The 72,089-nt window shown below is 38.0% G+C and overlaps 1 protein-coding gene and 1 pseudogene across 2 annotated transcripts; both read left to right on the top strand.

Annotated features, from left to right (window-relative positions):
* Positions 1-2,848: 2,848 nt before the first annotated feature.
* Positions 2,849-57,709, top strand: Lnpk (lunapark, ER junction formation factor). 2 transcript variants are annotated; one of them, XM_075984852.1, is made up of 14 exons: positions 2,849-2,985; positions 9,194-9,282; positions 11,669-11,710; positions 12,603-12,790; positions 22,407-22,465; positions 25,655-25,695; positions 28,669-28,752; positions 28,836-28,887; positions 39,227-39,424; positions 45,343-45,448; positions 46,848-46,918; positions 47,619-47,789; positions 49,241-49,323; positions 56,729-57,709. In XM_075984852.1, exons 2-14 carry the CDS (start codon positions 9,256-9,258, stop codon positions 56,735-56,737), a joined length of 1,131 nt encoding a protein of 376 aa, XP_075840967.1. In that variant the 5' UTR covers positions 2,849-2,985; positions 9,194-9,255; the 3' UTR covers positions 56,738-57,709. The 2 variants fall into 2 exon arrangements, with proteins under 2 accessions (XP_075840967.1, XP_075840966.1); XM_075984851.1 differs by lacking the exon at positions 49,241-49,323.
* An 11,741-nt stretch (positions 57,710-69,450) lies between these two features.
* Positions 69,451-69,631, top strand: LOC142858064 (U1 spliceosomal RNA; annotated as a pseudogene).
* The last annotated feature ends 2,458 nt before the right edge of the window (positions 69,632-72,089 follow it).

Here is a 72,089-nt window from a genome sequence, read left to right on the forward strand (position 1 = left end):
TAGTACCATGGCTTGAATAAACTTAGTCATAAAAAGAATCAATAGTGGCACTTATTAAACTTCAGGCCCCACAACAGACAAGTATCTCTAATGGGGAGCCTGAGAATTTACATTTTTAACAAGAGTCCCTTGTGATTCTCAGAGAAACCTGGGACTCTGCTATGGGGACTTCTACTTTGTATTTTCTATTCTAAATGTAAAGACAAACAGCTTAGAGTAAGAACAGCTTCATTGAAAAGAAAGTGGCTATCCTGCAGAAAGGGTAACACATTTTTGTCTAGCCCTGACTTTCTGGTGTTTCAGACCCATAAATCCAATGTTTATATTTCCTTTGAAGTCGTAAAAACATCCTAAACTCTTTGTTCACGCCAAAATCACCATTTTTCTCTAACTCTAGTTCTTTCCCAGTGTTCCCCATATCTCATTGATGGCATTAGTAGCAATCTAATGGGACCACCAGAAACCAAGTTATTTTTAATTTTTTTCTTAAGCCTTGATCTCAATCTGTCACCGAGACCTCTCATTTTACTTTCTAATTTGTTCCATCCGCACTACTTAGTTCCATTTCTTGGTTCTCCTCTCATTTCACTTGAACTATGTCCAGCTTCACCCATCACTAGCAGACTCTAGTCTGTCCAGTGTTGACAGTGCTTGTGCTCCCACACTGTAGCTGGAATGAGTTTGCTCTGATCCTATCAAATCTGCTCTTTTCTCAAGAAAAGGATTAACTTTTGTTTTTTTTTAAAAACAAGGCCAGGGAAACATCTTTTAGTGTGGTGCCCAGTTTCACTGTATCACTGTCTCCCCGTATCTATGATCCAGCCACAACGGCCTCCTTTTAGTCTCTTAGGCTTGCAATGCCTGCTTCTAACAAAAGGCCTTTGCTTATGACATTCCTTGTGTTTTCCACACTATGTCTCTTATTCTTCAGATCTGAGTGTGGCTTTCTTAAGAAAGCTTTCTCTAACACCTCTGACCAGACTGATAAATGCCCCTTCTGTAAGGTTTCATAACACTTAAGGAAATTGTTTCTTTCGCTGAATTAGACCACTTATGATTCCATCAGCTTGAATAGTTTGTTACCTCTCTCAAAGTATTCTCTGGATTTCACATATATATAGTATATATTTCACAATATACCCCATGTTTAGTTCTCTGTTTGCCTTCCCTCATTGACCCTTGACAAACTCTTCCTTTTTACTTCTTTTTTTCATTTCTTTCATGGTATTGAGGACAAAACCCAGGGCCTCGAATACACTAGATAAGTGTACCGCCACTGACCTTTATCCTCAGTGCAGATCTAACCTCTCCGTATAGAAGACAAAGTGGTAAAGTGCTAGTCTTTCTATTTTCAGTTTCCTCATTTGAAAAGATTTGGGGGGAATGATTTGGAGTTTGTGTTTTCCTTTTGAACGAGTTAGGTTACATTCTAACATAATTCCTGTAGGACATTTTCTCCCAGGATTAGATTTTTAGAGTCTCATGTATCCAGCTAGCTCTTCTGTCTCATCCTGATTTATTTTGAAACTCCCTTTACGACATACCACGATGGCTCAAGGAAAAACTAGAGGACAAAGTGTTAGCAACAGTCAGACATGTTCTTTCCTGTTCTTTTGAGGAAAGATCCGAGACGAGAAGCAACTGCACAGCAGCACAAGATTTAGAGACTTAGAAACTACAAAGGCTAGGAAATAAAATGGTAAAATTTCCAGATCAAACCCGGTGAAATGGTGTTCATTTTCTTCCACATTTGTTAGGTGACCCACACTGCCCATTAAAGTTTAGCTCTCTCCTCCAATTCTTTTAACAGAGCTGTAATTACAGATTTTAGTATTTAGAGAGTCATCTTATTAGATACGCTATGTCTATATCATCTTATCCTTCTTTGCCTGCGTCTTCATTGGAAACAGCATATTATACTTATTATGTTTTGAAAATCAGAAACATTTTCTTTAGTAAAGTTGAAGAACCCATAAAAATGATGACACACAGGATAAAACATAAAAGCCTTTGTTGAAGTTTCCTTTCTTGTTATGGGTTCACATCTCTAGTTTTTCTCCTTCCTCATTCAGGTGTCATTTATCACTGATACTTGCAGTTGACTAGGAACTTAACATTCCTTAGGCAGTGGAAATACAGCCCGATGGTTCTATGCTGGCCCAGTTAAGCAGAGCGTTTGGAGAGTGTTCTTGAAGTGAAGTGTACAGATGAAAAGCTCGGCCTTTGTTGCTACCCACAGGTTTGAAAAGGCCATCCTTTGCGTTTGAAGCTCATCTCACTCTGGTGAGGTAACCGTCCAGTCATCAAAGGACCCTTTTTGACGTCCACGAGCAACAGAAGCCTTCAGGGGGTCCAAGCAGGCAATAAATACATGTCTCCACTGGCCTGGCTGGGATTGGCCTCTTCTGAGCTATGTAGCGTAAACCTTTCTGCTGCCTGCTGGATGACAGCTGCTGCAACCTCAGGTACCCGCTCTTTTTCACACATCCTAGCCTAGAGCGTCAACACCCTTCTTCTGTGTCCTCTCCAGTCTTCTCTCTCGCTCAGGTCTGGGACAAACAGGATGAGTTTCTTTTCCTGGAGATACTGTAGGGGAGGGAGGTTGTTCAAAAGCAAAGGAGGTAAAGAAAGAATAAGAATCAAACCCTAGTTAAGAGTCATCGGAACAGCTATACCCTGCTGTGACCTAAGGAACCGACAGCCCGCCCGGCCGGCGGAGGAGACGCAGCCGGAACCCTCAGGCCAAACGCGTCGCTCGTAGACACCAACGGCTGAGACGGCCGGATCACGTGACGGGGGAGCGGCGCGCGTCGGCCGCGGCGCCCATTGGCTGGCGGCGGGAGCGCGGGGTTTGATGGGAAGGCATTGGCCGGGCCCAGCGCTCTATCAGTAGCTGCTGCTGCTAGCTTCAGGGGCGGGCTGCTCTGTGGCCACCGGGGCTTGCCGGAGCGGACGCCGGGGCTGGGCGGCTCCCGCTTTCCTCAGGTAGGACGATGAAGGGGAGGGCCGCGTAGACGGCGGCTCTCCGGGCTGCGGGAATCGGTGCCCCGGTTCCCCCGCGCGCCGACCCGGGTGCCTCCGCCCATGCCAAGTGGCCTAGGGCTCGGCAGTGGCTGGGGACACGCGGCGGGGCTGAGCTCTCGTACACGGTGCTCACCTTCTCCCGTGGATCCCCCAGCCCAGCTGCCCGAGCGGCTCCGGAGCGCACGAGACCTGGCTCTGCCTCCCCCAGGCCGGGGTTCTCCGGGCTCGGTTCTCAGGGATCCTGGCGCAGTGGCGGTGGTTTGGAGCCCGAACCCCTGGCCATACCTGTGTTGAGAAGTGCCCGAAGGCCCCAGCAAGCACCCCCGTAGCTGCAATCGCCACCCCGAGTGCTCTGATCCCCTCCGCGGCCACTTGAGCTGGCACGATGGGGAGGACTGAAAACTGTCAGTGTCACGCTGCTCAGTCTGCGCGTGTGGGCGTGGATTGGGAGCGCCTTAGAGGAGCAGCTCCACGGCCATTGTCCTTATTTATTAGAGGGACCGCGGCCGGCGGAGGGGTGAAGGGGAGAAGGCGAAGCTGAATGGTGTTAGGGGCGGCCGCAGCGAAGCTACTCCAAACGACGGGTCAGTAGATTTAATCCTTTGACGATGTGTTTTCGGACGGAGAGTTCGGATTGGTGAATTTAAGTTTTGTGTGCAGTTGTCAGCAACACCTGTGACTCACCGAGTTTTCCATGCTCTGCTCTTCCTTTTTGGCTTCTGGTTTGTTGTGCTTAGAGGCTGTTGTTTTCTGTCTCAGTGACCTCGGTCTCAGCGTTGACAAAATTGTCTAGAGGTGTAATGGGTTGGGAGTAAATTTAGTTTCAGGCATATGTTGAAGCTGGTAGGCAGGACTAATCCCTGGTCCCCAAAGGTCTTCATAGTGTCTCAGAGGAACGGGGTTGATGTTGAATACATTTTCTTAAACAAGAGCGGCTCATTTAAACGTAGAGTTTTAAAAAAGTTCCTTGACATCTAGTGTCAGCACAGCGGCGCTGTTAATAAGCGTAGTGTCTGTAATGTTGGAAGAATGCAAGGAAGGGCAGGTGACTATCATAAATATATGAATTCATAGAGAAATCTCCCTGCACCTTTTTTTTTCCTTTTGTGACAGTCATCTCACGCATCTGAAGTGCTTTTAGAGGTGTGTTTCTTTTCGTTTATTTTCGGGCAATAAACCTGGTGTAAGATACTTCAGAATTGCCTGTTTGGATATTTGAAAGCGATTTTGAACAAATTGCATTAAGGTGACTAGTTTATATTTAAGTTTCGGACTTAAGTTAAACACACAACTTAACTTCCCTTGCTGTATTCTATGAAGGCCTGCGAGTTTATTCTAATGAGAAGTGCCTGAAAAATAGCCTTCTTTGTTTTCATGCTACAGTAAGTGAGAAAAATACTTTCAGTAAAGATACAAACTTATTTGTAAACATTTTAAGTTATGAAATAAATACTCATTTAAAAATTTAGGCATGTACTTCATTTAAATATTACATGTGGGTGTTTTGTTAATAGCAGTAGTAATGGCTACAATTTTATTAAACAGTATGTGCTGAACAATGTGTGTTCACTTAATTTATACAATTCCATGGAATGTAAATATATTTACTGCTTTATAAACCAAGGCTTAGAGAGTTTAAGTAATTTACCCAAAATTATATAGCTAGTATGTGGCTGAGCCGTGTTTTGAATCATTGTCCCATTGTTTTGATGTGATTTGGAATGAGTTGAGAATTCAAGAAAAACATTTAAGATTTTAAGTTCTGTCACTTCCACCTGAGTGTGAATACCAATAGAAAATATCATGTAATTTGGTAGGCATTGCTGCTTATTGAAAAACACACTTAGGGAGTTGGAGAGATGGGTTAGAGGCTGGGAATACTCAGAGGGCTCACGTGGTGGTTCACGGCCATCTGCAGCTCTAGCTCTGGGGTCTCTAACACCCTCGCTCTGGGGTATCCAACACCCTAGCTCCGGGGTCTCTAACACCCTAGCTCCAGGGTCTCTAACACCCTCGCTCTGGGGTATCTAACACTCTAGCTCTGGGGTATCCAACACCCTAGCTCCGGGGTATCTAACACCCTAGCTCCGGGGTATCCAACACCCTCGCTCTGGGGTATCCAACACCCTAGCTCCGGGGTCTCTAACACCCTCGCTCTGGGGTATCCAACACCCTAGCTCCGGGGTTTCTAACACCCTAGCTCCGGGGTATCTAACACCCTAGCTCTGGGGTATCTAACACCCTAGCTCTGGGGTATCTAACACCCTAGCTCTGGGGTATCTAACACCCTAGCTCTGGGGTATCTAACACCCTAGCTCTGGGGTATCTAACACCCTAGCTCTGGGGTATCTAACACCCTAGCTCTGGGGTATCTAACACCCTAGCTCTAGGGTATCTAACACCCTAGCTCTGGGGTATCTAACACCCTAGCTCTGGGGTATCTAACACCCTAGCTCTGGGGTATCTAACACCCTAGCTCTGGGGTATCTAACACCCTCGCTCTGGGGTATCTAACACCCTAGCTCTGGGGTATCTAACACCCTAGCTCTGGGGTATCTAACACCCTAGCTCTGGGGTATCTAACACCCTAGTTCCGGGGTATCTAACACCCTAGCTCTGGGGTATCTAACATTCTAGCTCTAGGGTATCTAACACCCTAGCTCTGGGGTATCTAACACCCTAGCTCTGGGGTATCTAACACCCTAGCTCTGGGGTATCTAACACCCTAGTTCCGGGGTCTCTAACACCCTAGCTCTGGGGTATCTAACATTCTAGCTCTAGGGTATCTAACACCCTAGCTCTGGGGTATCTAACACCCTAGCTCTGGGGTATCTAACACCCTAGCTCTGGGGTATCTAACACCCTAGCTCTAGGTTATTGAAGGTCCTAGCTCTGGGGTATCTAACATTCTAGCTTTAGGGTATCTCACATCCTAGCTCTAGAGTATCTAATATCCTAGTAACATCCTCTTCTGACTTCCCTGGGCACAAGGCACACATATGGTGCAAGCAAAATGCTCAAACAAGTAAAATTAAGTGAATCTTAAAACACATGTGGATGCACTCAATCTCTATGGTCAAACATGCTAAACCCCATTGTAATATCAGAGCTGGAAAGAGATAGTACAGGTTGGGGACAGCTGCTGAGCTTCATTTAATGGCAAGTGAGTGATTTATTAAAGAAATGCTGGCATTACTTGACAAGAAAGTAGAGATGGGTTAGAAAATGGCAGGGACTACAGTCAGAGAAACAATTTATTCTTAGTAATTACCACGTTATCAGGGATTGGAGCAGATAGTGTAGGACGTTAAGTCTTTCTGCATTTAAGAGGATTCTAACTATCCCTCTTTGCAGATGAGGAAATTGACAAAAAGGGCTGTTTAAGTGATTTATTTGTGCATGTTTCCCGGGAAATGATGGGCAATCAGAATTGGAGTTAAAATGTCTGGATGGAAAGGACAAAAGCAGTGTGAGAGAAAAATGAACTTAATACAGGAGAAAATATTTAATCTTTTTGTGTTTCCTATTTGTTAAAAACTGGTGTACGTGCTTATCATTTATAACAACCAGCTTCTTTAATATTATAATTTAATAGAAAAATTTCTGAATCTATAAGAATTGATTCTTTGCTTATAAGTATGAAAGCATGGATTTAATGACTCACTAATATTTCAGAGGGTAAATTTAAAAGCACAACTTCTTTAGGGAGACGAGAGACTAATTTTTTTAACACAAAACATTCTGGAGATGAATACTTGATATAAAATAGATATTTATTATGATTTATGCGTATAGTTAATATACTCATTCAAAAGTTACAGTAATGACTGTTTTAGGCCCGTAGCTCTAAAAGTTTTAACTGGAGTCCTAGAAATTTAGCCAGCAGTTTAACTTCTCTCTAATGCAGATTTTAGCACTGAAATTTAATCAGATAAAGGAAATGGGCAACCTGATACATTGCCATAAACACTGTCTCTTGTGTTTATAACTCATTTTCCATTTTAGCAGCTCTTCTTGTCAACTAGTTGAGAAGGCTCAAGGTGCTTTCATATATTTTATTTCACTTTGTTTTTGTTTTTATTTTTTACAGTGCTAAGAATTGAGCTCAGGACTCCACATGTACTAGCAAGTGCTCTACTTATGACCTGTATCCTCAGCTATCTGTCTGTCTCTTCTTATACATAGATACTCCAAAATATTTAGATATATTCCAGCCTACGCTATTTAAGTATTCTCCATTTCTGATTTTATGCTATTGGGAATAACTGGTTGCATTAAAAAAAATAAAAGCTAAAGTGCAATGTTTGGTTTTGCTACTTGTTATCTTCCGAGCTTAACATATTACTTCTGTAGGCTCAGGGTCTTAATTTGTGGAGTGGAGGGACAGTATCTAAGTGATAAAAGTTTTGCAAACCATCTGTTTTAGGGCTTCTTAGAGATTTAGTGCTAAGTGTGTAGTTGATGTTGCCATTAATTTCCAACAGTAAAAAGCCGTCTGAGCCAGGCAGGGCATGATGATGCGGTTTTGTAATGCCAGTCCTCAGGAGGCTGAAGCAGGAAGGTGGAACCCGAGGGTAGGCTAAACTATATAGGGAGACCCTGTCCCCCAAAACCAAACCAAAACAGAAAATTTGGTCTCAAGGTGTGATGGCTACAGACTTGACTTGGAAGGATATAGTTCTTTCAGAAATGGATCTTAGTAGTCCAGTTGTTCATGAAAAATTGTTAGATAGCACACAGTAGTTTCAAAACAGTGGGGTGATGTGTAATTTGAGAATGTCAAATTAAGTTGTTCATGTGAATGTCTTTCCTTCTACCTTTCTTGGTGACTATTTTTAGCCTCTTAAGGAGGTTTTAAGATTTGTTTAATATCTTGTCCCAGATATGACTCCTTTTTGTTTATTAGAGCTCCCAAATACCTCATAGTTACAGCTTAGAATTTTTAATACTGAGCTATTATTGCAGGATTAATATTGTTTACAATTTAATTGTAGTTTATGAAATTGTTTGTTGCTCCAGACTATCTTAGGACAGATCATATTTGTGTCCTGAAGAGTCACTTTGTAAATGAAAGCACTTGGTAATCAGGCATTCCTTACTTTCTAAGAAAAGAAATTCTTAAAATAGGTATGCCTTGAGCTAATCCTTATATAAAAATAGTGTTGGAATTCTTCCTGGGTGCTGATAATTATTTATTATGGTTAAGATATGGGGATATATGAAAATAAGTGTGTGCACAAATGTATAATGAAGTAGTTATACATACTGATAAGCATATATTTGTAGCCTGATAAAAACACGTTAGTTTGAAGGTAAAATTTTACTGTTTCTCCGGGCAGTGGTGGCGCATGCCTTTGATCTCAGCACTCGGGAGGCAGAGGCAGGCAGATCTCTGTGAGTTCGAGGCCAGCCTGGTCTACAAGAGCTAGTTCCAGGACAGGTTCCAAAGCCACAGAGAAACCCTGTCTCGAAAAACCAAAGGAAAAAAAATTTACTGTTTCAACTTAAAAGAATAGAAATTATATTCTTATCTGTTAAATTGACGTATATTATCATTTTTAAGTTTTTATGCACTATTTGAGAATCACAGATAAACAAAGGGAATACACAGTTAACTGAAATGAAAGTCATCTAAGTTTGAGGGTCTTAGAATTTTAGTCACACATGCTTAGCTGGGTATTGAACAGCAGTATTTTTAGAAATAGGTCTCAAGGTCTGAAGTCTGAAGATAAAGGAACTTTAGGTCATGTTTCTTAGGTGCTATTGGACAAGTCACTAACTCCAGTGTCACTGAGTTTTCTTATCTCCAAGGTGATTACAGTAAAGACTGCACTGTGACAAACTATTGATATATAAATTAACAAAGTAAAGCTCAAATTATTGAAGGATTTATTCTTTTATCACAAGAATAACATAGGGAAACTACTTTAAAAAATAGAAAGTTTGTAGATATGTGTATACTTCTAAAGTGACTTGTCATTAAGTGTCCAGCTCTATTTTTGCCTTCAAATGTGTCCTCACTTTGAATATGCCAGTGGCTGCCTGTTTCAGTTGAGTGGAGGCCCACAGACGCTTTCTGGTATTTAATGTAGTATTGCAACATGAATGTTTTAGAGAGAACGTGCTGTCTATTTAACCTAAAATTTTAAACTATTTGCTTTGTTTTTAGCTGTGACTTCTTTTGGACAACCCATGATATTTATTATTGTGCCAACCTTCTCCAAATAGAAGATGGGTGGACTGTTTTCTCGATGGAGGGTAAGAAAACATATTTTCTGTATTGCAAGTTTTCAAGGCTGACGTAAAAATGTTCCATAAAGGTTTTTGTAAAGGTCTGCTTTGGGGTTTACTTTTCAGTGAGTTTGATACTATATATTTAATCTCATTTAACTCCATTTAGAGTTACTTCTTTGGACATTATTTTGGTAGTTCTGTTTATTTTATGGGTATCTAATGTCTCCAGAAATTCATTTTTATTTGTGTATTTAATGCAAGTAGTTTTCTTCTTATATTGCCCAAATCCCAAGTTTATTCTAAAAGTAGTTGAATTTGTTTTATGCTGTAGTTATGGCTTTTATAGACTGCATAATCTGCTTGCTTATTTATCTGTCTATTTATTTAATTAATTATTTTGGAGACAGAGTTTCACTGTGCAGCCTTGAACTCACAGAAATTTGCCTCACCTCTGCTTTCCTAGTGCTGGGGCTTAAAGAATTTTTTATTTTTTAGCATGCCATATAAATTCACTAATGTCACACTAAATATGCTTTTAAGAGTTATAGGTTGAACAAAATTAAAAATGAAGATTTTGTTAAGCCTTTAGAGGAAGTATCTCAAAGTTAAAGATATAAATTACATTGTTAAATACTCTTCTAATGTAAGAAGAGATTATATAGTCTAGGACAAATTTTCTTATTTCTTATAATAGGGACTAGTGATATATGATTTAGCTTTTGACTTGTTAGATTAAATCCATGTTTTAGATTTGTGCTAAATTGACTCCCCCTTTTTAAAAAATTCACAGGTAAAATTGCGTGTATTTATTATATGCAACATGATATTTTAAAGTGTGTACATTATGTTATTTAGATCTAGCTAATTAGCATATGCATTAGCTTATAATTAACATTCCCTTTGTTAGCATTTTTCAAGAATATGGTATATCAGGACTAGAGAGATGGTTAAGGGGTTAAGAACACCTGTTGCTCTTGCAAAGCCTGAGTTCAGTTTGTAGTACCGTAGAGAGGTTATTCACAGCTGCCTGGAACTCCAGTTTTAGGGACGTGGCACCTCTAGCTTCCCATGTCCCCTGTACTCACGTTGAGTACACACAAACATAAATGTGTATGTGCATACTCAAAACACAAGTAAACCATAAGCTATAGTCCCCATGCTGTGTGGATCTGTAGAATGTATTCTATATGGTGTTTTGTATCCTTTGACCCCTGTAGCTCTCTACCTCCAATTTCCCTAGACTGGTAGCTTTTCATTTTCTACTCCTATGGGATCAGGTTTTTTTCCATCCCAGTGATGTGTGAAATGACTTTCTTTAAAAATCTGACAGACCGAGAATTTTATTATTCCTTTCTTTTTATTTGGTTGGATTATATGAAGTTGCCAGTATTCTGCTTTGACATAAAAAAAAATGGCAGTTTTGTGTGATTCAGCCTTACATAAACAACTCTAGTAGGGACTTTAGCACTGACATTTGTTACTGTCTCGATAAATATTTTCTCAATTGTCATTTAAATCATTCTGGCTTATATAAAAATGTATTTGGCAAATAATCTCTGCTATTATAAACTATTCTTAGATACTCTTTAAAAATCTAATCTTTATGAAGCTGTGTACTTGGGGCTGAAGCGATGGCTCAGAGGTTAAGGTACTGGTCGCATACAATTTCAGCAGCCATACAATTTCCCTCACTCACAACTATTTATAACTTCAGTTCCAGGAGGTCCAGTGCCCTCTTCTGACCTCTGTGGGCACCAGGATGCATGTGGTATACAGACATACATGCAGGTACACACCTATACACATTTAAAACAAAACAAACAAACAACTCTCCCCAGACTGTGTACTTTAGGAATCAGACCTGCAAAGCCTTGTGCTTCAGTGCATCAGACAGTGTGGTACTTAGCAGAGCCCAAGGTGAATGAGCTTTTAGCATTATTGAATTAGACTATCTTTAGCCTGTGAATATTTTGGTATATTAATTCCTTTGGATGAAAATTTATTTCTTTATATAAAAGTCTGTTCTGTTGAGGTTAAGAATGGTAAATGTAGAACTATCGCAGTTGAAAGTTTTAGGGAAAGTGTTACTTTAAGAATCCTAGCTGTACAGTGGAGGCGGAGTCCTTATAATCTAAGCACTTGGGAGGCAGAGGCAAGTGGATCTTTGTGAGTTCCAGGAAAGGTAGGTCTGTACAAAGAAACCTTGTCTTGAAAAAACAAACCCTCCCCCCAACTATATAGTTTGGTAATTTTAATTTTTCTATTGTAGTTAAAACAGGTAGAACTATAGCTTGATAACATTGAGAAACCTAGTTGTGAATTAAAATGTTCTAATGACTGTAAAGCCAAGTGTTTCTAAGTTTGCAGTAACAAGTTCTAATGCCATGCCTTATTTCTGTTTCTAAAACAGGCAAAACCTTCAACAGTCGAAGTTCTAGAAAATATAGATAAGGTATGTTCATTGACTCTAGTATTTTATATTAATATTTTAATAATTTTACGTTAGAGAAGAGATATGGGAACTTAAAGATAATATAGCGGAATCCTGAGAACTTTAGTGTTACATGATCTCAAAAAAAAAAAAAAAAATCTGGTCTCTCAGTGACTTAAGAAGCCTGTATCAAGTAGAATCCGATCGAATGCAATTAGAGTTGGTGTAAATGAATGTAACAGATAACATAATAAAGGTTGCTGGCTACTGTGTAGCTTTTATCAGTCAGCAAAAATTCTGTAGCTTTGACATTTTTCTCTTATTTAAAAAGTATTTTTTTCCTAGGAATATTGGAAGTAGTGAATAGACTGGAATGATGGAGTTTCAGCCATTGTTTTGATTTTGTTGTTTATTTGGAGATAATCTCGCTAATATTATTCTGCCTGTCTGGCCTAGAACTCTCTGTTTAGACCAGGCTGGCCTCAAACTTGGAGAAATCTGCCTCCCTCTACCCCAGTATTAAAGGTGTATACTACCATCCTGGCCCTACATTGTTACAATTTATATTCTTTTTTTTTTCTTGCCAGATTTCTAAAGACCATGTGTGGAGAGCTATTTTTTTTTTTTGACTCAATAAGTATTTGCTGGTATCAGTTTCATTTCTCTAGTCTTTGCTAATTTAATAGATTAAAAATAACATTTAATATTTCAGTTTAAAAATAATTTGTTGAGAAAAACTTTTTAGTTTTTAAGTTCATTTTTAGTTTTCCTTATGTTTGCTTTGAAATAGTAGAACATTGAGTTTCATTGACTCTTAGGACTCTTGTATGATCTTTCTGTCATGTTAGTCCTCTCATTTTAATTTTTAATGCTTTATGAGATTTAATAATACGGAATATTTCTCTTTTAACAGGAAATTGAAGCATTGGAAGAATTTAGAGAAAAAAATCAGAGATTGCAAAAATTATGGGTTGGAAGATTAATTATCTATTCTTCAGTTCTTTATCTGTTTACATGCTTAATCGTGTACCTGTGGTATCTTCCTGACGAATTTACAGCAAGACTTGCCATGACACTCCCATTCTTCGCTTTTCCTTTTATGTAAGTGAAGTTTCTTTTTGTTGATCCTTTCTTTTTCTGACCAGATAATTTTAATATATTCGTTCTCTTTTTATTATAAGATATTATCTCAGATTGAATAAGTTTGGACTATTTTTATAGTTTGATAACTATTTTTTTAAATTGTATAATTTCTAGTCTATAACCTAAAGGGTTGTTCTTAATAAAAACCCAGAGTCAGGTATTAGGGGGTGAAAGCCTAGAGGTCAGAGTAGCAGGGGAGCCAGCCACTAGAGAGACGGTTTACCTCTACCAATGCTCAGACTGAAGGGGCGGTCCTGTGTATCCTCAGACTGCATTTACAGCCTGCATCTGTCTGAGCTCCGGTCTCCTCCTGCCTTGTATTCCTCTCACTGCCCAGCTGTATCCCTTCCTGTCTCCACCTCCCTAATGCTGGGATTAAAGATGTAGGCCACCGCCGCCTGGCTTCTAGTGGCTTACTTAGTTCTGCACTCAGATCTTCAGGCAAGCTTTACTTGTTAAAACACAAATAAAATATCACTATATCTTAGGGATAGTACCATTGTTGCTAGTAATATTTTATAGTTTTCTGTTAGGCTACCATAGTTTCTGTAGGCCAATGGTTCTTAACCTGTGGGTATTGACCCCTTCAGAGGTCAAATAACCCTTTCATAGTGGTTGCATAATAGATATCCTGCATATCAGATGTTTACATTATGACTTTTAACAGAAAAATTGCAGTTATGAATTAGTGAAAATAATTTTATGGTTTTGGGGGTCACTATAACCTGAAGAATGGTATTAAAGGGTCCCAGCCTTAGAAAGGCTGAGAATTACTGCTATAGGCATTGGGCATGATATATGGAGTATGGAGATGAGTGGGGAGGGTTTGTAATACCGAAATAATAAGTGTCCAAATGCCTCCAAGTATGTATCTTTCATCCTAATGCCTCTCTTTTTAATTATTGCTATCAGCCAATTAATTATTCCTTCTTAACTATTTCATAATCTGGCACTTTATGGGAGGTGTATCTCAACTGAGGATTTTGGGAAACAGTGAGAAGTCTTTTCATTTAATTAGCAAACATTTATGAATAACAATTGTGTAGACATTGGGCTATAATAGTATATGGTGAACAAAATTAAAAAAATCATTGGCTGTAAATTTTAGGTTTTATATATATTAAGGAATCAGTGTTATTAATGTTATGACAGAGAAATACAAAATGCTATGGGAACTTTTAACAGGGGCCCTAACCCAGGCTTGGGGACAGGTCCTAGAAACAGTCTTGGTTACCTTTTCCATTGTTCTCAAGTTAAGCAGCTTAGAACAATATCCATTATATCAGAGCTCTGAAGTTCAGAAACTCAGGCAGATTAGACCCAGGCCTGAGTGAGTCTGCAGGGGTTAGACAGAAGTGTATTTGGAGTCTCTGCGGGAGAACTGCAGACTTAGGTTGTTGGTCGACTCTGATTTACCTGGGTAATCCCTGATAGTCTCCCACTTAAAATCAGTAACTGTGATTGTATCTGCACAGTTATTGTGATTGTGTCTGCACAACACTTTGTCTAGATTACTGTGTTAGGAAGGATATCTGTGGTGCTGTCTACTACAGACTCCTGTAAAACTGGTGTTTGAATTTTATACTTGCAGAGTGGATATGTGTGACGTGCTGTGACATGGCAGCAAGAGGAGCTGTAGCCATGGCTGTGTGTGGTTTTGAGCAGAATGAGGTGGATGCTATTGCTACCCTGGGCATTTACCTTTTTATTATGGGGACCCAGCCCCGAGCACAGTCTATCCATGTGCAGCGTAGGCTTTCCCACTTTAGGTGAGCCTCTCAGACATGTTCAGATGTCTTTCTCATAAGTCATTCTAAATCCAGCCAAATTGACAAGAATAACCAGCACATCATCATAGCCTCTGAGAGTGAAGATCTAATAAATTAGAAGGAAGTAAGAGTGGATCTAGAGTAGGAAGCTAGAAGGATATTATAGTTGATAAAGAGAAATGATGAATGATTTGTATTGGGTGGGAAGGGAAGAGCAAATGGATTGAACGAAATTGATGTGTTGGAGATTTAGGAAGTAGAATTGAGAGGCATTTGGTGATTGGCTGATTATGGGGTGAAGAGGAAGAATCATTTCAAGGATAAAATTCAGGCTTCTAGTTTGGCATGTTTGGCTGAGATTATTATCATTCATCAAAATAGTGAACACCATGAGCAGGAGAAGGTTTGGTAGACCCCTCATTTTCCAATTGGAGCTGTCGGATGGATGGTTGAGTATGAGTACGGAAGTTAGAGACAATTCAGTAGAAGATATATGAATATATGCCTTCTGTGAGGGCAGAGAAGGGGCGTATTTGGGGGTGTGTGACGGAGAGGAGAATGCTGTGAAGTGAGCTTGGAGAATCAGGCAAGTTCCAGATCATGGGCAGTCAAAGCATCTCGTAGCGGGCGGAATGGGAAGAATGGCATGATAGAAATTACGTTCAGAGGGTCACTTAGGTGCTGTCGTGAGGATTGGTAAGAGGAGAGGAGAAAATCCAACACCTGGGAAGCTGCTATCTAAGTTATCTTGTTTTACTTTTGAGACTAGGTCTCATTGTGTGGAGTAGCTGGCCTGCAACTCACTGTGTACACCAGGCTGGCCTCAAACCCATAGAGATTGATTGTTTTTGCCTCCCGAGTGCTGTGATTAAAGACCTACACTACCATGCTTGGTTTCATAAATTTAAAGGTGGATTGGGCTGCTCAGTAACACCAGAAGTTAATAAATAATTTAGAAATGTTTTGGAAGTTAAAGCTGACACAATATGATAGGAAAAAATGGGATATAGAAAAAGAAATTTAAGATTTTGGTTTTGCATTTAGTCTGGGACATATTTCTAAATTTGAACTCCCAAACCCATAAAGTAATCAACTTTGCATGTGCAGAGGTGAACAAGTTTATTTTTATATTCAGATCTGAGAACTGGAATTGAGTTCATGTGGAACATTGCAGTTAATCTTCTGGACATTGGCTGTGGGGCCTCGTCATGTCCTTGGCTAGAGCTTTGTCTCTGAGCTATGCTACCAGCCTCACTCTTAGCTTGTTTCCTTTCTTTTTAGAAATCTTTTGGAGCTTTTTAAATTTCAAGTAGATGAACTTATAATACTGAACTCTTACACTGTTTCCTTTATATTTTTCATAAAAAAAGGAGAAAATAAGGTTAAAAGTATGAGATACTTACTTGATTTAAATATTTTCACAAAACTAGGAAAACTACTCTTACTTGACATTCAGTTCTATAGAGCAGTTGATTTTCTGATTATAAAAGGTAATTTATAGATCCCCGATAGAGAACTCCGCTAATTTCAACTGCTGCCCCAAATTGTGCTTTGCTGGGTCTGTTAGTAAGTCATAAGAATCACTTTTGAAACAATCACTTTATTTAAATAATTATAGTAATTATTTTTGATGATCCTGGGATGGAACCCAGTGCATGAGTTACTTTCCACTGAGCTATATTCTTAGCCTGAATCATTTTTAAAAGTAGAAAAACTTAATTGTTTAAGTGTTGACTTGACATAGCCTAGAGTCATCGGAGAAGGGAGTCTCACTTGAAGGGTTGGCTAGATCAGATTGGCCTGAAGACAGCTGCTAAGCATGAGCCTGGGCATAAGCCCGGAAACAGTTTTCCTCCACGGTTTCTACCTTCGCGTTCTTGTTTGAGTTCCTTAGTGGTGGACTGTGACATTTGAGTATAAACCAAACAAAGCGTTCCTGTCTTCAGTGGGTTTTGTTAGTGGGTTTTAGCAGCCACAGAAAGGCAGCTAGAACAGTTATACTTGTTCCTTCATTATTTGTGTGTGTGTGTGTGTGTGTGTGTGTGTGTTTGCACATGTGGCTTTAGGTCAGATAACATTCTTTTTGGCTGGCAGTTCTCTTCTACCATGTGGTCCTGGATTGAATTTGGGCTGTCCTACTCTGCTTCAAGAGCTTTTGTCTACCGAGTCATCTTGCCTACCCATGAAGCATTTGGTTGCTGTGCTCTCTGATTGCTGTGTGTCACTGTAGTTAGTGCTCTCTGGTTTGATAAGTTGCAGAACCACCTCACTTTGTCTCTTCATTGTTACCCCGTTCTCTACTGTTGTGGCTTCTGTTTCAGTGACAAAGAATAGATTGTCTTTTCAGGCAGTGACAGTCAGCATGAAACAATACAGGTGTGGAAGTGGATGCTGAGGTAAATAAAGAGTTATCACCTGGGTTATTTTATTGGTAGTAGGAACTATTACTTAAGTTTGGTTGGCCTTTTTTCCTTGGAGAGCAGTTCTGATGGCTGGACTAGGATTTACTTCAAGTATTGGAAGCAGAAGGAGCAATAAAATGTATTGCTTTATTCTTCACATTTTTATTGATTAGACCACTTAGAAATTTGTCTGATATGTTCAAAATGTGACCATTATCTCTATCACGTATTTGGCGCTGCCTCAACTATAGAGGTCAAGGGCCAAGACAGAGCCTTTGCAGTCCAGTCACAGCTGTTGCAGAATTGCCCTTGGTAGTAGGGTATCAGTGCTCCGCCTTCACCTTGTTTATAAGACGGATGAACTTTAGGTTCCATTATTGTTTCCTAGAACATAGACTTAAGTGGATATAATTTTTTCAATTCTTTTAAACTTAAACGTTGCTTTTTTAGTGCTGAGGATCAAATCCAAGGCCTTATACATACTAAACAAATACTCTACTACTGGGGTATATTCCTGGCATAAGATTGAACCCCCTTCGCTTCCCACGCCCAGTGCTAAGGCTCAAATCCCCAGGGCTTCACACGTACTAGGCAGGTATTCTACCCTCTAACCCACTAAGTTATACTCAGAATGTAGCGTTTGTTTCATAGGCATCGTTAGGCTTTGCCACAGGGAGGGAAGGTTTGGGTATACTTAGACATTTTTATTTCTGCAGATGTACATTATTTTCGGAATTGATTGATCTGTTTTCTTCAAGAAATAAAGAAATAATATCTCGGTACATAGTCTAGTCTAGGGTGGCCTCCAACTGGTAATCCTCCTGAATGCTGTGAAGATGGGTATGTTCTACATGCCTGTCTGAGTTGGCTATACAGACACACAGACATACACAGACAGACATGCACATGCATACGTAAGTAGTTTTTTTATTTTTTTAAGGGGTGCTAGGGATATATGTATTAGGCAATCATTTTATCTGAGCTACATCCTCAAACCCTTTTTAGCTTTTATTTTCAGACAGGGTCTTGCTCAAATGATCAGGCTGACCTTGAAGTTGCTCTGTAGCTTGGACAAGGCCTGGAATTTAGATTTTCCTATTTTAGTTTCTTGAGTGGCTGCATTAAAAGCGTGCACAGCCAGGCCTGCTTGGTGTGTGTGTGTGTATGTGTGTGTCTCCAACCCAAGGCCTCAGTGTATGCTAGGTAAATAGTCTATCTATGACTGAGCTGCATCGAGTATAGCATGAATTCTGATTGGCATTAATAATAAAAACCCAGAGTCAGATATTAGGGGGTGAGAGCTGAAGGACCAGAGAAGCAGAGCAGTCAGCCATGGAGAGCTCTCACCTCTACCAGTGCTCCGATGGAAGGGGCACTCCTGTCTCTACAAATCCTCTCTGATGGAGGGCACTCCTGTCTCTACAAATCCTCTCCGATGGAAGGGGCATTCCTGTCTCTACAAGTCCTCAGACTGCATCTGAGCTCCTGTCTCCTCTTGTTTTATATTCCTCTCTCTGCCCAGTCATATCACCTCTGTCTCCTCCTCCCGAGTACTGGGATTAAAGACGTGTGACTCCCAAGTACTAGGATTAAAGGTGTGAGCCACCATCACCTGAATCTGTTTCTCTTTGAGACTGGATCAATCTAGTGTAGCCCAGGGTGGCTTTGAACTAAGAGAGATCTGTCTGCCTCTGCCTCCCGAGTGCTGCTGGGATTAAAGGTGTGTGCTACCACCGTCTGGCCTCTATGGCTAACTAGTGACTTAGCTCAGCACTCTGATCATCAGGCAAGCTTTATTTGTTAGATCACAAACAAAATATCACTACAGTCTAGCTCTAATTGGTTTATTTTAAAGTGAACAACTTTTAGATGTTTTTTGTGTGTATGTGGTCATTAAGTCCAGTGCCCCATGCTTGCTAGACAACCACTCTTTCACTTAGTCATACCTCAGCTACTTACTTTTTAATGTCATAAGCACTCTTTCAGACATGTTCCGTTTCTTTTCCTTCCTTCCCTCTCTCAATCCTTCATTTCCTTTCTTAATAAAAATTTCTAGACATTTTATTCCCTCTAATTTTAGAAATTAATTACTTTAAAAATTTGATCTGCCTAGAGGAATAAACCATTGTCTTCCTCCATGGTGGATTTGTTTTTTAATTAAATCAAATCTTTGTTGTTGTTGTTGTTTTCTCTGGGACTCTGAGGGAAGAAATTTAAGCAAGGGAACCAAGAAAGGTGGTCATCTTCCTCTCTCTCTTTCTCTCTCTCTCTCTCTCTCTTCTTTCTTTCCCCACTTCAGTTAGAAGCTGTTAAGAATAGTTTTAACAAAATGGTTACTTTGATCCTACTTACTTTTCTATTGCAGTGACAAAATACTATGACCAAAGTAACGTTTAAAAGAAAGAGTTTAATTTGGTTCCCAAGGTTACTCTATGACCATCATGGCAGAGAGCATGGTGGCAGCTGTCAGGCAGGGATGGTGCTAGAGCAGCAGCTGAGAGCTCACATGTTGAGAAAACAGCCATGAGGCAGAGGGGCACACTGGAAATGCCTGGGTGTTTGAAACCTCAGTGCTCACCCCCACTGACATCTCCAACAAGATCAAATCTCCTAATCCCTTCCAAACAGTTCCACCAACTAGGACCAGGTATTCAAATATGAGCTATGGGGACCATTCTTATTCAAACCATCACACACAGTTTTCATGCTTCCTACTGCTGGGTATTTCCTGAGTTAGTTAGAAGACTGGCAAACATGGCAGCCTTTTGAAGTAAATTCAGTCATTTGGCCAGCCTACTGCTTCCTCCCTTCCTCCCTCCCTCCTTCATTCTCTCCCTTCCTTCCTTTTCTCCACACAAATATACCCCTGTGGAGGTCAGAGAACAACTTGAAGGAGCTGATTCTCTCCCTCCACTTAGTCCTTAGGCTTGATGGCAAACACCTTTCCCATCTCAAGGATCCCCATGACAGAAGTTTTAAATTTTTTTGATGAGATGCTGTTTGTCAGTTTTATTTTTATGAATATTGTTTTTCTATCACGTTTAAGAACTTTTTCCTTAATTATATGCCCCAGAGATTTCCCCAGAGATGTTTTTTTTTAAGCCTTTTAAAGGAAATATGTTATACTGGTTTGTAATGTATTTTTAATTGACTTTTGTGTAGGGATGAGATGTTGGTTGAAGTCTCCCCAACCCCAGATGCTGCCTAGTGAGTGAATTTTTAGAAAGGAGCCATACCTTTAAAAACTATTTTCATAGATCTTTTACAAGTGCAATATGTACATATGTAAGGAAACATTATAATGAAACCCATTATTTTATCCAACTAATTTGTGGTAGTAAAATTAAAAAGATAAGTAACTTTGTCTAGTTAAGTCTTTGTTTTTGTGGTATTTAATACCACATAAGCATTTTCTACTTTTTTGGGCCCTGGTATGTCTCTGTTCATGATTTTCAGTCTGAGAAAACAGTTTGAAAGTTAGTTCATGTTAAGGATTAGATTTTATTTTATGATCCAGTATGTCGGTCTCTTTGAATTTCTGGTTTAAAATTTAGTGCATTTTGGTGATAAGAAAGAAGTTAATTTTAGTTTTTAAATATAATGTATTTTTTTAGTTTTATAAAAAAGGCTTTCTATATATTATATTTACTTTATTTCAAGCCAGTTATTTGTGGGAGATGTTTGGGATGAATGGAATGTCTCCAACTGTGTTCTTGACTAACTGGAGACCTTCTAGTAAATACTTTGGATTGATACGCCTGCATCTTAGAGTTGATCTATTTGTTATTTTTTCAGGAATTTGCATGATAATTACAGGCTGGATTAGCTCACATTCCCACCAACAGTGTACATAAGGGTTCCCTCTTGTCTGTTTGCTTGCTAGAGCTTGATGTGGTAGATGATCTTTTTGATGTTTTTTTGAATTGTAAATATCTTTATATTTCTGTATTCACTAGGGAAACTAGCCTATAATTTTCTTCTTTTGTTGTTTTATCTTGTTTTCTGGTTTTGGTATCAAGATAATACTGGCTTCATAAAAAGTTTGGTAGTATTATCCCCCTTTCTATTTTATGGAGTAGTTTAAGCTCAGTGTTCGTTCTTAAAACAGGAGATTTCACTAGTAATCCATCTGGGCCTGTTTCATTTGAAAGATCCATTTATTTATTATTATTTGTTTAATCTCATTGCTTTTTACAATTCATTTAATTTTTAATCTTTTCATTTGTGTGTGTGTATGTTTGGGGGTGTTCACACATGTCATGGCACACGTAAGGAGGACAGTCCTGTGGGGCTGATTATGTGCCTTCATGTTGTCAGGTGTTCACAGCACTTTACCCTCAGAGCCATCTGGCTGGCCTACTGTTTTTCTATATTTATATTGACTTGAAGAGATGACCTTGACAAGGTTGTGATAGGATTAGTTTTGAGTTTCTCTTAATTCTTTTAATATTTTTGGATATGATAGTAGTTCAAAGCCTAAAGAGTTATTGCCATAAAACCCTTTTTAGAGGCAAGGTTTCTCTGTATGACCTTGGATGTCCTGGAACTCTCTGTAGACCAGTCTGGCTTCCAACTCACAGAGATCCACCTGCCTCTGCCTCCCGATTGCTGGGATTAAAGACATGTGCCACCACTGCTTAGCTACTATGAAATCTTAAAAGGAGTTATTTAGCTAAATTTTTTTATCAAGTATTTATTTGAAAGTAAGCCTCCCCTTCATTTCCTTCTCCAGATAGCCTATTCTATTACATAAAGAAGAACTCTCCAATGGATTATGTAATAATGCTCATGTTTGGAAAAGCAAAACATTCTTGCCTGTTCACACAAGAGAACATATATGCCTGTTCCGACAAGGGCACATGTAAGAAAAGTCTTTGGAATTGATACTTATTTAGAGAAAGCATCCTGAGGTTGGAGAGATGACTCAGTGGTTAAGACTTGTACTGCTCTTGCAGAGACTTGAGTTCAGCTCCTCGCATCTGTGTTAGTAGGTTTACAACTGTGACTTCAGCTCTCGGTATCTTGCACCTTCTTCTGGCCTCTATGGACATCACCATACATGTGCACATACAAATGCACATAAGTAAAAATAAAATAAATATTAATAAAAGAAAGCTTTCTGTAATATTGTTCTTCATGCCTTGGGGGATTCATAGACTCCTTAGAAACTGACAAAAGCAATGGTTTCTCTAGAGAAGTAAACTCATACAAAGGCAGTTTTGTAATTCAAGGGAACCCTTATGGAGTTTAGGTAAAGAACTCCTCTGTTGAAAGCTCAGGCAATCTACTGGATTCCTTGATAGAATATACTACTTTTTGACTTTTAATATGTAGAGAGAAATACCTAACCCTAATTAAAGTCTATGGATTCTGATTTTGTTTTGAATTTTGCTTCCTCTCTAGCATCTGGACCATAAGAACTGTGCTTATTTTCTTCTTTTCCAAGAGAACAGAGAGAAATAGTAAGTTTAAGTTCCAAATATTTTTTTATAAATATATATTAAATAAACAAACTCATTGTGTGATATTTTATAAGCTAGTTATGAAATAGTTTATGAGACCATAGTATGTATGAGATTATATTGTGTGTCAGAATTCTTTGCTATACAATAAAATGAAGTTTATGAACGTAATAAATTTCTATTTTTCATATATATCAGTTCTTATTTAGATTTTTTTTCACAAAACATTTTTTTAAATAAAAGCAAATTGTATTAAATTAATCTTTGTGGGAAACATTGGTACAAAGTAAAATATAACACACATATTCTTGTTCTTTTTACTTATTTTATTATTTTATGTGTATGGGTATTTTACCTGCATGTTTGTCTATACTGTGTGAGCCACTTGGTACCTGTGGTGTCCAGGAGAGGCCATTGGATCTCCTAGTTAAAGATGGTTATGAGTGTCTATGTGTGCTAGGAATTGAACCTGGGTCCTTTGGAAGAGTAACCAGTGCTTTTAACTACAGAGCCATTTCTCTGGCCTTCTAACTTTTCCTTTAACTGTATTACTCTCCTTAACCTCATAGCCCTTTAGCTTCATTTTAACTGAAATATAAAAATAAAGAATCAGCTTCTGTGTATGTTTTATATATGTGCAAGTTGTAAAGATTTTCAAGTCTTAAGAAATATCTTAATCAGTTATATATTTATTTATTGAAAATGTTTTCATACAGTATATTCTGATCATTGTTTTCCCTCCCTCAATCCTCCCAGATCCTCCCCACTTCTATACCCAGCTAACTCCATACCCTTTTCTATCTCTCTTTTGAAAACAAATAGGCAATTAAAGAAAAAGCCAGAATAAAAAAAGAAAGAACAAAAATATCACAAGAAACACACATATATACACTCAGATACATGCAAAAACAAAACTCATAAAAACACAAAATCAAACATCATAATCTATAAGACCAGTAAAACAAACAAACAAAAAAGTCCAAAAAGCAAATATGAGACAAAAGGCCTATAAAAATATCTTTGAATTAATTTTGTGTTGGTCATGTATTACTGGGCATGGGGCCTGCCCTAAAGTATGGTTAACATGCCCAATAAGACTCCATTGGAGAAAACTAATTTTTCCTTTGCGAGAGGATGCCATTTGGAGAAAGCTTTTTAGTTAGGGTTGGGAACTCGTATCCATTTCTACTTTTCAGCACTTGAACCGTGTTGACATGACTCTGTGTAAGCCCTGTGTTTGCTGCCCCAAGTCTCTCTGAGTTCATATGTGCACCTGTCCTGTTGTGTCTAGAAGACACTGTTGCCTTGGTGTCACTCATCCCCTCTGGCTGTACAGTCTCCTCACTGCCTCTGAGCCCTGGGGGAAGGAGTTTGAAGAATCCCACTTAGGACTGAAATGTTCCAAAGTCCCTCACTCTCTAAACATTGTCTAGTTGTGAGTCTCTGTTAGTTCCCATGTACTACAAATGAAAGGTTCTCTGGTGATGGTTGAGTGAGGCATGATCTATGGGTATGACAGGATGCCATTATGGCTTCTCTTATTGCTATGTTCCTTGAGCACAGTGGTTCTCAACTTTCCTAATGCTGGAACCCCTTAATGCCATTCCTCATGTTGTGGTGAACGCTAACCATAAAATTAGTTCCATTGCCACTTTATAACTGTAATTTTGCTTCTGTTATGAATCATAATGTAAATATCTGATTGCAGGATATCTGATATGCGATCCCTGTAAAAGGGTCATTTGACCTGTACATTTGACAACCCATAGGTTGAAAACCACTGTGTTGACAGAATAGTAGTACTTGGTTTTCTCCTAGGTCTTAGGATTTTGGCCACCTGAGCAGTGTCTGGCATGAGTTCCACCTTGTGGGGTGGGCCTAGACTCTAAGTAGAGAGCAACTGGTTACTCCCACAGCTTTTGTGCCATTGTTGTACTAGAGTGCCGTGCAGATAAGTCACAGCGTGGACTACAGGGCTTGTAGGGGGCTGGTGTTGGTCCTTTTCCTCTGCAGTATCGAGTATCTTTCAGTACATGAGCCCCAGTCTTCACTAACAGCAAAGGCCCTAGCTAAGCACCAGCTTGACCTCTCTGTTCAATGAGAAGTATACATTCTTCTAAAAATAAACTTTCCATATTGTTTGCTTCTTTTTCTTTTTTTGTTTTTTTTCCCACTGTACAAAGTTTAGTATATTGAATTAACGAGTATCTGTCATTCTACTGAAACAGTTATCAACTCACGGTCTATCTTAATTTTGTTTTTGCCTTCATCTTCACTATTTACATTATTTTGAAGTATATTTTAAAATAGAGTAATAATAATATAATACATTAATCATACTTAGAAATATTAATAAAATATTAATATAAAATATAAAATTTCTGGTAATTTAAGAAGTTCTACTTGCTTTAAGAATATTTTGTTTGATTCAGTATGTAAATAAGGTTGTATAAGTAGATGGCCTTTAGAATATCCTCCTTGCATACGACCTTACTTCTGTCTGCTTCAGTATATGTGGCCGAGTCCAAATAACCACTTATCTTGAGATACCTTTGATTTTTTTCTCTCACACTTTTCCTTATCCTATTTTTTTGGTATCCCTATTCTCTTTGAATATAACTACATGCTTAATCTCTGACAAACACTATCTAAAATACACTTAAATTTTCACTTAAAAAGTTTTATTATATATGTGTGTGTGCGCGCGCGCGCGTGCGCCTGCATGTATTTATATGCCCCATGTATGTAGTACAGATGTCTGCGGAGACTAGAAGAGGGCATTTGATCATTGGAACTGGACTTATAGGTGGTTGTGAGTTGCCCGATATGGGTGTTTGGAACTAAACTTTAGTTCTGTGCAAGACAGTTCTAGGGAATCTGACACCCTCACACAGAGATCCATGCAGGCAAAATACCAATGCACATAAAATAAAAATAAATTGTTCAAAAAATTTTGTCTATATAAAGTCCATTAATATTTTTCCTGAATCTTGAAATGTATAATACAGCCAGAATATGAAATATATGGGTAAACATTAAGATAATTTTTATCTCTGCATATGTGATAAATTTAGAGGAATCCTGGACATTTTCTTGTGTTTACTTCATGTATATTATTTATGATGATTGAGTTTCATATCTAAGCATCTTAATATTTGATTTAGCTTTTATTTAAATCTTCTTTTCTAGACGAAGCTTTGGATGATTTAAAATCCCAGAAGAAAAAGATAGTAAGTTAAATTTTATCTAAAGTTAATTTATATAAATAAGTTAAGAACGGAATAATTAATGTTTATATATTATACCTTAGTGACTCTTCAAGGAACACTTTTGACAGTATTTTGATGTTGAAATTATGATTTTTTGTAGTTAATGATAATATACAGGAAAAAGGTTAGATGTGGTGTTTTTAGATTCTGAGAACTATACTAGTTGGGAAAGTAAGCAAATAATTCATATTGAAGAACTAAATGAGGCAGAGGGTATAAAGGTGAGTGCCCAGAGTGTGTTTTAGAGCCCCAGTAGAGGAAATGTATACTTGTGTTCATTCTTAGGTTTCTTTAGTACAGAGTACAGAGAGAGAGAGACAGAGAGACAGAGATAGAGAGAAAAAAAGGAATATTAGTTATAAGAGAAACTCAACATGAAAAGACTGAAATGAGAGACTATGACATTTTTTCTAGTATCTTTTGCTTTACTCCTGCAATGGTGAGCACATTGTGAGCCTAGTTCGTGAATGCTTTGTGTGTTTTGGGAAGAGTACTAGAGTAAGACAAAGGGCTGAGGGGCTCAGAGGTCGGCACATGAAAGTCTGTATAAGTGAGTTGATCTTGGGGTTTGCCTTTATGGTTTTACACGTTTTCTTAGAATTAAAGTGGAAATGGTGGTGATTGCTGGTAGTATGATGTTATATAGAAAACTCATGAGATGGAATTTACTCTTGTGTAGTCTCTTTAGTGTACTTGTGTCTGGAGTATAATAAGTTGATTCGTTTTCTGTTGCTGTGATAAAGAACTGAGGTGTTCAACTTAAACTGATGACAATTCATTTTGGCTCCTGACTTTAAAGGTTTTAGTCCTTGATCACTTGCTTGCCTGCGGTAGCACAGTATCTCACGATGGGTGCATGTTGTATGGAAAGAATTTTAGTAACAATTACAAAATGTAATGGGGAGTGGGTTTGTATCAATTAGTACTTTAGAATTATCTTATTAAGGAAAATAAATGAAACAGACACACACGTGAATATTAAGGCTGACTGACTTACTAGGAATTGCAGTTGTTGAAATAGCATTGATTTGAGTTCTCTGTTAAAGATGACAATTTTGTCTAACCTTTAAAAAAATTTAAAACATTTTTATCTTTTAAAAACTTTCACTGCATATAGTCATTATATTTATTATGTTACATAAGGACATATTGACACAAGTATGTATTGTATTGAGGGAGTTCCCTTCTCGTGTCTCCCTGGTCTCCCCACTTCCCTTAGTCCTTTCCCCGTAGACACTCTCACGTCATATGTTTACACATGTGTTTGTATGTGTATAAAACCTAGGAATCACATACAGGAGAAAACACACAATACCTGCTTCTCTGAGACTGGCTTAATTTTCTTAATACGCCAGTCTTTGTAAACATAGCAGTAGGCTGCACCTGTAGCTATGCTGATAGAATCAGTAGCTTCTTGTCACCCTGACATTCACATTTTTATTATTCATAGTGGGATAAAACTGTAAATTATCTGTAGGTCACAATGCAACACTTTAAGTGCTCACTCATCATATTCGTCTTAGTGACTTCTGTTGTGCTAGTGTAGAGCATTTCTGTTGTTACTGAGAGTTCTGTTTCACAAGAGGTCTAAAAAGCATTAGCATCAGAGATTAAATTCTTTAATATTCCTAATGACATTGATTTGGGGATGTATTCTGTGATACCTCTACTTATTCTTAATTTTCTCTAGGCCAAAATGAATTTTATATCATAAAATTAAAGTAACTTTATTTATTATATATTATTTATCATTATTAATTTGTTATAATTGTGTAATAATTAGTAAAATATTTTAGTTTTACTAAATTGAGATTCATTAATCTTCTCAGAACTTAGCTTCTTAAATGTTGAACATTTAATGGGGAATCTATTAACTTCTATTGTGTGGGTTATTTCTTTTAAAGCTATGCTTTAGCTAAGTAAATGTCATTTGAGTTGCTTTCTAAAATAAGTGTCCCTGGAATGAACACGACCTATAATGCATATAGTGGTTATTGGTCACTGGGAAGGAGAAGGTCCTGTTCCAATTTTTCCCTAGTTTTTTTTTTTCGTGCTGACTATCTTAGACTAGATCTTAACTCTAAGTATTGCTGAAGTGATATTTTACTAGTGATTACTTTTAAAATCAAACCCCTGTATTAGGCTTTAAAGTGACTTGAGAGCATAGTAAGTAAAGTGCTGGAACAAGAAGCATTTTAATTACAGGCCCTAGTGTGAGCGTAAAACCCAATACAAATTTTACTTAAATCCTGTTGGATTTTTTTTTATTCTAAAGTCGTTTGAATCTAAGTAAAAAAAAAAAAATAAAGGGGTGGGGTGGGGAGGACGTTAGCTTTTTGAGTCACTTGAGCAAAGCCATGGCTGTTCTCCAGTTAGTGAGTTTTCACTGCACTCGCAGCAAGCTAATTGCTTCTGCTAATAAATAATCTAAAATCGATGCTGACAGCAGTTAATTGGCACAGAGATTTTATTTTGTAAAGCTCTTGGCTAACGACCTTCTTAAATTAATAGCATTAAGTGCTATGAGGAAATAAATCTGAGGAATTGCCTGTCACTTGCTTGTCATGTCTAATAACTTCCGATAATGATGGCTGATAGATTTCTGCACATTCCATTATTGAAGTCGGTGCATGTAATTATTCTCCTCATTATATGTAAACAATTAGCCAGATTTGGTATTTCCTTGCAGTAAAGCTGCTAAAATACAAGCAATGTGTTAGAGGTTAGAAACTATTTTAAAAACTTGGATTTTAATTATTTGATCGTAGGAAATCTTTTTATTTAGATACATTTGCTGAATGTAAGTACAAACAGGAGAGGGGTGATTTTATTTTTTTTGATTCCAAGATTTTAATATCTTTTGAATACGATTTATAAAAACAAAAACAAATAATGATTCAAAATATAACAATTTATGGGAATTTTTGTTTGTAGCTTGAAGAAGTCATGGAAAAAGAAACTTATAAGACTGCTAAGTTAATTCTCGAAAGGTTTGATCCAGAATCAAAGAAAGCAAAGGTAAAACTGTGACTCTGTTTTTTCACTACAACTTCTCCATTGTATTCGGGACTTGGTAATTTAAACATGATTGTAATTGACAGGAGTTTGAGCCGCCGTCTGCTGGAGCAGCTGTAACTGCGAAACCAGGACAAGGTAAATAACTTTGTAGAAACTGCTGCTGCTGTTGGAAAGATCCATATTCACCCAAGTGAGTTCACAAGTGTGTGCTGGTGGTGTGTAAAAAGTTAAATGCTTTTATGTTCATTTATACTTGGTAATCTGACATACGACATAGAATAGATAACAATATTTTTGCTTTTATTTTGTGGGAATACATTGATAAGTTAGAATATTGAATATTTATTGAGATTAAAATAAATAATTGGTTTTAATTTTGAAATTTAATTAATTTTACTTATATTATAATGAGCTTTTTCCCTTGCAAATAATAGTCTTAGGAATATCTGTTTTTAATATCTTTTCATTTTTATGAGTTCCTTCTGGAGAATGAAGATTTTTGTGACAGTTAAAAAACTTTAAAATAAAAAAAAATAATTTAAAAATGAGAAAAATGAGGATTGAATATATATGAATTTTTTATATAGTTCATATAGAACTATATAGAAAAAAATTTCATATAACAACAAATTTTTGCAGTTGTATTGCCTATCATCACCTTTACATTTAGTATTATAAAATTTCAAGTCATTTTATATTTATTGCGAATTATTTAAATTTAGTTTATTATTATTGTATGTAGGATGTGTGTTGTTGTGTGGGGGGTCATGTATGCCAGGGCTCATGTGTAGCAGTCAAAGGGTAACTGTGCAGTTGACTCAATCCTTCCACCTTTTTGTAGGTTAAAGGGATTGAGCATAGGTTCTCAGGCCTATGCGGTAAGCATTTACCTAGTGAGTCTCCTCATCAGCCCCCAGAAGTCATTTCATATGGTTATATGAAATATCTCCTGAAGTGGAATGTGAATATTTTGAGTGTGCATTAGTTTTTAATCTTTATTTTTTTCAGTAGAATCTGGTAAGTTTTCAAGATTTTGTGGCATTGAAGAAAAAAATACATAGAAAACTAACTCTGGTCCATGCAGAATTGAAGCCTGGTTTTAAAGTTACTATACTATTTATAGCTTTGAGAGGGAATGTTTTTTATAAATATCCACAAGGACCATGAAGATTAAATGAGTCATATTTTAGGTTTCCTAACTGGTAGGGCTGTGTGGGAAGAATTTATAACCAGTCTTTATAACTAGGATTTTGAATTAGAGAAATATTAGCTTGTTCTTTTCTTTATTTTTTCACTGTTTTTTTGGTAAAAGTAAAAGTTCACATACAGTTAAAATAAATTAGATATATATGTTTCTAAAGAAATTCCCATATTCATAATCAGTGTTAAGTTTTTCTATAGTTTATACATTTGTTAAGCAATCATAGAAAAAAGTTTTATTCTGCGTGAAACAATTTGTGTACATATTTTTAAGAAGTACTGCTGAAGTCTGAATCCATAGGAGCTGAGAGTAAAATTGTTGTTTCCAGAGATACAGAGGTGACGGGGGCAGAAGGGAGATATCGGTCAAAGAATCCAGAGCTGTAGTTAAGTAGATGAATATGCCACACAGACAGCTAATGCACACTATGGTGACTGTAGTTAGCAATGCTGTATTGTTTGCTTGAAATTTGCAACGACAGTGGATTTTATGTGTTCTCCGTATACAGGAAAACTGGCATGATGGGAATGTCTAATTAGCTTGACTGTAGGAATCATTTAATAATGTTGAAGAAATTCTTTGAATAAGTATTAACACTAGTAAATATGTTTTTCAGTGTGGTATTTTGCAAAAAACTATGGCTGTTGCTTTTCTAAATACTAAAATATTTCAAGCAAGTTATTTTAAGAATTTAAACGTTTTTTTTTAGAAAATTTTGAGACACAAATACAATTTTTCTTCTAACACCATATCATAATTATAGAAAACTACTGATTTATTTGCTTTGGATACTTGCACTGCTTTTGGATAGTCTTAGAGAGGATTAATTTTTAGCTGTATTGTGATCAGTCATTTAAAAAATGCATTTAAGGAGCAGGCAAGATGTCTCAGTGGGTAAAGGCTTTTGCTGCCAAGCATGATTATGGCCTCAGTCTACCCCGGGATCCACAGTTAGAAGGAGAACTGACTCCTTGAAGGTGTCCTCTGACCTCCACATATGCTTCGTGGCATACAGGCACACAGTTTTCTCCCTCTAATTAATAAAGACTTTTAATTAAAAATGTATTGAATACTTATAGGCAGGTGCCTTGTAGAATAAAGAGATGAAGGTATCATTTTTTAACCTTAAAAATTTATATTGCATGTGTGTATATCCTCTTGCATGTATAGTTATACACACATGTGTGCACATGTATGTGCAGGCCAGGGGACACCCTCACGCTGGCACTTCAGGTGCTGTTCATCTTTTTTTTTTTTTTTTTTTGAGGCAGGGTCTTTCACTTTCCTTTAGCTCCCCAAGGAGCCTAGGTTGTCTGGCTAGCAACCTAGAGACCTCCTGTCTCTGCTTCCCCACACTGGGATTACAAAGGAGGTTCTTGTCCGGTCTTTCATTTTTCATTTTGTGGTTTCTGGGGACTGAGCTCAGGTCCTGCAACTTGTACTACATACATTTTATGATTGAGCTATTTTCCCAGTCCCATCTCTCTTAAAATTTAAAACTTTAACTAAAATACACTTCTTGGGAGGGGTATATTATTCCAGGAAATCTTGACTCTGTTTTTTTTTTCCTAATTTAAAGAGTTCTAAATTGTGTTATAATTTTTATTCTACCTTTTCAGAATTGCATTTTAGTTACATTGAATCTTATTCAGGATCTTTTAGTTTCATATCTTCTTTGCTTTTTGCAGACAGGGTTACACTCTGTGGCCTAGACTAATCTGGAACTTGTGGCAATCCTTCTGCCTCAGACTCCTGAGTGCTGGGATTGCAGACGTGTGCCACCTTTCTTAACCTGCTGTTGTTCTTATAGGTGATGGTTACATAGGTGTTGGTTTTATGTTTGTGTTAGTTCTGAGTTCCTGTTGGTTTGAAATCTTTAGTTTCTGCTGCACTTGCATGCTCTCTTTCCCTCTTCCCTTCCCTCCCTCCTCTTTTCCCGTCCTCTCTCATTCCTTCTTACCTTCGCTTACTTTTTCATCTGAGTTTTGATTAACAGAAAGTGAGGTAAAGTACTGAATACATATATTGCATTCATATATGGCCCTTGAAAGGGCAACTCTCCAAAAGGATTTTAATTTGAAGTGTCTATTTTGCTAGCTCTCTTACAAATGCTGACCTGCAAAAATTGATGCATGTATAATAGATTATTTTATGTAACTGAGTTGTTAATGTTTACTGTGCTTAGACTGACTATAACTTTTGAGGATAGTATTGTTTGATTTGCCTAGGTTTTATGTTAAAAGAAATAGCATGCTTACTGGAGGATTAACCCATCTTCTCTGACGTTCTCTTTCAGTTCCAAGTAGATTTCATTTTTTTTTTTTTTAAAGAACAGCTTTGGTTTGTAAACAAATGTCAAAGACAGTGTAGAGTTCCTGTTTTTCTTGCACCAAGTTTTTTCTTTTATCATAACAAGAAGGTATGTTTGTAGCCATGTGATATGTTCATATTGTTAACCGAAGGCTGTATGTTACTCTTTTCTGTTCTATGATACCATTTGAGTTCTAGTAATGTTTAGTTGTCTTTTCTTCTTAGACAGCTTCTAACTGAAATGGTTTCTGGACTTTTCTTTGTTTTTTTGACCTTCAGAGATCTTTTCCTAACATTTTTTTTGATAAAGAGTTTTTAGATAATTTTATTCTTAAAAAAAAACATTGGTTATTTTTTGCTATGAAGGAATAAGCATACAAAGTAGGGATCTCTGTGCATAAAGATTATGTAGAAATGTTTGCTGCTATTATGGACTAGAAGACAGGAAGATTTTTGTCTCATTTTAAAAAGCGATAAAGCTTAGACAAATGAAAAATGAAATTTGCCACAATATAAACTTCTGAGTACTCTCTATATTATATAGAAATGTAAGTATTTGGGAATGATGAAAAATTAAATTTCTTTCAAGATGTTGATTATATAAGACTAAATTTTTCAAGGACTAAACTTCATTTTCAAGATCTTGAAATCGAGAACTATATTTAATTCTAATGTACTCTCTTAGTTACGGTTACTGTTGCTATGATGAAATACCAAGACCAAAAGCAAGTTGAAGAGGAAAGGCTTATTTTTCTTCGGCTTAAACTTCCACATTGTTCCCGATAGAACATCCCCATTGTCTCAGTGTGTGGGCGCACCCTTCGCGGTCCTGAGTTCCTTGCTCGTGCTCTCTCTCCTTTTGCTCCTGATTTGGACCTTGAGATTTCAGTCCGGTGCTCCAATGTGGGCCTCTGTCTCTGTCTCCTTTCATCACCTGATGAAGGTTAATATTCAGGAGGATGCCTATGTGTTTGTCTTTGGATTCACCTTCTTATTTAGCTTCTCTAGGATCACGAATTATAAGCTCAATGTCCTTTATTTATGGCTAGAAACCTTACCTTACTAGACCTGGATGGAGGTGGGTGGTCCTTGGACTTCCCACATGTCAGGGAACCCTGATTGCTCTTTGAGCTGATGAGGGAGGGGGACTTGATCGGGGGAGGGAGAGGGAAATGGGAGGCGGTGGCGGGGAGGAGGCAGAAATCTTTAATAAATAAATTAATTAATTAAAAAAAATAAAAACAACAACAACTAAAAACTTCCACATTGTTATTCATCATCAAAGGAAATCAAGACAGGAACTCAAACAGGGCCAGAACCTGGAGGCAGGAGCTGATGCAGAGGCCATGGAAGGGCGCTGCTTACTAGCTTGCTTCTCATGGCTTGCTCAGACTGCTTTCTTTTAGAACCCAGGACACCAGCTCAGGTGTAGCACCACCCACAATGGGCTGGGCCCTCCCCTATTGATCACTAATTGAGAAAATGCCTTACAGCAGGATTTCATGGAGGCATTTCCTCAACTGAGTCTCCTTCCTCTCAGATGAATTGTAGCTTGTGTCAAGGTAACAGATAAAACCAGCCAGTACAGATGAATAGGAGATTTTTGAGTTTACATGTGCCTTGATCCTGTTGAGTTAGAGGGCCTTATTTCCTTGATATCCTCTATCCCTTTTGGTTCTTACACTGGGTACTCCTCCTATTCTGTGGATTCCCTTATCCCTGAGGGGAGGGATTTGATGGAGAAATCCATTTAGGGATGTTTCAGGTTTCTCTTAGTCTGTTTAATGTCTGGCTGTGAGTCTGTGTTTGTTCCCTTCTACTACAGGAGGAAGCTTTGTGATGATGGCTGAGCAAGGCAGTGATCAATGAGTACAGCAGAATGTCGTTAGGAGTAATTTTATTGCTATATTCTTTTAGTGGAATAGTAGTATTTGGTTTTTCCTTTGGTCTTTGGGCTATCTAGTCTTAGGTTCTTGGTCACCCAAGCCGTGTTGGGTATGGATTTCATCTCGTGGAGTGGGCCTTAAGTCAAATCAGATATGGTTGGTTACTCCCACAAGTTTTACCCACCATTGCATTAGCATGTCTTGTGGGTAAGACAATGTTGTATGCAGATCAAAGGGTTTGTAAGCTGGGTTGTTGTTGTTTTTTCTCCTTTGGTAGAGTACTTTCCTATACCAAAGACAATGGCATATATAGGTAGTCTCTATGTAGGCACCAACTAGACTTCTCCACATTCAATGAGCTCTGTAGGTGTCTTCAGCAATAGGGACTTGCCACCAGTTTATGGATAGCAACCTATAGTGTTGGCAACAAACTGATTTTTTTGTTTGCTTGTTTTTGTTGTTGTTGTTTTTCCTGTAGGACCCCTATGGCCAGCAACTCAACTTAAATGTAATTTATTTCTGGATTCCTGGAAGCTTCATTTGGTGACAAGAGCTTTTCAGTTTGGGGTTCTGTTTCCCCCTTTATTTGGTGGTTTAATTTAGATTGTCTTCATATATTTATATGTTTTAGGAAGCTTCTACTGTATTAGGTTTCCATACTACCCCTCAAAAGGCCCTTAATTTTAGCTCCTCCTTCTTATGTTCCTCCCTTGTCATTCTCCCTTTCCCCCCTCCCCACTTGATCCCCCTGTTCCAGTTGTTCTCCACCCCATCCCACCTACAGCCATCTATTCTGTTTACCTTTCCTAGAGAGATTTATCTGTCCCCCCTTAGTCCCTTACTCTGTACCTAACCTTTGTGACTCTAGATTATACCTTGGTTATTATTGACTTAACAGCTAATATCCACATTTAAGAGAATACATACATTTTTGTCTATCTTGAGTTACCTTACTCAAGATGTTTTCTAGTTCCACCCATATACCTGGGAATTTTACATTTCATTTAAAAAAACAGATGAGTAATAGTCCATATTGTAAATGTACAATATTTTCTCACCATTCATCTGTTGAGGATATCTAGGTTGTTTCAATTTCTGGCTATTATGAATAGAACAGCAGTGAACATGGTTGAGCAACTGTCTCTTTGATAGGATGATGTCTTCTTTGGGTGTATGCCTAAGAATAATATAGCTGAATCTTAAGGTAGATCGATTCCCATCTTCCTGAGGAACTGCCACATTGATTTCCATAGTAGCTGCATAAATTTGCAGTCTCACCAGCATGGAGGAGTTTTCCCCTTACTCCACGTCCTTGCCAGCATGAGTTATTTGTTTTATTGTCATAACCATTGTGACAGGTGTAAGATGAAATCTAAATCAAGAAGACCTTTTTTTAAAAAAAAAATCCTGGAGATTGGATAGAATAGAGAACAAAACTGAGACATAAAATTTAGGATATAATATAATCTAGTATAGATATGAGAGGAGGTCATGAATCATACAAAGTTATGGCAATGTCAGTGGAAAAGGAGCAACTAGAGCAGTGGTTTTCAACCTCTGGGTCGTGACCCCTTTGGGAGGGTTGATGACCCTTTCATGGGGTTGTATAACATACTTACTTTGTGATTCATTACATAGCAAAACTACAGTTATGAAGTAGCAGTGGAAATCTTATGGTTATGGTCATCACAACAAGAAGCACTGTATTAAAGGGTCTCAGTATTACAGGAAGGTTGAGAACCACTGGACTAGCTAGAGAAAGTAGATTGACATAGTTTGATGTGATTGCATTTGGAAAGTAGTGGTTAGTTGGAGGAGTCATTAAATCATATCTACCAAGTCTCTTGAGAGGCATTACAAAATTAAGCCTCGTAGTATAGTTTTTAAGACATGGTGCCCTTTCTATGTGAGAATGTTCAAACAGTTATGTGGTTGCACAGTCTGTCCAGTATTGCAAGGAGATACTTCCATGAATAGTCCATAGCTTCTGTGAGTTAGAAGGTGATATTCAAATCACTATTGGAAATGCCTAGGTCACATTTGAAAAGTAAAATTAAGTTATATTTTCATTATAGAATATTCAGCTCAAGAATTATTAACAGAAAACTACAGAGAAAGATTTTAATTTTTAATTTTTTTTCATTTTACATACCAACCACAGTTGCCCCTCCCCCCTTCCCACACTCACACCCTACCGCCTCCTGAACCCATCCCCCATCCACTCCTCTGAAAGGGTAAGGCCCCCCATGGGGAGTCAACAAAGCCTGGCACATTAAGTTGAGGCAGGACTAAGCCCCTCCCCACTGCTGAGCAAGGCATCCCACCATAGAGAATGGGCTCCAAAAAGCCAACTCATGCACCAGGGACAGATTTTAATTTTTACATGGTTAGATTTTCACTAAAGAAACCCCAAAATAACTTGTGAAACATTTAACGTATAAATTAAATATTTTATTATTTTAATTTATATGAGTAGTTTGCCTGCATGTATATCTATGTACCACGTGTGTGCCTGGTGTTAGAAGAGGCCCAAAGAGGGTATCAGATTCCCTGGAACTGGAGCTGTTGATCACAATGTTGGTATGTGTGCTGGAAATCAAACCCAGGTCCTGTGGGAAAACAACCATTGCTCTTAACATTGAACCATCTCTCCAATCCCCAAATATCTGGTTTTTTTTTTTGTTGTTTTTTTTTTAAGAAATATCTAGAGGCTGGAGAGATGGCTCAGCTTACAGAAGACCTGGGTTCCCTTCCCAGCACCTAGTGGTGATGTACAGGCATTTGCAAGTCTAGTTCCAGGGGATCTGATGAGGACCCCAGGCATGATGCATGTGGTGGGCATACATACACAAAGGCAAACACTTACATAGAAAAGAAATAATTTTTATAATTATATATATATGTGTGTGTGTGTGTGTGTGTGTGTGTGTGTGTTTCCTATGTAAGTGTGCTTCATGCCTTCCAGGTGCCCGTGAAAGACTGAACAGGGTACTGGAACCCCTAGAACTGAGATTACAGACAATTGTAAGCTGCCATGTGGGTTCCAGGAACTGAACCTACTCTGCTCCTAAGTGCGGAGTCAGTTTTCCATTCCTATAAAATGTAATCCCTGTAGGAACTAGATTGCTTAAGAATGCTTCCACTTTTATTTCTTTACTTTTCATTTTTCCAGTGTTAGGGATTGACTCAGGGCTTTGCTGATTTCTGGCAGTTGTTCTACTACCTAACTATAGCTCCCCACGCAGTCCAGACTGACTTTGAGTCGATCTGTGCCTTTGCCTCTTTACTACTTGGATTCCATGTGGTTTACTATACTTGGCTTTAGATTGCTTAGTTTTTGGTTATTGTAATCCATGGAACCTGTTTATTAGTGCTAATACTAATAACTACTGCTTATTAAGTACTTTTCATGTGCTCTGGCTAAGCTCTTAATGTTAAATTTCTCATTCTTTACAGTAACCATAGCGATTAAGTATTTTCTTTATGAGGAAGCAAAGTTGAGAGATGTCATCAGTTTAGAAAAGGCTGTGTGCATATGCAGTAAACAATGTAGCTGAAGTTAAGGAAGATTGAGTAGAGAGTCTTATCATAACATTGTTTTAGAATTACTTTTAAACTTATTTTCTTTTGTTTATTCTAATGTAATTTGAGTCTGGCTTAGTTTTGAATTTAAACTAGCATAGCTGGGCATATTCTTATATTTGGTAACTAAATTTTGTTGACTGATTATTAATGTCATCTTTCCGTCGAGAATTTAAGGCTGGAGTGTAGCTCAGTTGATAGAATGTCTGTCTAGGGTATGTGAAGTCCTGGGCCTGATGCTACATGCCTCTAATTCCACTACTGGGAGATGGAGGCAAGAGGATCAGAAGTTCCAGGTCCTTCTAAGGAGTTTGATATACGTACTCTATGATTTATGTACCCTATGATATATCTACTCTATCTAAACAAACATTTTTTTAAAAAAAACTGTCAGAATCCAAATCGAAAATGTTTCATGCACTTTTACTGCTTAGACCAATGAACATATGATTTCTTTAGTTTCAACCCAGTAATTTAGGCTTGTGACAGTTTACTGTGATGTACAGAATTAAAAAGTCACAGAGGGTCTCTGATGCTAAGGTGTGAGAGAGACTGTTTATGTCGCTTAGGTCATCTAGTAGATCATGAAATAGTCTGTGTAGCCAGTCAGTAAATAGCTGTAAGGGCCGTGTGCTCCTTTTGTGCCTTTTCCCAATTGTTGATAATATGTAAACAAAAACTACAAACCCAGCGGCAGCTTCAATCTGGCACATTGGACCAATCTCTGCTGTAGAGAATTTTGTAATTTCTAAAACTGAAAGCTAAGGTTATGTATGACAGAACATTATATATATACAAGAGAAGTTTTTCTTCTCTGAATATATTGCACAAATCAGTGTCCCAAGAAGGTAACCATAGTGTGAAGGAGTAGGTACCTAAGTAGTTGAAGCATACTTTTTAAATAGTGTTCTTAGGACTACTTAAATTATTTTATTATTACAGAATATACATGTATATATTTCCTTATTAAAATTATTATTTTTAGTCTTGAAAAACAAATCTACTGTTTGAAATTTTCACCAATTCTGATGTTTTCTTTTTCGTATCACTGTTGGAAGGCTTGTTATAAAAAGATGTGACATGTAACTGGGTGGTGATTTTATTACATTGAATTTGTCAGTAGACAAATCAAGTTGGTTTTTTATTGTTTTGTTTTTCAAGACTGAGTTTATCTTGTGTGTATGTAACCTTGGCTGTCCTGGAACTCACTGTGTAGACCAGGCTGGCCTTGAACTCAAGAGATCAGCCTGTTTCTGCCCCCTGAGTGCTGGGATTAAAATGTGCGCCACGGCCGCCTGGCTAGTTTGGTTGTATAAATTTGTACAATTGGATTATGGGTTCATAGAAAGAGTTCTCTAGTTTTTATGTTCTGTAGAATTCACATTATAAATGCTTAGAAACAGTGCCTGTTGGTGCTAAAAAATTTCAGTAAACGTCATTTATGGTTGTGGCTAATATATTAGACATTAAGTCTAGAATATATTATTATTCTCAGAGATTCGTCAGCGAACTGCAGCTCAGAGAAACCTTTCCCCAGCACCAGCGAGCTCTAATCAGGGCCCTGCTCCACAAGTTCCAGTCACTCCTGGGCCTTCAAAGGATGCATCGGCTCCAGGGGGACCTCCAGAAAGGACTGCTGCTCCAGCCTTACCCAGGCGCCTTGGATCCCCTGCTACTTCAGTGCCTGGAATGGGTAAACACAGCACTTAATGTTATTTACAGTTTATATTGTTTTCTCTGGTTACCAATAAAATGGGCCATTTTCAGACAGTATGGAAATGGCATTTCATTTGGAAATAGCAGAGCAGTTATCTGATTAAGCAGGAGTTCCATATTCAATTAGCTATAACTCTTTACAGCTGGCACCTTGTGATACCAAACCTATTTCTTGAGCTCATTTAACTGTTATGGCTTCTTTGTTTAAATGGCAATAAAACTTTGTAGCATTCTGTAGTCTACAGTGTAGCATTATCTTTTTATATTCAATTCTTAGAATGGCTCTAGATTTATATATGGTTGGGATAGAGGGGAACACTTTACCAAGTACTTATATTCTTTGCTAATTCCTCATATAGACACTAAAACATGACAATTACCATATTTCAGGAAAAATATTCAAGCATTGTAGTGCCTGATATACTTTTGTAAATATGAGCTAGTAGATTTTTTTCTCCTAAGTCATGGAACTATAGTATTTTCTGATAGGCTTCTTTTAAGTTCTATTAAGAGTGTGATTGATCTGTGGATTTTATCCAGTGCTGTAACATATGGCCAGCCACTTTTTATTTTTTGAAGTGTGATTAGGGCAAGGAAATCTATTCATTGCTTTAGCAGATGACATGGTTTGTGTAGATTTCCATGTCAGATTATTAAGTAAGAGTAAACTGTATTTTATTTATGGTATTTAATTCTAATTGAATTACTTTAGCACTTCATGACTAGTTGCTACTTTCTAGAGTAATGATTTTGAGAGTAGACACTACTTTAATCAGTTGGGTATTTAGAGCATTTATTAAATAGAAAAACCCCAATGTTATTTATGGTAGATTTTTTTGCTTGCATTCCTATAAAAATGCAGCTAAGGTTTTAGAAGACTAGGAAACTATTGATTTACAAGGTAAGAGAACTGACTATGAATGGAATTCATAAAAATCTTAGTATTTAAAATAATTTTAATACCTTACAATTTTATGTGTAATGATAAAATGGTTATATATTTGTGAAATTGAGACAGCTTAATGGGCTGAAACAGTTCATTTTTTTAGTTGTTTTGTAGGTGATTTGAGATACCCATAATTTGTAAATTCAAATTTTGTTTGTTTAAGAACCGAAGACTCAGGTAAGAGTCTTTGACTCGCAGGCAATTTAGCCACGTATATAGTTGTAAGGACTATACTGTCTAGTATAGGGCTATACAAGCAACTAGCTTAAGTTCCATGTGCATGTAAATAAAACATGTTTTGCATACGTTTCTAATTAGCTTCTATGAAAATACTGTTTATATTGTATATTGCCAAAAATGTGAATGAGTTAAACAATTTATTATAGAGAAAATTAGTAATTCATTTTTCTATTCCAACATGTTTGTGAGAGAATCAATTTAATGTATATTACCACAGTGCTCCCATATGTTTGAAAATTAATAAGCAGCAGGTACTTGATAATTTGCCAAACTGTAAAAATGCCCAGTATTCCTACAATAATTGCTTTTGATGTTTATTATTTACTGTTCCCCATGACATCATGAGTATTAAGATGCATTATTTTTAAAGTTGCCAAGTTTATTTAATCAAGTTATTACCAAGTTTCAGGAAGCCTAAGATACTTGAATGAAATCTTTTGTTTTATGTATCCAGATTGCTTTGTGGACATGTTCACTTTAAATATGTAAAAGTAAAATACTCCAGCCACCTAAATTGATATAAATGCTTTCAAAATCTAATTTGAAAACTGGGAATGTAGCTCAGTGGTAGAATGTTTGCCTAAGTACTGTATTAGCTACACATATATTTTTATGTTTCCTTTTTCTTTTTAGTTCAGCTAAATATTTTCTAATTTCTGTTTTGATTTTGCTTTGCATCCTGAATTAGTTAGATATTTTTAAATGCTTGGTGAGCTTTAAGATGTTTTCTGCTGCTGATTCTAATTCTTTTGTAGTCAGAAAATATACTGTGTGCTGTTTGGATCTGATTAAATGTATTGAGGCTTGTTTAATGACCCATTATGCCATGTCTTGGTAACTGCTTTCTCTCTGTTTGAAAAAAAAAAAACTATGTATTTGTTCTCTAGGGTAGAGCAGTTCTAAAAGTCCATTAGATAAAGCTGGTGATAGTGAGTGTTCAAGTCTTTTTTTCCCCCCTGATTTTTTTGTAGATTTATTTATTTTTAATCAATTATTGGTAACAAAATGTTAAAACCTTTAATTATAATTTTTATTTGTCTATCTTTTCTTGAATTTCTGTTAGTTTTTGTGTTATGGGTTTGACGTTCTGTTATGATGCACTTGGATGTTTGGCATGGTTGTACTTCAAGGAAAAGCTGTATGTCATTATTCATTTGTGGGTGTGTGTGTGCATGGGTGTGCGCATGGGTGTGCGCATGGGTGTGCGCATGGGTGTGCACAGGGGTGTGCCTGTGGGTGTGCACATGGGTGTGCGCATGGGTGTGCGCATGGGTGTGCACAGGGGCGTGTCTGTGGGTGTGCACATGGGTGTGCGCATGGGTGTGCGCATGGGTGTGCCTGTGGGTGTGCACATGGGTGTGCGCATGGGTGTGCGCATGGGTGTGCACAGGGGCGTGTCTGTGGGTGTGCGCATGGGTGTGCACGTGGGTGTGCGCGTGGGTGTGCGCGTGGGTGTGCACATGGGTGTGTCTGTGGGTGTGCCTGTGGGTGTGCGCATGGGTGTGTGCATGGGTGTGCACAGGGGCGTGTCTGTGGGTGTGCACATGGGTGTGCGCGTGGGTGTGCCTGTGGGTGTGCACATGGGTGTGCGCATGGGTGTGCACAGGGGCGTGTCTGTGGGTGTGCACGTGGGTGTGCCTGTGGGTGTGCACATGGGTGTGCGCATGGGTGTGCCTGTAGGTGTGCACGTGGGTGTGCGCGTGGCTGTGTGCATGGGTGTGCACATGGGTGTGCCTGTGGGTGTGCACGTGGGTGTGCGCGTGGGCATGGAGGTCCGAAGACAACTTGCGGGGTTAGGGTCTCTCCACTGTGTGGACTCCAGAGACTGAACTCACGCCCTCAGGCTTGGTGGTAGGCACCTTTACCCACTGAGCCATCTTGCTGGTCCCTAGTTCTTGATAAGTTGATGCCTTTGTCTTTGTGACCTTTATAGTCATTTAAAGTTTCTTATGCTTAGTGTTAGCATATTTTTGTATTTTACTTAAAGTTTATTTTTCTAGTTTTTTTTTTAAAGCATGTTCATAGCATATATATATTGAAGAGTTGCCTCTTTGTCCCGTCTGAGCCTGTTTCATCATGCGGTGCTGACCATGGTGCCGTGACTGTGTTTGGGTTTGAGCTTAAACATTTGGTGGGACGTGAGCTCCTTTGTCCCATGCGTGTGCTGTCTTTTCTCCATTTGCTCTTTCCCTTTGAAATTTTTGTGACTACATTTAATCTTTTTTCACCGCCATATTGTTTGTAACACTTTTGACATGTGATTTTAATGGTTGTGCTGATATTTAGTAAATACCTCTAATCACAGTTGTTCATGTGATGTGATACCATCTCACATATAGTTTTAAGGATCTGACAAAAATACAGTTAACAATTTCCCTCTCTTGGCTTTTCCTTTTATTTTACATTTTACTTCTATACATATTATAAGTCTCACAATTATTTTTTTATTTAATCAGTTATGCAGTCTCACTATGTAGTCTTGGCTGGTTCACAGCTAAGCCCAACCTTCTGTGTTTGTGAGCCTAGTACCCATGGAGAACAGAAGAGGTGTCAGATGTTAATGGGACCGGAGTTACAGATGGTCCTGAGCCTCCACTGGGTGCTGGCAAACAAGTCCAGTTCCTCTGCAAGAACAGCCAGGGCTGTGCCGCCCCTGCAGCTTAGATCTACTTTTTGGTTTTGTTTGTTTGTTTGTATTTTTGTTTTTTTATACCTGTTGCCACTTCCTTTGGCTTTAAGGATTTTTAAAAATTATTCCTGTAATGTAGTTTGGCCAATGAATGATTTCTTTATTTTAAACATTTGGAAAAAGATCTTATTTTGCCTTATTTTTGTTTAAAAAAGATATTTATGCTGGATACAGATTCTAGTCTGACAGCTTTCATTTTCAGAACGTTAAAGATAAGTTTTGTTTTACCCTGCATCTGATTAAAAGTCTTCTGTCACCTTTTTCTCTATAATGTACCCCTTTTGGCCTATTATTAAGCAGTTTGTGTGTACAAAATAGTGTGTCTTATGTTTGGGATTTGTTAAGATTCTTTTATCTGTGTCTTTACAACTCAAATTTGGAAAAAGTTATATACTATTTCTTTAATTATGTATACCTTTTTCGTTTCTCTACAGAACTGTTCAGTGTTATATAACTTACTGATTCCCCCCTCCCCCCCGCTCCCTTAATTTTTGGTCTATTTTGTTACATTTTATATGGTTTTTATTGCCATGTCTTCAACTGATACCTTTTTTATAATGTCTAAACGTCTGTTTATTTCATCTGTGGGTTTTTTCATCCTACACATTGTAGACTTCTGTCAAGTTTAGTGTTGATACTTGTAGTTTGTCTCATGTCTTTTTTAGCACACCTAGATTCTCAAACACGTGGAAGTGTTTTAGTATTTTTCCCTACTAATTCAGTCACATCTGAAACAATTTTTTTTCACTGTACATTATACTTTTGTTTGTTTGTCTGGCTAGTACTTTTTGAATGCCAGAAATGGCAGATTTTATATTGCTGGGTATGTTTCTTCTTCTTCCTCCTACCCACCTCCCTTTTTCTACCTTTTTCCCTCCTTCCCTCCATCCCTCCCTCCCTTCTTCCCTCCCTTCCTTTTTTGAGTTTTTTTTTTTTTAACTCTAGTTCTTGGAAACAGGCAGTCATTCTGATTGTGTGTGAATACTGTTTTCTTTAATCTTTTGGAGATTTTTCTACTCTGTTTTTTAGATACATGTGCTGGTCAGTAATCTGCTGAGTGTTTTGAGAGGCCCTCTGTAGATGCTTAAGTGTAACAGGCTTTCTATTGGGCCACCAACAGCTCCCAAGACTTACTAGTTATGAATGCTCAGTCTTAGTTTAGGCTTGTTTTTGGCTAGCTTTTTAAATTGAAATTAACGTTTCCTCTTCTACATTTTGTTTCAGGCTTTTTACCTTTCCTTCATTCTTTATGTCCTACTTTGTCTCCCTCACTCTTTGCTCTCTGGAGCCTAGATTCTTCCTCCTGCTTATTCATTCTCTCTGCCTGCCAGCCCTCCTATCCCTCACTGTCTAGCTATTGGCCATTTAGCTTTTTATTAGACCAACCAGGTGCCTTAGGCAGGCAAAGTAAAACAACAACACATGTTGCTATAATTAAACAAATGTAAGACAGCTTTACATAGTTACAGTAATATTCCACAACACTTAAGTGCTTTTCTTTCTTCATGTTGCCCCCTTCTCTGGCCCTGTCCTGAGTTTGAACTGCATCTGTTTCCCCAGAGCCCCAGTGCTGTCTTATCAACTCTGGTGACAACTGTGTTCACCTCCTACCTCTGTTTAGAAACTGACTGTAAGCAAAAAGCTGGGGCAGTTGCAGGGTTTGTCTTTTTAGTTTTCTAAGGGAAATTTAACATATATTGTTTGATGCACATGTTGTTGATTTTTAATACACTTCCCATATTTCTCACAGTCTTTGGGGAAGGTAACCCTGATGTCTTACTCTGAGTCCAAAGTGGAAGTCTAAATTACTATCATAGACTTTTTAGTAGATTTTAATAGTATAGTTTATTAAACATTTCATGCTGTGTAGAGATTTATAAGAGTTGGTATTTTGTTTTGTTAGAATCTTTCAACAAATGTTAAATATTCTAACACAACTGAATCACTTTGGTAGTTGAATTAAATATTGTATATGTATTGTATACACACAAATTTCTTCTGATTTTTATTTCTTTGCTAGGCCTTCATCCTCCAGGTCCACCCTTAGCAAGACCCATTCTCCCCCGAGAACGAGGTGCTCTGGATAGAATTGTTGAATATTTAGTTGGTGATGGTCCACAGAACAGGTAATGTTTGCTGCACTAGTAGATAAAGGAACATAAAAAAAAATTACTGGCCAGTATATGTGTATATTTGTGATATTTTGTGGCTTGTAGTTGTTATCATTTTAAAGAAATTGAATTATTTTTGTTCCAACTGTTAAAACTGAAGAGAGGAAAAATAGTACAAACCTGGTAGGTTAATGAGAAATGGAATTTTTTATATGTATCACTGTTGGTGGTGGTGATGGTAATACTTCCAATAGTAGTAAAAAAATGTGCATTATTTAGCTCTTACTATTTTTCAAACGTTTTTCAGATTATTGTATTACTTGGTCCTTACCATAAATCCAGGAAGGTAGTTATGAGTGTGGAAAGCATTTGTCATTGTGTAGGCTTAAAAAAAAAACTCTACTTTCAAAAAAAACTTCTCTAGTTAGTTTCATAAAGGGAGCATAGTTTAATGCTAATATAAGTTGTATGTTATTCAAAACAGAATGATCTGATTAAGCCAACCATCTGATTAGAGACCAGAAAATGAGAATGAGGTTTAAGTATAACTGATAATGAGAAAGGTACAGGAACCACATCATAAAAAAAGTTACTATTGGTGCTAATTATATAGAATTGAATGTATTTATTTTCTGTAAGGGTTTTCAGTGTTTCTTCTTTATCTTATTTTTTATAATATTTATTGTGACTCTCTAAGAAAGTTCCATCATATCCAGCCTTAATAAAACACAATTTGGAAGTTTTCATCTCCAGTAATAAATCATTGAGAAATTTAAGTGTTTTATTGCTAAACTTTAAAAAAAAAAGATTTATTTTTTTATTAATTTTGAAATTGTCTGTGTATATTAATGTAGGTACACACAAGTCAGAACATGACTCCCTGGAGTTGGAGTCACAGATGGTTGTGAGCTGCCTGGTGTAGGTGCTGGGAATCAAACTCAAGTCCTCTGGAAGAGTAGTATATGCTATGATCTTAACTGCTGAGCCATTTCTCAAGCCCTCAATTTCTAAACTTGTTTCTGTTAACTTAGGATATATTCAGTTGTTCCTTAGTTTATTTTCAATGTCTTGTATATATAGATGCCCATACATACACATCTATTTACATGTGCATATATACATTCAAATGCTTTATGTCCTGTTATTAGGTGCCGGGGAAAGAGCTCAGGGTCTTGCACATGCTCAGCAAGCATCCTATCACTGAGCTATACTCCCAACTCAAATCGTATTTCCAACTGGTTGAAATTTTGGTTTTGGTTAGCTTCAGCTTTTGCTTAAGGAGTGTTGTTAATGATTTGCTGACATTCATTTATGATGGCAGAGTCATCTGTATTTGACATGAGTCACAATGACTAAGTGGCCTCTGGTGAACTTCATCTGAGTGTAACCAGTGTGTTATTTCCCTGTGGTGTAGGTACGCTCTCATATGTCAGCAGTGTTTTTCTCACAATGGCATGGCTTTGAAAGAGGAATTCGAATACATTGGTAAGGATTTTTGGATAGTTAGGTTTAAATATTTTACTCTTAAATGCATCATTCTCATCTACTTCCATGTAATATTTTATTTTAGGTACTGCCTGTACATATTGACCAGATACATTGTCTCCTTGTTTAATACTAAAAACAAAGGAGAAAAACTAATGCAATTCCTTTTTAGAATGCACAGCCTCTAGGCCAGCTGTTCTCAGATATTCTGCTACCCAGACTCATCTACAGGGAGTCCGATTTAATTCCGAGGGTGGGAGCTAAGCATTAGTGTTGACTTTTAAGATCACCAGTTATTTTCATATGCAGCCATTATTAAATGCTCACATGATAAGTTTTGCTTTAGAAATTTAACATACTACATCTTCTTAGACAAGATTCTGGGTCTTAAAATATGTAATTATTCTATTGACTAGAAATCCAAGTTCAGTCAAGTATTTAAATAATTATGTAGTTTTGCTATTAAACTGTTATTTAACTTGTTACATATTTAAGATTAATATTTGAATTCTCATATTAATCATGCAGTATGCATTAAAATTAATGTTGATTAGCACAGCTATTAATGATAGTAAGGTAGAAATTCAGAAGTTATAAATTTTAACTTGAGTCTGATTATTTATAAAAGTAATCTTGTGAATTATCTGATTAGTTCTTGAAATTTGTTTTTCTTTCTTCATTTTTAAAAACTTCTATGTAGCTTTTCGATGTGCCTACTGTTTTTTCTTGAATCCTGCAAGAAAAACCAGACCTCAAGCTCCGCGACTTCCAGAGTTTAGTTTTGAAAAGAGGCAGGTGGTGGAAAGCTCAAGCTCAGCTGGCCCCATGTCATCAGAAAGTGCACCCTCACCACAGAGCCAGCGCAGTGAAGGTATGACTGTGCTGGTGAAGTGTTTGTCTGGTAGCGTGCATAGCCTGATAACAAGAGCACAACACTTGTAAAGATGAGGGTGGGTTAATTTACCAAGTTCTTCAGCATGCATATGTCAGCTGTTGCACTGATGGCTTCTGTGATTGATATGATGTGTTTCAGTTTTCCAATGCGGATCATGTTGTGATCGCAGCACTTAGCACCAGCTGGCTAAGCATTGTTTATGGAGTGAACTCTTCTAAAGTCCAAGAGACTCGACTAGGGATGCTCTCATGGAATCCCTTTGATGTGTCACAATGAAGCACTGAAATTAAGAAACAACTGTTCTAAGGGCAGAATATTTAGAATATATGTGGGTGGAATAGGTGTGCGGCTACCATTCAGATGGTAGAGATGATCAGAAATCAGGAACCTTAGGATTGGAAAGTCATCCTTGCATGTTTTGGACAACTTGGTTAATATTAATAGCACTTTTTCATTTGGACAGTTTATTAGAAGTCCATGAGCTTAGCATCATCTGTGATAAAGGAGTCACTTTGTTGTATAGCAACAAGATTTACAAGATTTACTCGTGTTTTAGAATTATTCTTGCAAGTCTATCATAGGAACTCTGAAGGTAGTTCCCTGGGAACTTGAGCAGTTGGAAGTAGAAAGCTGCCAGCGTTTCTTGTTAGTAATGTTCACTCACTTCCTGTCACTCATTTCTAAATTAGGAACATGGCTAAAATTATGAAACAGACCATAAGATTTTGTTACTATTGCCTAGTGTTTAAATACATCCTGGAAGCTCATAAATTAAGTAACAATTATCATTCATATACATTTGATTTATTTTTCATAAAAGCATTAGAATTGCTTTAGCTGGGTTACATGAAGCAGTGAATTTTTTAGATATCAGAAAGTTAGTATGAGATTCAAGATTTTTTTTTAAACTTTGAGGAATGAACCTGAAATATGTGTGGAATTTGGCTTGGCGTTTGGCTTACTAACAAGTATCAAAGCGAACATGAATACAGACAGCTGTGACTGAGCCTGTGTACTTCCAACGCTGAGTGAATGCATCTTCGTCTCCAAGTCTGCAGCATCAACTCCAAACACAGTGTCAACCTTTTTCTTTTGCTTAAGTCATGCTCTGAGCTGCATGCTGACACATGCAAACCATCTGCCTTGGCATTGTGACCTCTTGGAACTGAGAATAAAGGATTTTATACTGAAGATGCCTAGAGGAAAGACTGAAGTCCCTTCATGAGTAACCATGCTTATGAAAGCTAAAGTGAATGCTTGAAAGCCAATAGTATTTTTGTTTGATTTTCTTTTTAAAGAGGAAAAGAAAAAAAATACAACAAAATATAAATCTTGATAATGGGTCCTATTCTTTATTTCTTCTGCTAAGGTCAAGCTGGATAGTTAGCAAACAACACAGCCATACTTTTCCTTCTCATCTAATCTAGGAGGAACAGTCCCTCAGATGTCCCATTTTGTATCTGAAATCTCCGGAATGAAGTCTAACTGGCTCAAAGTGAACCCCAGTAAGGTAATGTTAATAGGCGAAGACTAAACTTGAGGCAGGGTCTGGTGACTCCTTAGTACTAAGAGCTGAAGCAGTAATTCCATCTTGTAAACGGCGTTTTTAGAGTAGTAACTTTTCGTACTTCTCTTTGGATTCATCAGAGTGGCCGGCCACCTTTTTTCTTGTTGTTTCTTCAGAAGACGAAAACTTCTCCAAGACTCCTCTTGCTGCACGATGACATAGTTATACTGGATCCTATAGCAAATGATGCCAAGTATTTCTGATGAGCAAAGAGAGCTGCATATATTTTAAACAGTGGTGGATAGATTGAGCTATTAAGTAAGACAGTATGATTTCAATCATCTCTGGACTAGTAGTCAATAGAGCTGGAGGATTAAAGTTCTGATCTCTAAATTCATTAGGGTTGTAGAAAATTGAGGACTGGACAGAAATTTTGTTTTCATTTTATATTTTTAAAGCATATTGAAATAGCTCCTTGAGCAGGAACTGTACAGAGAATGTTGTTGAATTTACAAATACACTGAGAAGGTAACTTCCTTCTGAAGTTTTCTTCCAGCAGATATCAGTAAGTATTTCTAGAAATGATATAGAACTAAGATTTTTTTCCTCCCAGTCTATGTCACGTGTCTTTGCAGCTAAGTTTTTTCTGGATTCTGATATTAGAAGAATTCACACTTAGGGTGAGGGTTTTAAATTTTCTGTATCACTTTTCAGAAGAACATTGGAATCTAATTTCACCAAAGAGACCTAGAAGAAGTCGTGTTAATCCTTGAACTTTTTTTTCTGTACATCCAGATACTTTGATAACAGATTATAACAAAAATACAAGAAACTAGTGGTATTAATTGCTATAGTTCTAAAACTATACCAGGTATGACATACCAACAAGGACTTGCTTTTAGATTACTTATTTTCTTTTATGATAAAATGATACAATACATAACTATATAAAAAATTAACTCTGCCAATGGACATTGAAGTGGTTGACTGGTTTTTCCTCCCCCCAAAACTGAGGTCAGAAGATGACTCAGTGAGCAAAAGCCCTTGCCATGAAAGTTTGTTGAGCCACATTTGGTGCCTGAGTCTCCATCTAGGTGGAGAGAGAGCGCCAGCTCCACAGTGTTGCCCTTTGGCTAAGGCACGCATGCCGTGGGATATGCTCCTCTCCAACACTGAAAATGCTGCTGATGAGGGAAGTCCTTCCCAAAATGCTTTGTGTCTAAGATTCTAGTCATGGACGCTGTAATCAGCGCAATGAGGTCTCCACATTATTGTGTGAGTCTAGTGCTGCTTTCTTTGCTACCATATTTGAAAAAAAAAATAGTTTCCATTACTCAGTTATGATTATCTAGGGCCTAGGTCATTGCTTTAGTTGAAAATATCTTTTATTCACTCTATGATATGAAAATTCTTGGCTTCTATCTAGTACTGATAGTTAAGTAGACTTTATAAAATATGAAATTTGGTAATCTGGTATTATTTTTTCTTTTATGCAGAATACTGTTACTATTAGGTTCTATTGAACGAATAAGAATTTTGTTTTTATTCCATACTTTCTTCATCCATTCACCCTTCAGAAAACAAAATTCTTATTCGTTCAATAGAACCTAATAGTAACAGTATTCTGCATAAAAGAAAAAATAATACCAGATTACCAAATTTCATATTTTATAAAGTCTACTTAACTATCAGTACTAGATAGAATGGATGAAGAAAGTATGGAATATATACATATTAGAGTATTACTTAGCAGTAAAAAACAAGGACTTCTTGAATTTTGCATACAAATGGATGGAAATAGAAAACACTATCCTGAGTGAGGTAAGCCAGACCCAAAAAGAGGAACATGGGATGTACTCACGCATATTTGGTTTCTAGCCATAAATCAAGGACATTGAGCTTATAATTCATGTTCCTAGAGAAGCTACATAAGAAGGTGAATCCAAAGACAAACACATAGGCATTCTCCTGAATATTAACCTTCATCAGGCGATGAAAGGAGACAGAGACAGAGACCCACATTGGAGCACCGGACAGAAATCTCAAGGTCCAAATCAGGAGCAGAAGAAGAGAGAGCACGAGCAAGGAACTCAGGACCTTGAGGGGTGCAACCACACACAGAGACAATGGGGATGTTCTATCGGGAACTCACCAAGGCCAGCTGGCCTGGGTCTGAAAAAGCATGGGATAAATTTGGACTAGCTGAACATAGCGGACAATGAGGAAGAATGGGAACTCAAGAACAATCGCAGTGTGTTTTTGATCCTACTGCACGTACTGGCTTTGGGGGAGCCTAGGCAGTTTGGATGCTCACCTTATGAGACCTGGATAGAGGTGGGCGGTCCTTGGGCTTCCCACAGGTCAGGGAACCCTGATTGCTCTTTGAGCAGATGAGGGAGGGTGACTTGATCAGGGGAGGGGGAGGGAAATGGGAGGTGGTGGCGGGGAGGAGGCAGAAATCCTTAATAAATAAATAAATTTAAAAAAAATCTTTAAAAAAAAAAGAAGAAAAAAAGAGAATTTTGTTTTTAGTGTTTCTTATGATGCTCTATGATATTTTACCATTTGATACTGAAAATGTTGTTGGTTCCTGTGTATATGTCAGACTCCTCACGATGTTTCAACATTTGTTTATGTTGAGCTTCTGAGTATTTTTTTATTTTGTGTAAGATATAGATATAATTTGATCTTCTGATTCCTTTTTCCTAAACATTTCCACCTAATGATTTAGTTTTAGGTTATTGCTTCATAATGAAACTCATAATTTGTTTAACTGAATTGTTCACTAGTGATAAATAACTATATAATATTCTACATTTTGAATTTTAACTATTTTTTTAAAACCTAGTTATAATCTAATTGAATTATTTATTGAGTCATTCTTATGACTTGGGATGAAATTCATGCCTTTGTTCCTTAAATATACTGACCCGAAGGAAAATGCCTTCTTTACAACCTATGTACTTAAAGATTGAAGTTGCCAACTTCAGTTTAATGATGAGGAGGGATATGTACAATGTACATGTATAGTGAGCACTATAAGAAGGCCAAGTTTTGATTTCCCCACAAAGAAAAAAGAAATTATTTTGCTAGATTATTTAGTTTTCTTTAAGAGCTAGGATAAAAATCCAAAGCTAAGGCCTTTTTTATGTTTTTGCACATGTGTGTTTATAGGTGAAGCAGTAGTGTTTTTATTATACAGTTACATGGTTTTGAGTTTGTGACTTCTAGCTGAGCTGAGGCTCAGCCTAAACAGTCAGTTACTAAGTGCTATTATTTGGTAGAAAAACACTGCTGTTTTAGTAATTTTAGAGGGAAGGTGGTGAATAGGAATAGGAACCAAAACAGATTGATTTATCATTTTTGTTTCATCATATTTTGGTATACTCTTTTTGTTTGTTTTGCATTATAGATACTAAACCTGATTTGAATTATTTTTTCTTGCATATATAATCAGGTCATTCAGGTCACTATCTTAAGTCTTAGTCTTTTGGTATCTTATGGTCAAATACTAACAATTTTTTTTTCCTTTGGTTTTTCGAGACAGGGTTTCTCTGTGGTTTTGGAGCCTGTCCTGGAACTAGCTCTTGTAGACCAGGCTGGTCTTGAACTCACAGAGATCCGCCTGCTTCTGCCTCCCGAGTGCTGGGATTAAAGGCGTGCGCCACCACCGCCCGGCCACTAACATATTTTAAACTGTTTTATATTACCAAACTAATTTAAACTGAAGCTTCATTAAACAAAACAAAACAGTTTTTGTTTTTATTAGGATAGGCAAATGATGTTTTCATAGAAATTGGTGCTTTGGGGATTGTATGTGGTCTTACTATAATACTGTAATGTTTCAATGTAGAATTGTTCCATATCTGTTAATTCTGTGCACCTGGTCTTTTAGATCTTGTTTGTATGGTTTCCTGTAAGGTGGAATTGACCCCTCAACATCAAATGCTGACTAGTTTGCATTGTAGGTGTATAACACGCCAGTTCCTTTTCAGTGTTGCTCCCATCAAGATTGGTTTTACAGATCAACCCCAGAGAAGAGAAATACTTAGAAATAGGCAGTTTGGTTATTTTCAGTTTCTACTGATCATTTCACAGGTTTTTAGTTTTCCATATATTTTCTGAAATATAATTTTGACTGGAGACTGTGTCATATTTTCTAGTTATAGAGACACATGGTATTTCTTTGAATTCATGTGTTATAGGTGTTTAAAATTCCAGTTCCATTCTGTGTATTAGCTTTTTATACAAACGTAGAATTTTAAAATTGGCTTTGACTTGGTAAAGTTTTTAAAGTTAGTAATATTACAAAAGTTTAATATAATAAAGTTTGAACCTTGACCTCTCTGCTATTGTATTTTGTGTGTTAGAACTTAACCAATGGTATGTGCCTATGCTCACTTAAACGTGGTGTTAGTGGGTTGTACCCTGGCTATTAGCTTTTGTTTTGTTTTGTTTTTGTTTTTTTTAATATTTATTTATTTATTATGTATACAATATTCTGTCTGTGTGTATGTCTGCAGGCCAGAAGAGGGCACCAGATCTCATTACAGATGGTTGTGAGCCACCATGTGGTTGCCGGGAATTGAACTCAGAACCTTTGGAAGAGCAGGCAATGCTCTTAACCACTGAGCCATCTTTCCAGCCCCTAGCTTGCTTTTTATTTTATTTTATTTATTTATTTTTTTTATGGCTTGATGGGTTGGTTTCAGAAGGCTTACTAAACAAATGACAAATTTCTTGCTGAATAAATACTGGTTTATGGCTAGAGAGTAAGGAAAACTGTGACTCTTTTTTTTTAATTTATTAGATTTTTTTTTTAAAATACTAATCCAAATTCCCACTCACTCCTCTCCTCCCATCTCCTCCACCCACTCTCCCACCCCCCCTCTAATCCTAAGAGAGGGTAAGGCACTTTGCTTTGTGGAAGGTCCAGGGCCCTCCCTACTACATTTATGCTGAGCAAGGAATACATCCAAAGAGAATAGGATCCCAAAAAGCCAGTACATGCAGTAGAGATGAATCCCAGTGCCTCTGCCAGTGGCCCCTCAGTCTGCCCCAGCTGTCAACCACAGCTGGACTGGGAGGGAACAAGCATAGGCCCAAGCTGTGACTTAAAATTCCACTGTGAATAAATTCTGTGAGGGTTGAATTACAAATGGTTGGTAACTCCTAAATTTTCTGCAGGAGAGGGTGATTGCTTTTGTAGCAGAAGTGATTTGTATATATCCATAGAGTTTTGTAGCAGAAGTGATTTGTATATATCCATAGAGTTTTGCTTGCCCTTTCTGCCCTGCTAATTTAACAAAACTGAGTGACTCATTGCTTTTCTTCCCATGGTGCAGCAGTGCCCTTTAAGTTCCGTATGATAACAACCAGACTTCTATAATTGTGTCACAAGTATCATTTATGACCATCCCTCACTGCTTTGTGTGATTGCTACTATTTGGATTGTCATACAGTAAGATATTACTATATGGATGCCCCTAATGGTGGAGTCTGAGCCTTTTGTTTCTGAGGAGAAAGTAGTTGTAACTAATCCTGTAGATGGGCATCCAGGATATAAGTTTTAGAAGATAATACTTTAAAAATATTTTCCAAATTCTGACAAAAAAGTGTGTTTGTGTTTATTAAAACCAATGTGCTTAAACCATACATTTCTAGTACTTTTACAATGGTGTGTACATAATACTTATCATTTTCTTACAAAACTATTTATTTGTGAAATTTTGGCTACATGTTACAAGGACTTTTACTAGACTCTTAATCAGGCTGGCCTTCCCCCAGATTTTTTTGGATCAATGACATTTGAACAATTTTGAGCATAGCAAATTTTGTCTTTTGCTTAGCTCATGTGGTTTAATTACTTTTCTGCTAGCAAGAATATTAAGTTTATTATATATAAAAAAGGAAATGCCTTAAAGCTGGATTTTTATCTTTGACTTGAAAATTAGGTGACTCCAAGCTCTCACTGCTTCTGTCACTCACTCCCCCACCTCATTCTTTAATATTTAAAGGATTTAAGAAAGTTTAATCAATTTTTATTACTAAATTATTATTATTAAGAGATTTAAATTAAAAATAAAAAATAATTAGGATTTAAAGGGAGTAAGTTCTCATGTAGGGACAGACTTTCTGTGTATAGACAGAAGGAAAAAGACTGTTTTTTTTGTCCTAGCACAGTAAAGTATGGAGCATATTCTAATCCCTAAGTTTAAATAGCGGGGGGGGGGGGGGGAGAGTCTTGGACAGGGATAAAGAGAGACAAGACATAGAGTTGTAAAGGTGGATCTTGACTTCTCTCATTCTTGAATAATGGAAATGTATAATAAGGTCTGTAGAGTACTGCCTGCATATACACACACATACATACATACATACATACACACACATACATGCTCATGTGCTCATCACAAAAGCATAATTTATACATTGTCCAGAGTGTTAGGAAAACTATTTTCTGTTCAGGAACTTAGGAGATTGTACATTTATTTTCTAGACTCTCACCTTATTGTCCTAGTTAGGGTTCTCTTGCTAATTTCATGGAAGAAATAGTTTATTTCACCTTATAACTTCCAACTTCCAGGTCATAGTCCATCTCTGAGGGATGTTGGGTCAAAAACTCAGGGCTGGAAGCTGGAGGCCGGAACTGAAGTAGAGACTAGAGGGTGTGTTTACTGGCTTGCTCCCTGTGACTTGCTCACCTTGGTTTTATGTTTTTTGTTTTTTAATACAACTCAAGGTCACAGTGTGCAGGCCTCTCCCACATCAATCATTAATCAAGAAATGCCTTGGGGATGTGCCTTACCCTCTTTGAGGAGTAGATGGGGGTGGTTGAAAGGAAGTAGGTGGAGGGGAGGAAGTGGGAACTGGAATTGGTATGTAAAACGAAAAAAGATAGTTTGTTTTCTTTTTTAAAAAAATAAAATAAAATAAATTATAAAAAAAGAAAAAGAAGCCAAGCTAAGGCTAGGCATTCATAACTAAGAAAAAAAAAAAGAAGAAAGAAAATAGAAATGCCCCAAGCCCACAGGCTGATCTGAATGAGGTGGTCCTTCAGTTCAGTTCCCTTTTCCCAGGTGACTCAAGTCTGTGTCAAGTCATCAAAAATCAATAAATTTACAGTATCTCATCCTGTTGGGCCTTGAGTTTTGGACACTGAACTTGCCGATGTATCTTTAGAAGCCTGTTGTGTATGAAAACATGGGTTTATTTCTGTCAATCACTCAGTTATACTCATTTCTAAGTGGTGTGCTGTAGAGTTAAGTGCTTGCTGTGGAAGATGTAAGAGGTAGCATTGGACCATCCTACTGTTTCTTAGTACATGTGTAATTTATCTCTGATTTTGCCTTATTTAGCACTTTTGACATTTGGCTATTCCTGAAGTCTTTTGTCTTTCTCTTTTCAGAATCTTTAGAAGAACAAGATGTTTCTGATAATAGTACAGAGCAGAGAGATGAAAACCTACCAGTGGCAGAGCAGACAAGCCCAGTGAGTGAAGACACATCTGGTTCAGAGGAAGCAGAGGAGCAACAAGAAGAGACTGAGACCGAGGAAACGCCAGCAGATGAAGCCACGTCAGCCGTGCTCAGTGATGATTCTGTTTCTAATGTTGAACCAAGTGGAGAACCGTTGGTGACATAGTAGTAATAATTCCACGTGCCTTCAACTGGATGTCTGTAGTCTTGTTGATGTCAGTTATTGCTTTTCTTTGCGGTACTCAAAAATTTGCCTTTTAGATCTATGCTTAATATTATTCAAATTCAGATTGCCTAGTGAGCTCAGTGTGTTCAAGTCCTGACTACTGGGCATTGAATGTAAAAGCACGTGGTGTCAGTGAGTGTGCAGAGACCCACGAAGCTGTTAGGTACTTTGTGCATTCTAAAGTTTAAACAAAAAAGCATTTTTGTTTTCTACGTCTATAACTTGTAAGTAATACCCATTTTGACATAGGATTTTTGGCTAGGAATAATTTCTTTAATAGTGTTAAGGATTGAAACATAATTAGGATTTTGAATTTAAAATCATTAAATTTTAACTCCTGAGATATTTGCCAGTGGGTTTAGGTGTTTACATTAGGTGACACTGAAAGCTGTAACCCTGATTACATAGGCATCGGTACGAACTCTCAGTAAGATGCACCAACAGTCAAGGGCAGGGTTTCTTTTGATGTCTTTTCCTTTGCAGCTGGGCCAAAGGCACATGATGTATATAGTTAGTTTATGTTTACATATTAACAGATAGGAACTGCGTCTGCACTTGGCTGTACTTGAATTCTTGGTATTATTTATATTTGTAAAATAATGATATATAAATGAATTTTTTCATGTGTGTGTTTTGTTAAGGAAAATAAAGATGACCTGGCAATGTTTTTTCTTTGTTAAATATCTAGACTTCTTCACATGTGTTTTGATGGATGACCAGCTATCTGAAAAATAATTTTGGTAGAGAGAGTTCATTATATGATAAATACATATAATGTTTTGGTTTTTCATTTAGACTTTCAAATTCAGAGAAATAAGATAGTGTTTTTAATCAGAAGGTAAAATTTTCTGATTTTGAGATGCGTTATGGCATTTGTACTTTTAACTGTGAGAGACAAATACTTTTTTTAGAGTAGGCAGTTAAGTGCTAATGAAGCTTACTGGATTGAACATGTATACCTAGGATCAGGTGGGGAGAATTTTGATATAGACTAGTTATTCTTAAACACAATATGATAGTTTGTTCTAGCTTCCTTTTATGTGTCTTCTCCAGTATTGAAACACCTAGAAGTGAAGTCACTATGCCAGAGGAGAGACATGCTGGCATAGTATATCTGGCTAATCTTTTTGGTTATAAATGTCTATTTCAATTCTATATACTTTTTATCTTTTAAAAGTTTATTTTTATGATTTAATATCTCATCTGACATATATTAAAGAATCCAGTTTAACAGTCTGTGGTATTTTAGTTTAGTGCCCATAAATTCAAGCATATGGAACTAGACTTGAATGTCAGGTTTGTAATCCTGGGCTTTTCACCTAACCTCTCTGCATTCACTTTATTTGTAAAGTGGAAAGAATAATATCCATTTTCCATAGGTACTCGAATGATAAAAATAATTTATATGATGTGCCTAGCTTTCCTGCTGGAAAATTAGTAGATATTAGGTTACATGGTAGAGTTTATTTATTTTTATTATTTTTATTGAAATCCTTATGAAATATGGAGGTTATTTCTATGGGAGATAATGAAATTTAAAAGCATGAACATTGAGTCGGTTTCTCCGCACAGAAACAGTTTGCTGCATTACTGTCATATGCTTGTGTCTAAATGATAGATTAAAGAAATGGAGAAGTGAAACTGTGGAATAGAATCCTTTTAAAAAGATGTGTTTATTTTTATGAGTGTGACTGTTTCACTTGCGGAAATGTATGTGCATCACATGTGTACCAGGTACCTGCAGATGTCAGAAGAGGGTACTGATCCCTTGAAATGATAGTTACAGATGGTTGTGAGCTTCCACGTGGATGCTGGGGATCAGATCTGGCTGGAAGAGCAGGAAGTGCTCTTAACCTCTAAAGCTGTCTCTGCAGCCTCATCTATCATTTTTGTTTTTAAATTTCACTGTGTGTGTGTGTTTGTGTGAGTGTGTGAATGAGAGTGTGTGTTGGTAGTACCTTGTTGAATCTTGTTAAAAAACATCTGAAGGTGAGCACCTCAGAGAAAAGGAATTTAATGATGAACCTAAGCAGCTATTATAAAAAATACCTCCAAAAAGAAAGGCTGAGGAGGGCTAGAGAGATGGCCAGTGGTTAAGGGCTCGAGTGTGCCTCTCAGCACTCACCTGGACTCCCACCTGGGGCTCCAGGACCGGCCCATCTGATGCCTTCTCTCTGGCCTCCTAAACTCATGGGCATTCTCTTCCCCACAGATACACACAATTAAATATAAAAATCCAAATCATGAAGGGAGGTTAGTAAAACTAACACAACAGAGAAGTAATTACCGTATTTTAAAGCAGAAAATCTTACTCTAAAGTCAGTAGCTAAAGAGAAGGAGACTTCCCATTTCTGATTGTGGAGACTAGTGTGAGGGAGGGAGAGCAGGCTGTTAAGCCAGAGTGATTACTTCCTGTCCACAAATGGTCAGCAGGACATGTGTCCAGTGTGACCTACAGACAGGGCTTAGCTTCTCTCTCTGTCTTTCCTACCTATACCCCTCTATAGGCTCTCAGGTGAGAATCTCCTCTCAATTCTGTGGCTGTGCTTTGTCCTTTCCTGCCTGAAGTGTCAACTTAATTCTTTTCTGTCGGGGATGCCCCCTCATCTCCCGTCTGAAACTCCTATCAGTGATGGGGTTAGCACTAGAAAGTGAGTGCTTGCCCAGAGCATTAGATGGGGGCTAGGATGTATTGCAGTTGTTCTCTTGGTGCCTGACATAGGAGAGCCTCGATAGCATGCATGAACTGAACTGGACCCAAGCACAGCGCGTATGCTGGGGTGGGAGAGTGGAGACAGTGTGTCTTGTGCACAGGAGATCCTGTTGCTCGGGCTGGGTTTATGAATTGCAGGTAAGGTGATTTGGGTTTGACAACCCTATCCCTCCTTCCTCTAAGATATTTAAAGATGTCTTTATAAATACAAATTCTCACTTTCACTGTGTATCTCTCACTGGCCTTGAATTTGCTGGCCTTAATAAACTTGGAGAGATTCAGCTGCCTCTGCCCTCAGGGTGCTGTGATTAAAGGCTGTACCACCACACCAGGTTCTGTATTGACGTTTACTTAACTATTTCCAACCCATTTGATGCTATGACTGATGGTAGCTCAGAACGTTTCTTAAATTGCTGCCTTTAGACGTCTGGATCTAGTGTGGCCTAGAATCGCATACCCCCTTGTATGCAATATATTTAAGAATGTTTCCTTTTTTAATGTATAGGCCAGTATATAGATTTTAAAGTTGGATACGTGCCTCAAAGCAAAACAGCGCAATGGAAATGGATCCTGCGCTTGTACAAGTATAGTGAAGACATTCCAATGTTTGTTTGATGAATTATAAGCTGTTTGCTTATAATGAAACTGGTATTCATGTCTTATTGTCTATAGCAAGAATTCCAAAGGCTTTTCTTACTTTCTAGGAGTTGATGCATTTTTTTCAGTTAATAGTATTTTGCTTTATACAATTTTTCAAAAAAAGCAAATTTGAAATAAACTTTTATTCTTAACTATGTGTCCACATAGCTACAGTGTATGGATTTTCAGGTTAGGATGCTTTGGGTCTTGTAATAGAAACTGAATATAGATGGAAATAAAATTGATATTCTTAAGACCTAGTTTGGCTGAATGTTGTGATGGATTCTTTTTCTTTTCTTTTTTTTATTGCGCTATACATTTTTCTCCACTCCCTTCCTCCCCTCTAACTTTCTACCCTCTTTCGAGACCCCCGCACTCCCAATTTACTCAGGAGATCTTGTCTATTTCTCCTTCCTGTGTAGATCCATGTATGTCTCTCTTAGGGTCCTCTTTGTTGTCTAGGTTCTCTGGGGTTGTGGATTGGCTGGTTTTTCTTTGCTTTATGTCTAAAAGCCACTTGTAAGTACACATTATATTTGTCTTTCTGGGTCTGGTTTACCTCACTCAATATGTTTCTTCCTAGATTCATCCATTTGACTACAAATTTCAAGATGTTATTTTTTTCCAGTGAGTAATAGTCCATTGTGTAAATGAACCATGTTTTCTTTATCCATTCTCCAGTTGATGGGCATCTAGGTTGTTTCCAATGACTGAAGCTGCTATGAACATAACATCACCACCAACAAAAACTAACAGGAATTAGCAATCACTGGTCATTAATATCCATTAATATAAATGATCTCAACTCACATATAAAAAGACACAGGCTAGTAAATTGAATACAAAAACAGAATCCATCCTTCTGCTACATACAAGAAACATACCTCGACCTCAAAGACAGACTTCCTCAGAGTAAAGAGTTGGGAAAAGATTTTCCAGTCAAATGGACCTAAGAAACAAGCTGGTATAGCTACCCTAATATCTAACAAAATAGACTTCAAACTAAAATCAATCAAAAGAAATGGAGAAGGACATTTCATATTTGTTACAGGAATAATCCATCAAGAGAAAAATCTCAATTCTGAACATCTATGCCCCCAATACAAGGGCACCCTCATATTTAAAAGAAACATTACTAAATTTTAAATCACACATCAATCCCCACACACTATAGTTCAGTACCCCACTCACCATGGGACACTAACAGAAAAATAAGGGAACTAACAGATGTGACGGATGCTTGTCCTTTTTAACACATTTTTTGGTTTTGAGGACCTTTTTTGATTTTTTTCAATTCTTTCAAATTATGAGACCTTTCTTTCCTTAAATACAGCAACCTTCTATCGTCCAATGTATTTCAAAATAAGCATAGCCAGGCAAAATTGTTTAGTTGGTAAAGGCACTTGCTGCCAAGCCTGGCTTTGTGAGTTCAATCCCCAAGACCTACGTTGTGGAAGAAAAGAAATGACTCCAGAAAGTTGTCCTCCGACCTCCACACATGGCCCATGACACAACGCTCCCACTCTGAATAAACAACCTATTAATAAACCATAGCCTACTGAAAGTCGAGATTTTCTGTCTACTGTTCTTCACTCTCCCTTCCTACTGTCCCCTGGTTCTGTTGGAGAGACTAGAAGCTGTTCGGGTTCAGACCAGTTTTGAATCCAGAATGCTAAGCTGTAGGTCAGCAGGGTTGTAAGTGTGGAGTTGGAAGCGGAGTGTGAGAAGGATGACTTGTCTCCTGACCGGGAAGCTGGGTTGCAGGCCGCTCATTCCAGAAGAGTAGTGAGGGTTGTGGCAGCTGACACTGCTGTTGTCAACAGTCCCTTCCACAGGCGTGGAAATGATTGCGGGACTATGGGTTTTTATTATCTCTAAAGAGTGATTTATGCCCCCATTTTTGCATCATTGTCCACCAAGTACTGCCCTTTGTCGGGGGGCCTGTGCTAGTCAATTTCTTAGATCTTTGTCTTCATTAGTATAGCAATTTTTGCTAGTAATCATTGTACTAGACCTGGCTGATACGCTAAGACACTGCGAGATTCATAGTACTGACATCTAGCCTTGCCACCGCCTTCTTGACCCTTCTGCTTCCGAAACATGGGTTCATTAAAAAAAAAAAAACAACAAGGTAAAACTCCATCTATTTTTCACACGTATTGTGGGCAGTTTAAAGGTTGGCCAGAATCAAATATTATGCTTTCAAATTTGATAATGTATGAGTGCAGAAGGTTGACCTTTGCTACATAGTCATCCATCAACCTGACATGAACACTAGATGCAGCAATTACCTTTAGTATAGTTGAGTGCTGCTTTAGCTTCTATCTTCCATGCAATTATTGCAAAAAATTAAAATGCATTTAAGTTCTAGTTATGAATTTGTGAAGTTTAGTTTTTTTTGGAAATAGCTGTAATTTGTACATTTGTTTCCAACACAAGCTTGGTCTTCAAAAGATCCACTTGTTCACTAATAAAGATAGTTAATTATTGCTCTGATAACAGGCAGATTAGTATAAAGCTATTTTATGTTTTAGGCATAAGTTGACAGCTCAAAGAAGTTTTATCAAATGATATTTTAATACATATGCCAGTGATTGACTAAAAGAACATTTAGTGATAATAAGGACCCTTTTGTAATAACATAATGCCACATATAGGTTCTGCCATCTGTAGGATTTTCATCCTGATGTGTTCATTTAGTCCTTCATTTTCCCTTCGATGAATGCTATCCACAAGCCAGACATGGGGAATAGAAATGAGATTGGGACCCTGTTCTCAAGAGTTCATAGTGCCTCTGTTTTGCCTGATAGTCTGGCTCAACCACAGGAAGTTCTGAGATGAAAACACAGTGACGTCACTTAATTAGATGTTAAGTGAAAAGGACACTAACCAGTGTGGCCCAGAATGGTCGCGCTCTTTCTGTAGCCCCCACCCTGTCTTCATTGTCCTGTGACTCAGTTTACCGCTTTACTAGTTCTCTTGAAATCCCTCCTTTTCTGATGCAGAGGTTGTTAGTAGGGATGGAAGGAGTTTGGAGGCCTCTGGGAAGCTTTGTAGTTTTGTGTGTGTGCACACATTGATCCTGGAGAAGAACACAGATCTCATTTAATTTCCTAAGAGGACCAGGAGTCAAAGCGGGGAGGCAGTTGTGCCATGGGAACACTTAACCACTAAATGACTGCTCAGCATGATAGCAGTGTTTAGATTGGTGTGAAAAATCAAATCTTCAGGCACTAGAGAATTCTTCAATCTGTCCCCATGAACAGAAGCCACACTATGTGGTAAAGTTAATGGAAAAGTGTGTTCAGTGTGGTTTTGGACTCATGATAGCTTTATCGACGGACACTTTTGAGTGGAGGAATGGCTTGAAATGTGTCATATTTTTAGTTTTGAAAATAAGATGGTGTATTGTGAGGAATCATAATACATTTGATATTGTAAATATCATATTCCTACTTAATTTTATTCCATTTTATTCTTCAGTTCCCACTTCTTTACTCCTAGGATGCTCCTGCTTCTGCAATGATGTCATAAAATTAATTTTGCTCGCTCATGTTTGCTATATCTTGTGGTCTTTTGTTGTTTATTTTTTGTCCTTTCAGGTCTAGAGATTCAGCCTAGGGCCTAGTGTAAGCACTCAACCACTGACTTTTATCCCTAGCACCAAAATTTTTTGCGAAGCTCTTTTTACAGCTTGCTATCTTTTTAACACATAGTTTTCTTCCTTTTTAGTACTTAGTCTTTTCCGTTTGTATACTTATAAATTATATAATACCGCTCTATAATTAGCTACATTCTTAAAGCAAAACTGGGTCTGAGCAAGATGCTCTCTGGTGGGACCAGAATTTGCTTCTTGTAGCTGTCTTCACATGAACTGCGCTCACCAAACTCTAGAATCAATCACTGTCTGCTTGCTACCATCCGCGGCCTTGCAGACATCTGCCACCAAGAAGAGGCTGCAACCCTTTAACCTGCTCTTTACAGACCCGGAGCAGCTGCCAACGGTAACGAGTTCCCCTCCCATGTAGACAGCCAAGGGCACGGATGCATGGGTGCATAGTCTCAGTTCTTGCCTCAATTTCTCCTTAATTTCATATTCATTTGCTTTGTTTTGTAGTTTGAATTATTCTGATCATTTATATTTTTCACTATACTAAAGGGAAAGGGGAGAGTCTTTAATTTCTTTAAAATACTTTAAAAAAATTAAAATCGGTGTGATGAATGCTTGTTTGGTGTTAAGAGGAAACCGGATACAAAGTTACAATGCATATGGTCTGATCTTACATCTAAAGATTCAGATGTGTGCGTGCGTGCGTGTGTGCGTGTGCGTGTGTTAGACATAAATAAAAAGAACTTGAAAAAATACAATGTTTTGACTACTTCAACTGTGGGATATGCATTACTTTTTCCTTTTCTTCTTAAGTTTTCTAAATTTACTATCAAAATTCGCTACTTATTCTTAATTTATTTCTGACTATCTACATTTAATATTTTAAAATAAACTTAAAATCTAGAACAATGGCCCTACAGAAAGATTGCCAGATCTCAGTTAATACTCTTAGTTCCATATTCAGAATGTTTTTATATGTGTAAAGTCTTTTGGGAAAGAGTTGACTTAAATTCAGCTTTAAAAGTGGGAAATCAGAGTCTGGAGAGAAAAAGAGATTTGGGAGCAATAAAATCTAGAGACCCCTGTTACCCAGAAAATGGAGAGAAGGAAGGAATGCTCTGTGAATGATCCAGGGTTAAGCATTAGGAGGGAACCAGAGTGAGGTTGCTCCCAGTGGCTTGCAGCACTCTGGGCCTGTCTGCACTGTGAAGGCCCTTCTCCCCACAGCTGCGTATTTCCTCTGTCTTCCTTTATTTGCACATAGATATGCACAGCTCATTAATTCTTCTAATTGAGAGAAATGAATCAAACCTTCTGTCTTCTAATAAGTACTTATTTTATTATATTCAATATGATGCCATAATCTTTGATCCCTTAACATATTTCTTTGGACATCTCACAACTGAGCTCTTACAGAGACTATTTCTTAAGTGTGTTCAAATAATTTCCTGAAGTTGGCTTTATAAATTTAGAAATGATTATGTTGTAATATGTAGTATTACATGCTAGTATAGTTTGGTCTAGAATGTTCATGCAACAAAGAGCAGTTACTACAAATTATGATACAAGCCTCACCAATTACTTATTTCAGTAAGTGGTAGAGGCAAGGTTTGAACTTAGGTATCCATTGTGTAAGTATTTCACGCATCCTCTACTCCCTTTTTAACCTAATTTTTAAAATTGGTTCTTTGGGAATTTCACAGCATGTACCCCCATCCCACTCATTTTCCAGTGCTTCCATGTCTGCCCTCCACCCTTGTAGCTTCCCCCCAAAATGAAATAAAGTCACTTCACTCCTCCGTCTTTCCCTCTTCTCCATCACATCTTCATTCGCCATAGTGATATTGGAAGCTGCACTGTTGCACGCACAGTACGCCCATTTGCCCAAACAGCTTTCCGTGCAGATATGCTCTGCGATGCGTTGTTGGCCTGGTTCAAGGCCCCTAGCTTCTGGTACGCCGTCAATACTAGACTCTCACCGAGACTCAGTTATCCTGTTGTTGCCCCAGTCATGGAGAGCCTTTGGCTATGGATCTGCCTGACTGGCCCCTTCACGTGCTCCAGCAGGTCATAGATGGTGTAGATACTGGGTTGGGCTAAATCAAAGCCCTGGATGTGAGCCTGGGTGGTAGCTGGGTTGGTCTGCCAGGTCTCCTCCAGGAACCACCCCTTAGGCGAGGACGGGGCCATCTCTCCAGCACCAAAGCCATTGGGGCCAACTCTCCAGTTTCAGTGGTCAGTGAGGGGTGGGTCCAGCTCTCCCAGGGCCTAGAATCGGGCAGAACCATTCAACAAAGATACAAGGAGGATCCAGCTGTAGCTTAACAACTTTAGCTTTGCTCACACGGTCAAGAAAAGCTAAAATATATACAGTAAAAGAGGTCCAGATGGAAAGATTGGTATTGTTAGTAGTTAAGCGCAGTTATTTCAGGAGAATTGTAAAGTAAAATGAAGCTAAAGAGACTCCTGATTGAAAGCTAAAATTACAATTGCTTTAAAACCTCTTCCAATAACCTATATGGAAAACTTCCTTGTGTTTTGTTTCACTGACTTATACCATGAAAAAGATACAGCACGAGATCTTAGCTCAGTGTAAAGAGCTCTTGCTAGCGTGTGCGAGGCCCAGACTCCGTCCTTAATACCAAAAAGTGAGTGAACACAACCAAGCTTTGCACTTTAACTTTTGACTTTTATAAGATTATGACTTGTTTTAGATCTCAGTCCTTGTTGATTTAAAATAATCACTACCTGTTTACTTAAAGGTGTTTATTTGTCTTATTAAAAATTCTGCAGAGCCAAAGAGATGGCTCAGTTGCTAACAGCGCTAGATTTTCTTGCAGAAAACCCAGGTTCATTCCCAGCACCAACATGGCAGCTCACAACTATCTGGTAATCTCTGATCCAGGGGCTCCGTCACTCTCTGGCTTACTTGGGCACCAGGCATGCACATTACAGGCATATACACATGCAGACTAATATGCATAACATAATAAAAAGAAATGTCTTTGAAAATCATGTCTATTTGTTGTAACAATATTCACACTTCATACTATATCAACATAAGACTAGAAGATGGGTCCATGTAAATTATGTCATAGGTTAACTTGTAATCATTTTCTTTTTTAGCTTTGAAGCTTTGCTTGCCGTGATTATTGACTCAATCTCTTAAATGATACACACACAAATATACTTTATAATAAATTTTAACACCCAGGAGTCACTAAATTGTATCCTTTCTGTATTTTGTAGTACTTGAATTAGAATTTGTAATATAGCTATTTTTGCAGGATCCATGGTGACTGAGTCCGGCTGTGAGCTCAGCCTTCCTTTCAGCACCAAGGCGCTCTCCTCTCTCCTCCGGGCAGTTAGAATGGGCTCTTTTCTGCTCGCCTGTCTTTGCTCTCCATGTTTATAGCAGAAGCCTGCCGCACAATGGCTTACAAGCTCTACACTGCTCACCCTCACGCCCGCATGATGGTCCTCTTCCTGTGTCCCCCTTTTTTCTGCCTTAAACTCACCTTAGATACGCAGCAGCTTGCTGTCTCTGACCTGGTCATATCTCTTGAAAATATTCCTTCACTCCCCTTTCTTGCTTTCTTTATTAAATTAAAACCAACGTCCCTGTTATTGCCAGCACCCAGCAGCAATCTTATCCTTGTCTGAAATACTGCATCTATATTTCTTACTAGATCAAATCCCCAACCAGTAGAAAAAAATGCTTATTGCCAGAAATATCTGAGGTTTTGTTCTCTGCTATGTTTACAATGCCTGTAAAATGGTAGGTTGTCAATATCTGAATTGTCTAGGCACAACCTATGAGATTCTAGCAGGCTAGACTTTCTTGGGTCTCCCGCAGGAGAGGGGAACAAGATGGTTTATGTGGAGGAGATTCTCCTTCTAATTATTCCTTTCTTGAGAATTGTAAGCAAAGTCTTTTGGCTTAAGAGAGCTGGTCTTTTTTGACTTTTATTCTTTGAGAATTTTGTACAATGTTTTTAGGTCATATTCACCCCTCCTCCAACTCCTCTCAGATCTCCCCCTTTCCCAACCCGCACAACTTTGTGTCCTTCCCCGCCCCCTTCCCCATCATCAAATCCAATCTGTGCTGCCCATGTAATCTTGGACGTGTGGCCTTCCACGGCAGTGTGATCGATTTACCAAGGGCAAAACTCTTAAAGAAAACTGGCTCCTGTCTTCCAACAGCTATCAGTTGCCAATAGCTCCTTTGCCGGAGGTGGGACTTCATGTCCACCTTCCCTCTCTTGTGAATGGAGTCACACTTGCTGAGCTCTTGTGCAGCTGCCCTGTTGTCTCCAGAGGACTCTGCTTTCTTGTATTCATTCACCACCTCTGGCTCTTATAGTCTTTCCACCCTGCCTTTTACAATGATACTTGAACCCCGGGAGGAGGGGATGTGAAACGGATTTCCCATTTTGGACCAAGCGTTCTGCAGTCCCTCGTTCTCGGCACCTTGTCCAGTTGTGGGTCTCTGTGTTCATTTACATCTAATGTAAATAGATGCAAATTGATTTTTCTGATGAGGATTGAGATATGCATTAGTCTGTGGTTATAATAATGAGTCGTTAAGAATTGGCTTGCTACTATGTCCATTTAGTAGAATAGCGGTAGTAGGTTCTTCCCTAGAGCCTAACCTGTCAAGCCACAAATTATCGGCCTGACAATGGTGCCCAGGTATGGGTTTCATCTTATAGAGTGAGCCTTCAATCCGATTAGAAAACAGTTTGTCACTTCCTGATGTTCACACTGCTTTTACATTAGCAGGTTTGTCTTGCCAGGCCAGACATTATTGTAGCTTTCAGGGTTCACAGCTAAGACTGATGATTATGTTTTTCCTTTGGTAGTGTGCAAATTAGTCAGTATTAGTTTGAATGATGGTGTGCTTTGCTGTACAAAGCGTTTAGCATTGTGAGATCCTATTTCTTAATTGTTGGTCTTTTGACAATTTTATTTACGTGTATGGATGTTTTGACTGCATGCATGTTTGTGTACCATGTGCGTACCTGGCGCTAGAAGAGGCCAGAAGAGGGTGTTGAATCCCCTAAGACTGAAGCTACAGATAGTTGTGAGTTTCTGTGTGGGTATTCGGAATGAACGTCAGTCCTCTGGAAGGGCAACCAGTGCTGAGCCACTCTCCATGTGCCGAACGGTTGATCTGAACTTCCTGTGCTATTGGAGTCCTGACCAGAAAGGCTTTCTGTTCCAATAAGTTCAAGCATATTCCTTATTTTCTCCTCTGCTAGGTCCAGGGCCCCAGGTCTTATGTTGAGTTCAGCTTTGTGAGGTGTGGGAGATAAGGATCAAGTTCCATTCTTCTCCGTATAGGTATTCAATCTGACCAGCACCGTACTTGGATGGCACTGAAAACACGGTTTTTAGGTCAGGGCAGCAGCATTAAGCACACTGATCAGGTTCATGGAAATCTGAAATTAAGACATGAGAAAGTATACTTAGATGGCAGGGGAGATGCCATGATCACCAAGGTGGTTTTCCCAGGGCCAGGCTCATCCCTCATGCACCGTATGTACTGAGCCCTGCAATTTCTCTAAATGGGGGACACTCAGCTGCAAAATTTGAGGTGGTGGGGGGAAGTCCCAGGACATGGTGGCTCACACCTTCGTCCCATTACCTGAGGCTGAAGTCAGGATTACCTTGAGTTTGTCTGAGGCCAAACTGGGCTTCATTGTGAGTTATAGGTCAGCTTGGGTTATAGAGTGAGACTTTGTGTCGATAGGAAGATAATAAAATAGAATAAAAGGTGAGATAGGGTTTTAAGGAAAAGTTTTATTAAAATGATTTTTAAGTAAAACAATTTTATTTAATGTGTTTATTTAAAATGCTTTGTAATAGTAGTATCTTCTAATGCTATGACTTAAATGGACTCAAAGGCATAACAGCCCCTCCCCCTACTTCCCTGCAATTACTAACAGTCTCTGCCTCAGTCCCATCAATGATGACAGGCTAAAGTCACTGTCAAAATGGTAAACTATCCAGGCTTCCTTGTCCTTTGTTTGCTTCAAAACTTTCGGACATTTCTCGGCTTGCTATTTCTCACCGTGGTAATAATGTAAGTTGAAATTAAGGTAGTCAACGTTACAGCTTCTGGGAAATCACTGGGCATAGGGAGAATAGCAGTTCCTGACTGGAAGGAAATTTAGAGCCCGGACTAAATTTCCGGGACTGTAGTTGCATGCATTTCATTAGCTCACGTAATTGATAGCGATGCTAACGCATTAAAATGATTATTCTTTAGTGCCCAGCTTGCAGCATTAGCACACATGTATTTCATTAACACACATAAGCAAGAGCATTTATACGTGTGGTAGCAAATGAGCTTTTAAAAGTCGTTTTGTAATGAGTGGGTGTTCGTGTGGCTGATCCACGAGTGTGTGTAAATGTGACCACCCCTGTATGCCACGGTGACATCTTTAAGTAATTGGAAATTCAGTGGAGAAGTTGTGTCCAGCCTTAGGACCACTCTCAGTTAAAAGGTTATACCTTTTAATAGTGAAATAGGTTGCCCTCTCAGACATACCTGAGAGTGGAGAATTTATTATATGAGGTACAATCTCATTGGGTTCATTGGGTATGCAAGGTAAATAACCTCATTAAGAATGGAAGCTGAAGGAGATACAGTGCTATTCAAATAGGGCAAAAAGGGGCCAACAAGGTAGAACAAAGGCAGTTATGGAAGTCAACCACTGCTTTTATTTTGTGCTGAATAAAATAGATCACCAGGTTTGCTACTTAAAATCGAGAGGAGCCAAAGAAGGAGGCCTGGGCAGATTTATTTTTTTGTTCAAAGCATTGGATTAGTCATGAATTAATGGTCATGAATTAATGGAACTATTCCCAAAAGGTAGAAAATGTTTATTCTCATGAGTGTATCTTTAAAGGGCTCTAAAGGAAGATATCCTCTTGGGCATATTCCCCCAAATGTGGGCATACCCCGATAGCTGACTTAAACATTTACAAGTTTCCCATACCTTCTCTTATGCTAGAATTTATTTATTTAATTTTGATTAAAAATAAAGTTATTTTCATATAGTATCACAATCACAGTTTTCCCTTCCTTATTCCCTTGCAGATCCTCCCTGCCTCTCCATCCTTCCAACTGCAGGCCTTTTTCTTCTTTTAAAAGAAAACAAACAGGCAAATAAAAAAAAGACAGACTAAAATAAAATACAAGGAATAATCGAATGAAAGAAAGGAAGGAAGGAAAGAGGGAAGGAATGAAGAAAGACCATGAAGAATGCACACACACACACACACACACACACACACACACAGAATCCTCACAACCATAATATATATATAAAGACAGTGCATGTGCTATTAAGAAGAATGTGTCCTTTGTAGCGTTTCCACGGAGTGCCTTTACATATCTACCTGTTAAGCCATTTTCTCTGTGGTGTGGTTTAACGCTGAGGTTTCCTTGAGTTTTGGTTTTAGATGACCTGTTGGACTTGAGTGAGCCACCCACTGTCATATCAGAGTGCACTTGACCTTTTATATGCCTTTCTGTCTGTCGGGTCCATGTGCATTTAAACTTGGTATACCTTCTCAATGCATTTTATCTAACTTCAGAAGTTCCCCAAAGTGTGAGTCTTAGTATAATGCTCATTCTCCTCAGCCCTCCCCTCCCCAGCGAGTGGGAATGTGGGAACTGCGGTCTAAGAGTAGAAAGACACCTTTTCTGGACTATCTCGCAATCATTAGAAGTAATTCTTGGAGACAAGAATATAGTTAGTTGCTCAAACCTACTGAAAAGAATTTGGAAACAGAATCTTAGCTTTTGTTCCCTTCCCCATGCTCCCTGCCCCAGTCCTCAAGAGCCTTCCTCTGTCTGCTGAAGCTGCTCATAGCTAAGAACATAGAGCAATCCTGTGAGTGCTATTTCACCTCGACACAGAAACACTTTCCTGAACCGCGTGATGTCTAAAGGAGGCATTCCATGTGACACACTATGTTAGCATTCTCAAATTAAATAAAAATGCGTTATTAGGGACCTGTTACGGCAGTGCCTTAATCCAAGATGGCAGCCATAATAGACCAGGGTATATGTAACTCATGTTCTGCTAGGTG

Source organism: Microtus pennsylvanicus, chromosome 9, assembly GCF_037038515.1.
Source record: "Microtus pennsylvanicus isolate mMicPen1 chromosome 9, mMicPen1.hap1, whole genome shotgun sequence".
Lineage (NCBI taxonomy): Eukaryota > Metazoa > Chordata > Mammalia > Rodentia > Cricetidae > Microtus > Microtus pennsylvanicus.

Excerpts from the sequence above, each read along its gene's own strand:
- Lnpk (XM_075984851.1), top strand. The coding sequence starts at position 9,256 with ATGGGTGGACTGTTTTCTCGATGGAGG. Across the intron at positions 28,753-28,835 it reads CAGAATCAAAGAAAGCAAAG|GAGTTTGAGCCGCCGTCTGC; the intron begins GTAAAACTGTGA and ends TGTAATTGACAG. Across the intron at positions 47,790-56,728 it reads ACAGAGCCAGCGCAGTGAAG|AATCTTTAGAAGAACAAGAT; the intron begins GTATGACTGTGC and ends TTCTCTTTTCAG.